Here is a 60,948-nt window from a genome sequence, read left to right as displayed (position 1 = left end):
TTGCAATGGCGGCTCTTGCACCCAAGCTGAAGGACGAATTGACTTCAGGGGGCCGACATTAGAGGCTAGAACTCCTCTTTAATCAACTCCAATGTTAATTTATATCTCTCTTTCTCCCATTTGAACAATGTTTATACAATGTTACCTTGTTTCTGTCTATCTCCTATTTGGACAATGTTACTTTGTATCTCTCTATCTCCTGTCTGAACAATGTTTATAAACAATGTTACTTTGCTTCTCTCTATCTATTATCTGAACAATGTTTATAAACAATGTTACTTTGCTTCTCTCTATCTATTATCTGAACAATGTTTATAAACAATGTTACTTTGTATCTCTCTATCTCAACAATGTTTATAAACAATGTTACTTTGTTGCTCTCTATCTCCTGTCTGAACAACGTTTATAAACAATGTTACTTTGTTGCTCTCTATCTCCTGTCTGAACAACGTTTATAAACAATGTTACTTTGTATCTCTTTTTCTCCTATCTGAACAATGTTTATAAACAAACAGTGTGTGAGTGCCCCACCCTTGGTCTCGGTGGGGGGGAGGAAACATCCTTTGTGATAACAATAAAGCATGACAGGCCCTCTTTATGGGGAGATCTGGGACTTTACAATGGTAACAATGAGATAAAAGAGAAAGAAAAGAAGAATCCATTGATCTAATGCTTTGCAAACAATAAATTAGATATAAATTATCCTCCAATAATAACAATGAGTCCCAATAATTTATGAAGTATTGAAATGGTCACGTGCTCATACAGGTGGAATGTAGAATGTATATTATAATGTGATGATAGAGAGGGAAGAGAGGGATAGAGAGGAGAAATCTCAGCGTCACCCTCAGGAAGAGGTTTGCGGTTCTCTATGACCTGTAGGTGTCACTCGTCACAAGCCGCGCAGCGCCCCCCAGTGGTCTATAAAGGAAGATCATGTAACAGCTCCTCCTCCTCTCGGAAGTGTACAGAGCCCGGGGAGAGGAGACTGACAACATCCGGCCGGTGTAAGGGGCAGCCGGGGCTCACACCGAGGAGGAGCCTGCATGGTATGGGGAGACCGTGACCCGTATTATAGGGCGGTGTGGGGGGAATAGAGCGCCCCCTGTGTACTCTGCGGAGGACATACATTGTATCCATATTGATAGCTCATCCTTCTCCCCTCCTTCGAGTCCTATGATGAGGAAGAACAGCGCCCCCTACTGGCTGTGCAGGGACACTCCTATACATTGTATACATTTCACTTCCATGTCCTCCTATGGGGAGAACAGCGCCCCCTGCTGACTTTGCATGATCACATCTATACATTGTGTCAATGTTGAGTTATCTGCTTCCTATAGCCTTTTTTTTGTTTGCAGGGAGAACATCCCCCCCCATCTAATTAGCTCTGCAGAGGCACCCCCCCTCTGATAGCTCTGCAGGGGCACCCCCTCCCCCCCCCTCTGATAGCTCTGCAGGGGCACCCCCTCCCCCCCTCTGATAGCTCTGCAGGGGCACCCCCTCCCCCCCTCTGATAGCTCTGCAGGGGCACCCCCTCCCCCCTCTGATAGCTCTGCAGGGGCACCCCCTCCCCCCCTCTGATAGCTCTGCAGGGGCACCCCCTCCCCCCCTCTGATAGCTCTGCAGGGGCACCCCCCTCTGATGGCTCTGCAGGGGCACCCCCCTCTGATGGCTCTGCAGGGGCACCCCCCTCTGATGGCTCTGCAGGGGCACCCCCCTCTGATGGCTCTGCAGGGGCACCCCCCTCTGATGGCTCTGCAGGGGCACCCCCCTCTGACGGCTCTGCAGGGGCACCCCCCTCTGATGGCTCTGCAGGGGCACCCCCCTCTGATGGCTCTGCAGGGGCACCCCCCTCTGATGGCTCTGCAGGGGCACCCCCTCCCCCCCCCTCTGATGGCTCTGCAGGGGCACCCCCTCCCCCCCCCCTCTGATGGCTCTGCAGGGGCACCCCCTCCCCCCCCCCCTCTGATGGCTCTGCAGGGGCACCCCCTCCCCCCCCCCTCTGATGGCTCTGCAGGGGCACCCCCTCCCCCCCCCCTCTGATAGCTCTGCAGAGGCACCCCCCCCTCTGATAGCTCTGCAGAGGCACCCCCTCCCCCCCTCTGATAGCTCTGCAGGAGCGCCCCCTCCCCCTCTGATAGCTCTGCAGGAGCGCCCCCTCCCCCTCTGATAGCTCTGCAGGGGCGCCCCCTCCCCCCCGATGGCTGTACGGGGGCACCTTCTTTCCCAGATAGCTTCCCCCCCCCCCCCGATAGCTGTCTCCCCCCCTCTGATGGATCTGCAGGGGCACTCCCTCTCCCCCCCTGATAGCTATGCGGGGGCACCCCCTTCCCCCCCGATAGCTGTGCGGGGGCACCCTCTCCCCCCCCCTCTGACGTCCGCCCAGAACGAGAGCCGCACCGTCCCTCCGTCAGTTGATGGTGGGGGGACAGCAATCCGATAATAACCTATTCAATGTCCCATCACTATAAATTCGTACAATAATTAAGAATTCTAATCTACTGATTGCCAATAATCTAACGACACAATCGTACACCTATACACATACACACCCAAACAAAACTAACCGTATACAAAAAAATCTAAAAATATTAATAAAGCAAAGACAATAATAGTTAAAACGCCTTCATTCTTATACCTTGAAAAAATTATTTCTTTTATACACTTTTTTTTTTTTTTTTAAAGTTTGTTTGGAATTTTTTTGAGCTCCACATTGGAAATTCTTCCTCCAACCTAAAGCAATGTTCTCAAATCTGAAGGCTTCATTATCAGCTCACAGCGCCCTCTGCTGGCTAGAAGGCGTATTATTAGTCATGCATTCAGCACTATGCAAGCTGGCTGTGGTGTTGCAGAACAGCGCCCCCTGCTGTTGGCGTGGAATATGCACAGCTATGAGTATTCTGCTGGCTGACAGCTCTGCACTGCATTTCCCAGCATCCCCTCTTCCTCCAGGAGCATGCTGGGTATGTAGTATGGGGAGATCCTCTGCTGGGGAAGGATCAGCAGCCCAGCGAGGAAGTAGCAGGCGGTGAGTCATGTGTTACTTTTCCCTTCTCTGATGTTGTGTGTCTTGTCCTGGCACTCCTCTCCCATTAGAAGGATCTGGTGCTGCTGTAGGAAGTGACTATCATCATTGAGCTTTGGGGGGGGGGGGGGGGGTTGATGAGTACTGGGAGCAATCTGCTGAGCTTGCATATTTCTCAGAGCGTTGTGCAGTGCATGATGTAGTGGGTGTTGTGTCTATACAATGCCTAAGCCCTGGTTCACACCTGTGCGATTTTACAGTTCAGTCGCACCCCTGTTTGCAGCAAAGGAGCTGGTAAAATAGGTGCGACTTTGAAAAAGGTTCCTGCTCTATTTCTGTGCGACTTGCATTGACATCTGTTAACCACTTTGGCCACCGGAAGGATTTGCCCCCTTTATGACCAGGCCATTTTTTTGGGGAGGCGGCACTGCGGTCGTGCGATGCTGTACACAAACAAAATTGGCGTCTTTTTTTTTTTTTTTTTTTTTTTCACAAATAGAGATTTCTTTTGGTATTTAATCCACCTGTGCGTTTTTTATTTTATTTTTTTGCGCTATAAACAGAAATAGAGCGATTATATCAAAAAAAGTTTTTTTTTTTTTTTTTTTTTTTTTTAATAAATATCCCCAAAAAAGTGAAACTTTATTTTTAATTTTTTTATCGGTTTAGGCCAACATATATTCTTCTACATATTTTTGGTAAAAAAAAAATCGTAATAAGCGTATATAATGATTTGCACAAAAGTTATAGCGTCTTCTAGGGTTGTCCCGATACCACTTTTTTAGGACCGAGTACAAGTACCGATACTTTTTTTTTTTTTCATGTACTCGCCAATTACCGATACTTTTTTTTTAAATGCAGCCATATGTCCCCCTAAGAGAAAGCCAAGTCCCCCCCCCCCCCGCCGCCGACATCTAGTTAATTTGCGCTGGGGGAACAAAACGGCTTTCATTTGAATAGCTGCGTGTTCCCCGCCGCGCCTCATGTATAGACACTCCCCCTTGCCTGGGCACTTTGATAGACATATCACCCGTCCAATCCTGGGATGGGTCATATGTCTATCAAAGTTTGTGGGCAAGGGGGAGTGTCTATACATGAGGCGCGGCGGGGAACACGCAGCTATTCAAATGAAAGCCGTTTTGTTCCCCCAGCGCAAATTAACTAGATGTCGGCAGCGGCGGCAGGGGGGACTTGGATTTGTCGTAAGGGACTAGGCGGCAGCAGCTCTCCTCTCCTCCATACGAGGATTGCTCTGCTCCGCCCCCTCTCCACCTGCTCTGGAAAAAAAAAAAAAGTATCGGGTCAGGCATCGGGAGCATTTGCGCGAGTACAAATGCTCAGTATCGGTCCCGAAACTAGTATCGGTATCGGGACAACCCTAGCGTCTACTAAATAGGGAATATGGCATTTTTTTTTTTTACCAGTAATGGCAGTGATCAGCGATTTTTAGCGGGATTGCGGCAGACTAGTCGGACACTTTTGACACTTTTTTGGGACCACTGACATTTATACAGAGATCAGTGCTATAAAAGTGCACTGATTACTGTATAAATGCCACTGACAGGGAAGGAGTCAACACTAGGGGGCGATCAAGGTGTTAAGTGTGTCCTAGGGAGGTGTTTCCAACTGTGGGGGGGGGGGGGCTGACTGGGAGAAGAGAGAGATCGCTGTTCCTGATCACTATTATAATGGCGGCTGGTCTGCAAGCGTTTTTTAAATGAAGATGCACAGCAAGCCGCAATGAAATCGCACTGAATAGGCAGCTTTGAAATTGAGGGACTTCAAAGCCGCACTGGTGTGAACCAAGGCTAACCACAAAAAAATAATAAATGTTTAGATATTTGTAGGAAAAGTGTTTTTTTTTTTATTTTTGCAAACGGTCCTGTAAAATCATTGCAGCCACGATCAGAGGATGGCGGCTGCATTGCCTGACGCAGTCCCCACACCTAGACAAGGCCATTCACCTGATGTCCCTATTTTTTACAACAACGTGCTGCAAAGAAAGTAGGACAAGTTGGATTTTTGCACGGCGTGTTGTGACTCACTGGATCGCATCGCAACACGCCACAGTGTAAAGCTGAATGACGTCATTTTGTTAATAAATTTAGAAAAAAAGAAAGCGCTGTATTGGAAGAATCCCTACACATTGTACACCAGTGGGTGCATCTTATGTGACTTCAGACCTCTGGGCCCCTTTCATGTGTGACTCGGCTGCAATCTGCTGGCTTAGCTGGGGATCTCTGCGCTGATCTCTGCTGAGTATGCGGGTGACGGGTTCTGCGTCTGCATCTCTCCTCTATGGGCCCCTGGACTGTCTGTCAGTTTACACTAGACATGCTTTTTTTTCGAAAGTTTAAAACAATTTGGAATTCTTACTTTTTGTAAGTTTTGGCATTCTCACTTTTTGTAAGTTTTGGCATTCTCACTTTTTGTAAGTTTTGGCATTCTCACTTTTTGTAAGTTTTGGCATTCTCACTTTTTGTAAGTTTTGGCATTCTCACTTTTTGTAAGTTTTGGCATTCTCACTTTTTGTAAGTTTTGGCATTCTCACTTTTTGTAAGTTTTGGCATTCTCACTTTTTGTAAGTTTTGGCATTCTCACTTTTTGTAAGTTTTGGCATTCTCACTTTTTGTAAGTTTTGGCATTCTCACTTTTTGTAAGTTTTGGCATTCTCACTTTTTGTAAGTTTTGGCATTCTCACTTTTTGTAAGTTTTGGCATTCTCACTTTTTGTAAGTTTTGGCATTCTCACTTTTTGTAAGTTTTGGCATTCTCACTTTTTGTAAGTTTTGGCATTCTCACTTTTTGTAAGTTTTGGCATTCTCACTTTTTGTAAGTTTTGGCATTCTCACTTTTTGTAAGTTTTGGCATTCTCACTTTTTGTAAGTTTTGGCATTCTCACTTTTTGTAAGTTTTGGCATTCTCACTTTTTGTAAGTTTTGGCATTCTCACTTTTTGTAAGTTTTGGCATTCTCACTTTTTGTAAGTTTTGGCATTCTCACTTTTTGTAAGTTTTGGCATTCTCACTTTTTGTAAGTTTTGGCATTCTCACTTTTTGTAAGTTTTGGCATTCTCACTTTTTGTAAATTTTGGCATTCTCACTTTTTGTAAATTTTGGCATTCTCACTTTTTGTAAATTTTGGCATTCTCACTTTTTGTAAATTTTGGCATTCTCACTTTTCGTAAATTTTGGCATTCTCACTTTTTGTAAATTTTGGCATTCTCACTTTTTGTAAATTTTGGCATTCTCACTTTTTGTAAATTTTGGCATTCTCACTTTTCGTAAATTTTGGCATTCTCACTTTTCGTAAACTTTGGCATTCTCACTTTTCGTAAACGTTGGCATTCTCACTTTTCGTAAACGTTGGCATTCTCACTTTTCGTAAACGTTGGCATTCTCACTTTTCGTAAACGTTGGCATTCTCACTTTTCGTAAACGTTGGCATTCTCACTTTTCGTAAACGTTGGCATTCTCACTTTTCGTAAACGTTGGCATTCTCACTTTTCGTAAACGTTGGCATTCTCACTTTTCGTAAACGTTGGCATTCTCACTTTTCGTAAACGTTGGCATTCTCACTTTTCGTAAACGTTGGCATTCTCACTTTTCGTAAACGTTGGCATTCTCACTTTTCGTAAACGTTGGCATTCTCACTTTTCGTAAACGTTGGCATTCTCACTTTTCGTAAACGTTGGCATTCTCACTTTTCGTAAACGTTGGCATTCTCACTTTTCGTAAACGTTGGCATTCTCACTTTTCGTAAACGTTGGCATTCTCACTTTTCGTAAACGTTGGCATTCTCACTTTTCGTAAACGTTGGCATTCTCACTTTTCGTAAACGTTGGCATTCTCACTTTTCGTAAACGTTGGCATTCTCACTTTTCGTAAACGTTGGCATTCTCACTTTTCGTAAACGTTGGCATTCTCACTTTTCGTAAACGTTGGCATTCTCACTTTTCGTAAACGTTGGCATTCTCACTTTTCGTAAACGTTGGCATTCTCACTTTTCGTAAACGTTGGCATTCTCACTTTTCGTAAACGTTGGCATTCTCACTTTTCGTAAACGTTGGAATTCTCACTTTTCGTAAACGTTGGAATTCTCACTTTTCGTAAACGTTGGAATTCTCACTTTTCGTAAACGTTGGAATTCTCACTTTTCGTAAACGTTGGAATTCTCACTTTTCGTAAACGTTGGAATTCTCACTTTTCGTAAACGTTGGAATTCTCACTTTTCGTAAACGTTGGAATTCTCACTTTTCGTAAACGTTGGAATTCTCACTTTTCGTAAACGTTGGAATTCTCACTTTTCGTAAACATTGGAATTCGGGCGGGAAGAAGAGAAACCAGACCCTTGTTCTGGAAATGTGACTGATAAAGGATCATGGGCAGTAGACATGTGCCATTCATTTCATTACGATTTTTTATTTTATTTTTACGAATTTCAACTAATTCAAAACATCCAAATTTCGTAAATTTTGGAATTCTCACTTTCGTAAATTTTGGAATTCTCACTTTCGTAAATTTTGGAAGCAGGAGAGAAGAGAAACTGGACCCTTGTTCTGAAAATGTGACTGATAAAGGATCATGGGCAGTGGACTTTCGTAAATTTTTGAATTTTCAATTTCGTAAATTTTTGAAGTGGGGCGAGAAGAAGAGAAACCGGACCCTTGTTCTGGAAATGTGACTGATAAAGGATCATGGGCAGTGGACATGTTCCATTCATTTAATTCCGATATTTTTTTTTCTTTTTTTACGTATTTCAACTAATTCAGAAACATCCGAATTAACTAAAACCCGTTAAACGAATTTTTCCGACTATTTGAAAATTTGTGAAGTTGAAAATAAGAACAAAAAATGTAAAAACCTGGAAATTTAGAAAATCTGAAATTGGTAACTATTACTAAGGCTCTGTCTCCACTATTGCAACCCCCAAAGTTGTGCGATTTTGCTGCCCTGCACACAGCAATGCCAATGCCACCCCCTATGACCTAAGGTGGTGACCTCCCACCAGATCTATACCCTCGTCTAGACTCTTGAACCTACTGAGGATTGTGGGTATTTCTGGTTTTGTGTATTGTAGGTCAGGATGATCGGCACGTGGTGTTGTGTTTGTACAGCAGATGATCGTGTTCCCGGGATGGTGGAAGATCACGCGTTTTCATTTCCTTAATGGACCAAGTGACTCTGTGACCGTAATAAACTCCTGTGACTTTCTGTGCAATCTCTGATCCCGCTACGTGTTACTCGCCCGCTGACCTCCGACTGCTGCAAGAGTCAAAATCACTTCCCCATTTACTCATAAAGAACAAATTGTAGATTTTTATTTTTTTTTTCAAAATGATTTTTTTTGCATTTTAGTGCAAATCTGAGGTCTTCTTGACCCCAGATCTCATATTTGAAAAGGACCTGTCAGACTTTTTTTTTCTTTGTTCTATTACAAGAGAAGTTTACATTCCTTGTAATAGGAATAAAAGTGACTCAATTTTTTTTTTTTTAACCACTTCCCGCCTGGTCAATAGTCAATTGACGTCCGGGAAGTGGCTGTGAAATCCTGACTGGACGTCCATTGACGTCCTGCAGGGTTAAATGCCGGCGCGCGCGTGCGCCCATAGGGGCGCGCAGCGCGGCGATTGGTGATGCGGGATGTCAGTCTGACACCCTGCATCTTCGATCTCGGTAAAGAGCCTTCCGGCAGAGGCTCTTTACCACGTGATCAGCCGTCTCCAACCACGGCTGATCACGATGTAAACAGGAAGAGCCGTTGATCGGCTCTTCCTCACTCGTGTCTGAGAGACGCGAGTAGAGCCGATCGGCGGCTCTCCTGACAGGGGGATTAGCGCTGATTGTTTATCAGCGCAGCCCCCCCTCGGATGCCAACACTGGACCACCAGGGAGTGCCCCCCGGTGCTCAATAGAGCAAAATAGGCACAAAAAACAAAAACAATAAAAAAAATTAACACAATCGATGCCAATCAGTGCCCACAAATGGGCATTGACTGGCAACATTGGCACTGACTGAAATGATGCCCAGCAATGCCATCAGTGCCACCCCTCAGTGTCCATCAGTACCACCCAGTGTCCATTAGTGCCCATCTATGCCCAGTGCTCATCAGTGCCGCCTCATCAGTGCCGCCTCATCAGTGCCACCTCATCAGTGCCACCTCATTGCCGCCACCTCATCGCCGCCATATCGGTGCCCAAAATTGAAGAAGAAAACTTTACTTATTTACAATTTTTTTTTTTACAGAAAATCTAAACTTAATTTTTTTCAAAAATGTCGGCCTTTTAGTTGTTGCGCAAAAAATAAAAATCGCAGAGGTGATCAGATACCACCAAAAAAGCTTTATTTGTGGTAACAAAATGATAACAATTTCAATTGGGTACAGTGTAGCATGACCGCGCAATTGTCATTCAAATTGCGACAGCGCTGAAAGCGGGAAATTGGCTTGCGCAGGAAGGTGCGTAAGTGCCTGGTATGGAAGTGGTTAAAATGTGAAAAAAAAAAAAATATTTTTTAAAGTGCCCCGTCCCGACAACATCGCGCGCAGAAGCGAACGCAACACATATGAAAACGGTGTTCAAACCACACAAGTGAGGTATCACCGCGATCGTTGGACCGAGAGCAATAATTCTAGCCCTAGACCTCCTCTGTAACTCAAAAAATGCAACCTATAGAATTTTTTTAAATGTTGCTTATGGAGATTTTAAGGGTAAAAGTTTGTCACCATTCCACGAGCGGGCGTAACTTTGAAGCGTGACATGTTGGGTATCAATTTACTTGGCGTAACATTACTGTTGCTTTAAAGTGGAAAAACGCAAACTTTTTCTTTTTGTGTTTTTTTTGTGTTTTTTTTTTTTTTTTTTTAAGTTGTAGCCAAAATAATGAACCATTGTAATGTTGCCAGCAGCTACACAAGAATTTTTGCTTTGGAGGTGGAAGGTAAAAGGGACATTCTGTCTTATGAGTGTGGAATTTGCAGCCACTGTAAGCCAATTGAATCCATCAAGCTGGAAAAAGCAGAACTGCCGCCTTTCACAAATGATTGCGGTAATGAGAGACTGACGAAGAATCTCAGATCTGTAGAATTTTTTTTTTAAGCTTTATTTTTGAATAATAAAAAAAGGAACTGGGGGGGGGGGGGGGAATTGAAGATGGAAGTGGGCGGAGGGGGTTGGGGGATTGGATTGGAGACCGTAAGGGGTAGGATTCAGATGATGGGGAGAGGCAATGGGGGGGGGGGGGAGGTGGGGTCTTGGAGATGGTGGAGATATGGTGGGGGGGGTCGGAGATGGTGGGAAAGAGGATATTGGGGGGGGGGGGGGGGTCGGAGATGGTGGGAAAGAGGAGATGGGGGGGGGGTGGTAGAAATGGTGAGGAGAGGATATGGGTGTGGGGGGTTGAAAAAGGTGGGATGGGGGAGGGGAAGAGGAGATGGTGGGGAAGTGGAAATTAGGGGGGTAGGTTGGAAATGGTGAGGAGAGGATATGGGGATGGGGGGGTCGGAAAAGGTGGGCAAAGGATATGAGAGGGGGGTTAGAGATGGTAGGGAAGAGGATATTGGGGGGGGGGGGGGTTGGAAATGGAGAGGATATGTGGATGGGTGTTGGGAAAAGGTGCAGAGAGGATATGAGGGGGATAGGAGATGGGGGGGGGGGGGGGGTCGGAGATGGTGGTGAAGAGTATATTAGAAGGGGGGTGGAAATGGTGAGGAGAGGGTATGGGTGTTGGGGGGGGGGGGGGGGGGGGTTGAAAGGGTGGGATGAGGTTGGGGGAGTGAAAGACGAGATAGTGGGGAAGAGGATATTGGGGGGGGGGGGGTGTTGGAAATGGTGAGGAGAGAATATGGGAATGGGTGTCGGAAAAGGTGGGGAGAGAATATGGGGATGGGGGAGGGGGTAGGAGATGGTGGGGGAGAGAATATGGGTGTGGGGGGTTAAAAAGGGTGGGATGAGGATGGGAGATGGTGGGGAAGAGGATATTAGGGGGGGGGGGGGGGATGTTGGGAATGGGTGTCAGGAAAGGTGGGGAGTGGATATGGGGATGGCGGTCGGAGATGGTGGGGAAGAGGATATGAGGGGGTTGGAAATGCTGAGGACAGGAATATAAGGGAGGGGGGTCAGAAAAGGTGGGGCAGAGGATAGAATGGGAGGGGGGGGGGGTTATCGGGAAAAGGTGGGGAGAGGATATGAGGATGGGGGGAGGGGGAAGAGGATATTGGGGGAGTGGGGGTTGGAAATTGAGGAGAGGATATGGGGTTGGAGATGGTGGGGAGAGGATATGGTGATGGGGGAGGGGGGTCGGAGATGTTGGGGAAGGGAATATCTGGAGAATCGAAGATGTTGGGAAACTGTTGTCACCCCATCACAGGAAGTGCCGGGACAAGGACCTCCATAGCAGAATCGCCGGGATTATTTTCAGAAGCTACATAAAATATAGAGAATGGGATGAAATGACGTGGAACATGTTGATGGGTTTGATGTCATGAATTGGGTTTTGGATCTCCTAGAATTCTCAGTACTATGAAATGCTTTACAGCCACATTGGCAAAGCAACAAATATTTTCTATGTTGTGCCCAAATCATGGCAGAAATTCAGATTTATTATTTTTTCCTCAGGTATTTGCCTCTCTGAACTTGGCGGAGCATGGGTTTATTTTCAAGTGGCGAATATGGAAGCGAGTGCCTCGGATGATGTGGATAAACTGAAGTCGCGTTTTTTATCTGCGTGGCATAATGTGAAGTATAGTAAGTCGATTTAAATTTATCGCCTTTTAAATGAGGATCCAGACAGAAAAATAAATTTTGCATAAAATTCGCTGATTCTTCTTCCAGTCCTGATCGGCTGCAGTACCGGATATATCGGCAAAACGTTTGTTTACCATTATCACTGAAAGTGAAAGAAAATTCCACATTTTGGGTTGTCACCAGAACAGGAAAGAGGGGGAAATCTTCCAATGGAGACACTGGTTCTGGTGACCTGGGGGGGGGGGGACCCCAAGAGATTCCCTCACTTTGGAGGAGATTCCTCTTGCTTCCTCCTTTTGCTATGGGATAGTAAGTGGGGAGAAATGGGACACAGATGTCAAAAACATGACAGAGGTTATAACCCTCCCGTACTCTTATCTACAATGGGGGGGGGGGGATGCTTCTAGTTCTACTTTAACCACTTTTTTTTTCTTCCAGGGCAACTTTTTTTATTTACTTTTTCAGCTGGGCTCAGGAACGGAGTCTTTCTGAGTCTTTCTGGTGCCCCCCCACACCTCAGGCCAAACGCGGTACTGCACACCGCTTTGGCTTGAATCCTGCTTGTTTTGCGAGACAACATGCAAACCAAGTTAGGATTTTTAAAAATACACAGTGCTCATATTGCGAAATGCTCGTTGACCGCGTTACTCGCAATCCAAGGTTCCACTGTAGTTCTTAATGCTAGCTGGTCCACATGTGGCTACTGCTCCCAGTACCAGCCCTGGCAGCCCTCCTGGCTGCAGCTGCCCCTTTCCACTGCCTGTGCCACCACAGTCCTCCTGACTGGCTCTGCACCCATCCTAGACTGCGCCATCCCAGTCCTCTCAGGTGTGCCTACCAGCCCTCCTGACTGTCATTTACCAGCCCTCCCGACTGTCACTCACCAGCCATCTAGGCTGTTGCTCCTGGAGGCTTGCCCAGCAGTGTTCTTCTTCTGTCCTGTTTGCTCCCGTGCCTCCTGACCATGACACCTCTGAGGTTTTGAGAAGGTCCCATCCGCACCCGAGCCCAGGCTCAGTCACCCCCTCCACACTGGGGATCTCCCTCAAAGGCCACAACAACCTAGCACTCCATCTCCCACCCGAACTCTCCTCCCCAGCTAGGCTGACCCTGAATATTTAAGGGGGCCTCCCCCCTGCCAATCCAAGTTGGGGATTGGTCAGGGCTCTCAGAATACTTCAGGCAACTCTCCCTAACCTCCACTCCCATTCTTCTAGAACAAGGGTCTCCAAACTTTTTTTAAACTGAGGGCCAGTTTATTGTCCTGACTTTAGGAGGGCTGGATTGTGGTCAGCTTGGGCAGAAAATGTCCCGAGCCCAGCATCAGTGAGAATAAATGGGGTCTCGGGGGTTCGTGATCAGTAGTAGTAGGAGGAGTAGTGCCCCTAGGAGTATGTGGAATAGTATCCCATCATTGGTATTGGTGGAAGAAATAGTGCCTCCTTGTTGGTGTCAGTGGGAGGAATAGTGCCCCAAGAGCGAGATAAATCCTAGCAAAGGGCGCCACATCTGGCCCCCGGGCCGCAGTTTGGAGACCACTGTTACCAGAACATTTGAGAAGTAGGGGTGCAGTCTCGTGATGCTACTTCTGAGTCATCCAGCTCTCCCAGGATTTCTGCCCAACCCAGGACAAAACACAGACCGGCTTGGCTTGCCAGCCAAGCCTGCAGAAATGTACCTACACTTAAACACCAAAAACCCGATGACAATTCTAGCACTAGAGGGTGCTACACTTTTATCTAGGGAATGATTCCAAAATGGATTGCTGACTAACAGATTCGCACCTTGTACCCAGAGAAGAAAATGTTCCAACAATTGAATGTGTTTTTCTTTGTTCTTTAAGGCTGGGTCCTCAGAACAAGAACATATTTTAGGCGGAATTCACCGGTGTTTCTGCTCGGAAAATGTTACCACTTCAAACTGGAAGGTAAGTCCCATGCTGGGAGCGCTCCGAACTTTGTAAAACCGGAAGTATGGAATGTTTCTGAAATGAATGTGATTTACGACTCTATATTATGGATAGTTTTATTAGTATTTTCTGATTAGGGATCTTCCAGCGCCATAAAACTCTTGTCAAACATTAAATGCATTTTTCCTTAACCACTTCAATACTGGGCATTTTCACCCCCTTCCTGCCCAGGCCAATTTTCAGCTTTCAGTGCTTAAAGCGGGGGTTCACCCTTAATTTTTTTTTTTTTTTTTTTTTTTGCGCCGTACTCAGTTTAATCCGTTTCAGACTCCCTCGGGGAGTAGGCGTTCCTATCAAGAGGGCAACATGATTGACGGCCAGCTATGGTGCGTCACGCTTCCCAGAAATAGGACTTGACTCTTCACGGCGCCTGCGCAGTCAGCTCCTAGTCTGTGCGCAGGCGCCGAATAGCGCCGTGAAGAGCCGAGACCTACCCCGGCTATTTTCGGGAAGCGTGACGCGCCATAGCCGGCCGTCAATCAAGTTCCCTCTGCATAAGAACGCCCATTCCCCGCGGGGAGTCTGAAATTTAACTACGGTATTAAACTGTGAGTATGGGGCGCAAAAAAAAAAATATAAAGGCATACTGTAGCTCACGCTAGTATGCTGCATGGTAGAAACTTGTTTTTTAGGGTGAACCACCGCTTTAATATTTTGAATGGCAATTGAATGGCGGTCATGCAACACTGTACCCATATGATAATTTTGATAATCCCCCCCCCCCCCCCCCAAAAAAAATAGCTTTCTTTTGGTGGTATGTTTGGCGGTATAAACAAAAAAAAAAAGACCGACCGTTTTTGGGGAAAAAAAAAGTTTTTTTACTTTTTGCTATAATATCCCAATTTAAAAATTTTTTTAGTAAAAAAAAAAAAACCCTGCAATAAGCCTATATTGATTGGTTTGCGCAAAAGTTATAGCGTCTACAAAATAGGGGATAGCTTTATGACATTTTTATAATAAATGAATAAAAAAAAAAAGATATATTTAATTTTACTAGTAATGGCGGCGATGGGCATTTTCTATATATATATATATATATATATATATATATATATATATATATATATATATATATATATATATATATATATATATATATATATATATATATATATATATCTCTCTATATCTATATCTCATCTGACTCTTTCCCACAGGAAAACCGATCGTGTGTACGGGGCATAAGAGTTTTTTGCTGAGCAATCTAAACCCAAGTTGCTTGACCAATGAAGCTTTGTTTTACAGGCTCGAGTGAGGTCTTTCCTGATGACTTGGAGACCAAGACGGTGGCCAATGGAGATGCATGCGGTACAGTGGAGGAGTTCCGAAAGGACTTTATCTCTAGGATATGGCTCTCGTACAGAGAAGAGTTCCCCCAGTTGGAAGGGTCAACCTGGACGACAGACTGTGGTTGGGGCTGCACTTTGCGGACTGGACAAATGCTTCTGGCTCAGGGACTATTAGTTCATTTTATTGGACGAGGTAGGTGTGATGAGACCTCTGTTTGTGTGAGTTTCTATCAATCATGTTCTTTATAAAGTTCATAAATGGCAATGTCTAGGTTAAGCATACAAAAAAAACATGTTGCATAGTCAAAATTGTCAGTTCTTACCCAGGTTTCTTCTAGATGTTGGTAGGGGTTCCTTAAACTGTGGTTGATCGTCATCCCAATTTGATGGTGCTTGCATAGTCCCAGGGCCAACACCACTTGGCAGAGCCATCGGCATTACACCAATGAGCTTTTTAGTTGTCTGTAAGGCCCCGTACACACGTCCGAGGAACTCGACGTGCCAAACACATCAAGTTCCTCGTCGAGTTCAGTGTGGAAGCCGCCGAGGATCTCGGCGGGCCGACTTTCCTCATTGAACGAGGAAATGGAGAACATGTTCTCTTTTCGGCCCGACGAGTTCCTTGTCTTCCTCGCTGAGTTTCTGTGTACGGGGCCTAAGGGTGGTATTCTGACCACCACTGCAAGGAGGTGGCTTATTTTTCCCATTGGCCGCAAGGGCTTTTTTTTTTTTTTTTTCAGTGGGAACACGGGGGGGAACGCAGTTTCGGCACTGAATGCATTTCATGGCAAGGGGTCTTGAGGTGTGCTGGAGTGTCTATATTGTTGTGGGGAGTCGTCAATTGTTGCCCGGAAGGATCTACTGTTGAGGACGGGGTCTTTGTTGGCTGCTGGAGGTTGTCGTTGAGTGTATCTATTGTTGCTTGGGTGCTACATTGTTGTGGGGAGTCTATTGTTGCTTGAGGGGGGAAATTTTGTTAAAAGGGGGGTGTAGTGTTGCTGGCTGCATGGGGATATATTTTACAGCTTAAAGAGGAAGTAAACCCTGATGGGTTTTACTTCCACTTTATTTCCCTGCAGAGGTAAAGCATAATGGGCTACTATGCATCGTATAGTAGCCCATTATGTGTCGCTTACCTGGAATGTCCACCTAAATTCGTATATTCGATCGCCTTGCTGCTTTAGCCCCGGTTCTCTGTCAGAGCTCTCTGCTCAAGCAGCCATCGATATCGCCTGCAAGCCACGCCCTGGTTAACTATTTCTTGTACAACTGGACAGTGATTGAAGTAGGGGACCCAAAACGACTTGGCGTACCTTGTATTTTACTGCAAGTTCTACTTTAAAATGTGGGACATTCACAACCAGCAAATTTAAAATGGCCTTTGCAATATTCAATATGTTAAGATTGCCATTCGCTTATGTCATATTAACATTCTTATCTTTTCCCTATTTCATATTTCAATATTTTTATTGAAAATAAACAATGTTGTATAAGAGCCGGTTCACACACAGGCGGCACGACTTTGGGGGCGACTCGGGAAGGCGATCTCAAGGCGACTTGAGAGGCAACTTGCAAAATGACTTCTGTATTGAAGTCAATGCAAGTCGCCCTGAATCGCCCCCAAAGTCGTGCAGGAACCTTTTCCTAAGTCGGAGCGACTTGCGTCGCTCCTATTAGAACAGTTCCATTGACTACTGCGGACCGCGACTTGTCAGGCGGCTGAGTCGCCTGACAGGTCGCCCCTGTGTGAACCGGGTCTAGGGCACAAGTGACAAAAACAGAGTTGACAATAGAGCTCTGTCAGATAATAGTACTCATACAAATAGTCGTAAACACAAAACCTAGAGATAAATAAGAAACAAAACAAGTTCAACACAAAATGCAGTTAGCGGGAGAGTCCATTAACATAGCCATATGACATAAGAATAATCGAGGAAAAACACAATGTCCCCTTGTTACCGTATCTTTCCCCTCAGTTGTTAAATCATTCACTAAATGGTAAAAAAAATAATAAAAAATAAGAATAGAACTAAAAAGATATATATCCCTGATTTCCCTAGGGACCAATTGGTGGTTGTCCCAGGAAGCCACATTAACATATAGCGAGGGTAGGGGAGGATAAGGAAGGGTAGGGGAGGATAAGGAAGGGTAGGGGAGGATAAGGAAGGGTAGGGGAGGATAAGGAAGGGTAGGGGAGGATAAGGAAGGGTAGGGGAGGGGAGGAGAAGGAAGGGTAGGGGAGGATAAGGAAGGAAGGGTAGGGGAGGATAAGGAAGGAAGGGTAGGGGAGGATAAGGAAGGAAGGGTAGGGGAGGATAAGGAAGGAAGGGTAGGGGAGGATAAGGAAGGAAGGGTAGGGGAGGATAAGGAAGGAAGGGTAGGGGAGGATAAGGAAGGAAGGGTAGGGGAGGATAAGGAAGGAAGGGTAGGGGAGGATAAGGAAGGAAGGGTAGGGAGGATAAGGAAGGAAGGGTAGGGGAGGATAAGGAAGGAAGGGTAGGGGAGGATAAGGAAGGAAGGGTAGGGGAGGATAAGGAAGGAAGGGTAGGGGAGGGGAGGATAAGGAAGGGTAGGGGAGGGGAGGATAAGGAAGGAAGGGTAGGGGAGGGAGGATAAGGAAGGAAGGGTAGGGGAGGGGAGGATAAGGAAGGAAGGGTAGGGGAGGGGAGGATAAGGAAGGAAGGGGAGGATAAGGAAGGAAGGGAAGGGTAGGGGAGGATAAGGAAGGAAGGGTAGGGGAGGATAAGGAAGGAAGGGTAGGGGAGGATAAGGAAGGAAGGGTAGGGGAGGATAAGGAAGGAAGGGTAGGGGAGGATAAGGAAGGAAGGGTAGGGGAGGATAAGGAAGGAAGGGTAGGGGAGGGGAGGATAAGGAAGGAAGGGTAGGGGAGGGGAGGATAAGGAAGGAAGGGTAGGGGAGGGGAGGATAAGGAAGGAAGGGTAGGGGAGGGGAGGATAAGGAAGGAAGGGTAGGGGAGGGGGAGGATAAGGTAGGGGAGGGGGAGGATAAGGTAGGGGAGGGGGAGGGGGAGGGGGAGGATAAGGAAGGGGAGGGGGAGGGGGAGGATAAGGAAGGGTAGGGGAGGATAAGGAAGGGTAGGGGAGGATAAGGAAGGGTAGGGGAGGATAAGGAAGGGTAGGGGCGGATAAGGAAGGGTAGGGAAGAGAAAAGGGAACCCCTGTGTATATTTCTACTAACATCGTGTCAACGTAGAGATGGAAATTCCGTCAAAGCATCCCATAGTTAGCAACAATAACCAATTCAACAGTAAATATTTTAAAAGAGAAAAGGAAAGAAAAGAGAGGGTCAGCCAGAAGCACTTTAAGGTGAAGATAGACAACGTATCCATGGATCCCACGTTATATCGAATTTCCTAGTAGAATTGCGAAGGATACAGGTGAGTCTGTCGTTAACCATGATCCAGTTACGTTTATTCTTCACGTAATCAAGGGAAACCATCGACTGCTTCCAATATTTAGCAATAGTTATTCTTGCTGCCAAAAACATATGTGATTAGTTTCATCGATTTTATTTGGGAACTTTAACGGGCAACTTGTGAAAAAGCGCTGATTGCGGGGATCTACGTATATTAACCCCCATTACAGAGTAAATTAGATTAAATATATGAATCCAAAATCTAGTGACCATGGGGCACTGCCACCAAACATGAAACTTTGTACCCATCCTGTCCACAACGTCTGAAGCAAATGGGCGATGCAGACGGGTGCATCTTAGCGACTCTGGTCGGGACCAAATACCAACGTAGAAGTGTTTTTACAATTTGCTTCAATTAATGTTGTATTAATAGATATTTTGGATAAAGCGTAGGCAACATCTTGCCAGTCTGATAATTCCAATGTGGTATTCAAATCCCGTTCCCATTGTTTCATGTGAGGGAGCTTGGCATTCGGGTCAGTGAGGATAGTGTATGCTGTAGATATCCTTCCCCGTAAAAGGCCCTTTGTTTGGCAAGATAATTCAAAATTTGTAAGAACCAGGGGCCAGATTCACAGCAGAAATACGCCGGCGTATTTTCAAATTTGTCGCGTCGTATCTTGATTTGGAATCCTCAAACCAACATACGACGGCTTTTGGCATAGATCCGACAGGCGTACGGCTTCGTACGCCTTCGGATCGTAGGTGAAATTTTCTGGCGGCCGCTGGGTGGAGTTTGCGTCGTTTTCCAGCGTCGGGTATGCAAATTGGCTGTTTAAGGCGATCCACGAAGGTACGCGCGTTCGTCGCATTCTCTTACGTCGGTTTTTCCCGTCGTAAAGTTAAGAGTGCTATTTAGATGGTGTAAAATTACACCATCCATGTTAAAGTATGGCCGTCGTTCCCGCGTTGAATTTTAATATTTTAATTTTTTTTGCGTAAGACGTCCGGGAATACGAAAGTACGTTACGCCTGTCGCCGTTCAAAAAACACGTCGGGGGCGCCGTAATTTCACGCAAAGCATGGCGGGAAATTTCCAAACGGAGCATACGCAGAACGTTCGGCGCAAAAAACGCGCCTAATTTAAATGGTACACGCCCCATTTGAATTAGGCGGGCTTGCGCTTTACGCTACGCCGCCGCAAGTTTACAGGCAAGTGCTTTGTGAATCAAGCACTTACGCCGAAAACTTGCAGCGGCGTAACGTAAAGGGGATACGTTACGCCGCCGTAAATATTTGTGAATCTGGCCCCAGAGGTCCATCCAACCGGTTAATTTTCTTTTCCCTATTTTAACCAGTTCCCGACCCCCGCATGTACATATACGTCCACAATATGGCACGTACAGGCACATGGGCGTACATGTACGTCCTTGCCTATTAGCGTGTGGGGGGTCCGATTGGGACCCCCCCCCGCTACATGCGGAGGTCGGGTCCGCTCGGGGAGCGATCCGGGACCACGGCGCGGCTATTTGTTTATAGCCTCTCCGTCGCGATCGCTCCCCGGAGCTGAAGAACGGGGAGAGCCGTATGTAAACACGGCTTCCCCGTGCTTCACTATGGCGGCGCATCGATCGCGTCATTCCCTTTATAGGGAAGACACGATCGATGACGTCATTCCTACAGCCACACCCCCCTACAGTTGTAAACACACACTAGGTGCACCCTAACTCCTACAGCGTCCCCTGTGGTTAACTCCCAAACTGCAACTGTCATTTTCACAATAAAGAATGCAATTTAAATGCATTTTTTGCTGTGAAAATTACAATGGTCCCAAAAATGTGTCAAAATTGTCCGAAGTGTCCGCCATAATGTCGCAGTCACGAAAAAAATTGCTGATCGCCGCCATTAGTAGTAAAAAAAAAAAAATTTATAAAAATGCAATAAAACTATCCCCTATTTTGTAAACGCTATAAATTTTGCGCAAACCAATCGATAAACGCTTATTGCGATTTTTTTTTTACTAAAAATAGGTAGAAGAATACGTATCGGCCTAAACTGAGGAAAAAAAATGTTTTTATATATGTTTTTGGGGGATATTTATTACAGCAAAAAGTAAAAAATTTTGCATTTTTTTCAAAATTGTCGCTCTATTTTTGTTTATAGCGCAAAAACTAAAAACCGCAGATGTGATCAAATACCACCAAAAGAAAGCTCTATTTGTGGGGGGGAAAAAGGACGCCAATTTTGTTTGGGAGCCACGTTGCACGACCGCGCAATTGTCTGTTAAAGCGACGCAGTCCCGAACTGTAAAAACACCTTGGGTCTTTAGGCTGCATATTGGTCCGGGGCTTAACTGGTTAATCACCATGCTCTTCAACAATGCTCATAATTGTAGCGAAAATTAACTTTCAGCTTAAATTCATGGGGCTAGATTCAGATAGCCCGCCGTAACTTAGTGAGGCAGGTTCTGTATTCACAAAGAACCTGCGCCCTAAGTTACGGCGGCGTAGCGTAAATCTGCCGGCGTAAGTGCGCCTAATTCGAGTTTTGAGGAGGTTGGCGTGTTTTATGTGAAATAAAACATGACCCCACGTAAATGACGTCTCTAAAGAACGGCGCATGCGCCGTCCGTGAACGTATCCCAGTGCGCATGCTCCTAATCACGTCGCAAATAGTCAATGCTTTCGAGGTGAACGTAATTTACGCTAAGCCCTATTCGCGAACGACTTGCGTAAACAACGTAAAATTTTACGCTGTCCCGACGTCCATTCTTAACATTGGCTATGCCTCATATAGCAGGCATAGCTTTACGCCGGAAAAAGCCTTACATAAAAAAATCAGCCGGGCGCACGTACGTTTCTGAATTGGCGTATCTAGCTCATTTGCATATTCTACGCGGAAATCAGCGGAAGCGCCACCTAGCGGCCAGCGTAAATATGCACCCTAAGATACGACGGCGTAGGAGACTTACGCCGGTCGTATCTTGGCAACATTTAAGCGCATCTCAGTTTGAGAATACGCTTAAAGTTGCGACGGCGCGGATTCGGACTTACGACGGCGTATCTACTGATACGCCCGTCGTAAGTGTTACTGAATCTAGCCCATGGTGTGTGTATTTGTTTTTTTTGTTTTTTTTTTTGCCTTTTTTTTTGGGTTGTACTTTTTTTCTTTTTGATTTATCACATGTAATATGTTATTTTTTTTCAACCCTACGCAAGATTGGTTATGGCCCAACGCCCTAGAGATTTACAGCTCGGATTCCGACTTCTGGTCTGTCAACAGCGCAAAAAAGCTCGCTCCAATCGAGGCGTCATATGTTGACCATATGAACTATGGTACCACCTCTAGCAAGCCATTACACATCAAAGACTATGATGAGAATAACCAAGCCGAGTTCTACCATAGGAAGATCGTCTCTTGGTTTGTGGACCACCCCTCGGCTGACTTTGGTATACATCGGCTGATCAAGCTTGGCAAGAGCTCTGGCAAAGCTGCGGGTGATTGGTATGGACCAGCCATTGTGTCTCACATCTTGAGGTAAGGTTTCAGTCTTGCTTAAATGTGACTGTGCTAATGAGATCTCGTGGGATAGAAAGAGACAGTCTGGGGAGTTGTCGTCCCATTCTTGTATCTTTTTAACGTTTTTAACTTTTTTTTTTTCCCCTCAGAAAAGCAATTGAGGAGTCTGTAGACCCTGAGCTGCGAGGGATCACCATTTATGTTGCTCAGGATTGTACAAGTAAGCGATTCCCACAAAATACACTTACCTGTTTGAATGTAAACTATGTATAGTACTTTTGTATTTACGTTGAAATAAATTTTACGTTTAAAGGAGTTGTAAAGGTAAAAGTTTTTTTACCTTAATGCATCCTATGCATTAAGGTAAAAAAACATCTGACAGCACCGCCCCCCCCCCCCCCCCCCCGAGCCCCCGTTTTACTTACCTCACCGTTCGAAAGTCCCGGGCGCGTGCTTGTCATCCTGCTCGGTTCCCAGCCTGGCCGTTGATTGGCTAGGCTGGGCGGATTGATAGCAGCGCAGCCATTGGCTGGCGCTGCTGTCAATCACAGCGGATGACGCGGCGCGCCGGGGGGGCGGGGCCGAGTGATACAGTCGGCGGCTATGGCCGCTGCTGTATCACGGGAGCGCGCTCGCAAAAGCTTTCCACCATGCGAGGGAGCTCGCATGAAGGTGGAAAGCTTTTGCGAGGAGGAGCCGAGACAGCCGCCCAGGGACCCCAGAAGACACGGATCCGGGTCACTCTGTGCAAAACGATCTGCACAGTGGAGGTAAGTATAACATGTATGTTATTTAAAAAAAAAAATAATTGTACCTTTAGTGTTCCTTTAAAGCTTATGTTGAGTCAGTACATGAACATGTCTTTACCTTTTATCCCTCTAAATATGCTGCAAGTTCAGGAAAGTAACTACAGTTCATAAAAGTGTTGACCCACCCCCCCCCTCCTACCCCATTTAGGCAGTACATTTCGATTTAGTTTTAGTCTTGGGACTAAAATGGCATTTTAGTTTTAGTCCCTTTTTTTTTTTTTTTTTTTGTCTTTTGCAATTGTTTAGTTTTAGTCATATTTAGTCAAATTTTAGTCTTCTAAAAACGAATGGGTGTAGTTAAATTTATAATGCATTATCCCATTTTAGTCTTCTGCAATTGTTTTAGTCCTATTTAGTCTTCTAAAACCTCCAGTATGTTTTTTTTAGTCGACTAAAATCTAATGGGTGTAATTAAATTTTAATGGATCAGTTAACATTTCTCTACAATTTCCAAACTTTTGAATACTGCTGGAGTGAAAAATCGAATATATTTGTTATTGAGGTATGAACATGCACTGCAGACCAGTATTCATTTTGACGTCAAATTTCAATTTAGTTTTAGTCTTCTGCAATTTGTGTTTGTCGTATTTAGTCGACTAAATCTCCAGTACATTTCAGTCGACTAAAATCATTTTAGTCGACCGAAACAAATTTTAGTCATCTAAAAACGAATGGGTGTAGTTAAATTGTAATGCATTATCTAAGCATTTCTCTACAATTTCCACACTCATTATATATACAGCTGTAGTGAAAAATCTAATATGTTCTTTATGGTATTGAGGTATGAACATGCACTACAGACCCGTGTTACTTTTGATGTCAAAGTTCAATTTAGCTTTAGTCTTCTAGCCAGATTCACGTAGAGATACGACGGCGTATCAGTAGATACGCCGTCGTAACTCCGAATCTGCGCCGTCGTATATTTAAGTGTATTCTCAAATTGAGATACGCTTAAATGTAGCTAAGATACGACCGCCAGCGCCGTCGTATCTTCGATGTCTGTTTACGTTGGCCGCTAGGGGCGTGTACGCTGATTTACGCCTAGAATGCGTAAATCAGCGAGATACGCCTATTCACGAACGTACGCTTGCCCGTCGCAGTAAAGATACGCCGTTTACGTAAGACGTTTTCAGGCGTAAAGATAATCCACCAAAAAGATGGCGCAGCCAATGTTGGGTATGGACATCGGAACCGCGTTGAATTTTACAATTTTTTTCGTCGTTTGCGTAAATCGTCCGTGAATGGGGCTGGCCGTAATTTACGTACACGTCGAAAGCAATGAGTTTTTGCGGCGTAATTTGGAGCATGCGCACTGGGTTACGTCCACGGACGGCGCATGCGCCGTTCGTTAAAAACGTCATTTACGTGGGGTCATGCTTTATTTACATAAAACACGCCCACCTCTTCACAATTTTGAATTAGGCGCGCTTAGACCGGCACATTTACGATACGCCGCCGTAACTTAGGACGCAAGTGCTTTGTGAATACAGCACTTGCCTCTCTAACTTACGGCGGCGTAGCGTATATGAGATGCGCTACGCCTGCCTAACATTAGGCACGTGTACCTGAATCCAGCTATTAGTCTTTTGACTAATATGGCCTTTTAGTCGACTAAAGTGGTATTAAGTCGGTCGACTAAAATGTTTTAGTCGACAAAATTAACACCGATATCATCACTGGTTCTCAGAAGGTAATCCTTGAAACGAAAAGTTTTTTTATTGATAATTTTAGTTGAGTGCATGATCGGGGGGGGGATAAGGCAAAGGGAATAAGGCAAAGTATTTGCGCACGCAGATATACGTCTGCAGCATGGCACGGGCAGGCAAAAGGACATACCTGTACGTCCCCTTATAAGAAGCGTTTGTTGCGAGCCCGCCGCGATCTCCGTGAGCGCGCCGGCGGACTCAATCGCCATGGGCATACCCACGATCGTCTCACGGAGAGATAGAACAGGGAGATGTTGGTGTAAACACAACATCTCCCAGTTCTGCCTAGTGACACTGTCACTGATCGTGTTCCCTGTCATTTCGGAAAACACGATCAGTGACGTGTCGCAGCAAGCCACGCCCTCCTACAGTAAGAGTCACTCCTTAGGTGGGGAACACTTAACCCCTACAGCGCCACCTTGTGGTTAACCCCCTTCACTGCCATGTCATTTTCACAGTAAACAATGCATTTTTATAGCACTGATCGCTGTAAAAATGACAATGGTCCCAAAAATGTTTTAAAAGTGTCCGATGTGTCCGCCATAATGTCGCAGTCACGATAAAAATCACAGATCGCCGGCATTACTAGTAAAATATATATATATTTATTTTAATAAAAATGCCATAAAACTATCCCCTATTTTGTAGACGCTATAACTTATGCTTATTGCGATATTTTTGGGGAAAAATAATGTAGAAGAATACGTATCGGCCTAAACGGAGCAAGAAATTACTATTTTTTTATATATTTTTAGGGGATATTTATTATAGCAAAAAGTAAAAAAACATTACATTTTTTTTCAAAATTGTCGCTCCATTTTTCTTTATAGCGCAAAAAATAAAAACCGTAGAGGTGATCAAATACCACCAAAAGAAAGCTCTATTTGTGGGGGAAAAAGACGTCGGTTTTGTTTGGGAGCCACGTCGCACGACCGCGCAATTGTCAGTTTAAGCGACGCAGTGCCGAATCGCAAAAAGGGGCCCGGTGCTTTAGCTACAAAATGGTCCGGGGCTGAGGTGGTTAAACTTCAGCTTTGAGGCAGTAGATGGGGATTAGAGCGATATGTAAGATGACATCTTCTCGTGTAATATTTGCCTCTTTAATATGAACAGTTTACGGCGGAGACGTGTACGACCAACAGAACAACTCGGACTGTGAAAAAGCCGTTCTGATTCTGGTTCCGGTGAGGCTGGGCGGAGAGAGGACCAACATGGAGTATTTTGAGTTTGTGAAGGTGGGAGATGCAGCAACAACTCCTTCTTCTTCTTTTTTTTATTTTTTATTACCTCCCAGTTCAGTAGTGACGTCCCTTGTATTCAACGTAAACCGTGCACTAGGGGGCTCCACATACCGTTTTTGGCAGATTCAGTTTTCTCTCTTTTCATCCTTTGTTATATCAGTGCTGCTGATTTACTAAAGCCTCTTTGCAGCGAATTCATGACTTTCTGTACTCCAGTGATGGCTCTATGGCAGGGGTAGGCAACCTGGGGAAAACAAAACATTTTATATATATTTTTGGGGGATATTTATTATAGAAAAAAGTAAAAAATATTGAATTTTTTTCTAAATTGTCGCTCTATTTTTGTTTATAGCGCAAAAAATAAAAACCGCAGAGGTAATCAAATACCACCAAAAGAAAGCTCTATTTGTGGGGGGGAAAGGACGCCATTTTGTTTGGGAGCCACGTCGCACGACCGCGCAATTGTCTGTTAAAACGACGCAGTGCCGAATTGTAAAAACCCCTTGGGTCATTTAGCAGCATATTGGTCCGGTCCTTAAGTGGTGAATGAATGAATGAAAACTTATATAGCACAACACATGCGAACTTAATCGCCTGAATATATTCATTTTTTTTTTATTTTTTTTTTAACCTAATTTTACCTGATGATAGATAGATAGATTATATATATATATATATATATATCTATCTATCTCTCCACCCCCTGTTAAAATGTCAGGTAGATGATGTAAAAAAAATTGTGTGTGTGTGTGTGGCATTTTTTTTAGATCCACTGTATTTAATAGAATTTAAAAAATATATTTATATTTGTAAAAAAAAAAAATTATTGAAAAAATTATTAATTATAATATTTTAATATTTTTTTCTCTCCAGGGTATTCTAAGCCTTGAATACTGCATAGGAATAATTGGTGGGCGGCCAAAGCAGTCTTATTTCTTTGTAGGATTTCAAGGTAGGTGCATTTTTTAACCTATTCTGTGGAATATGTGTAACGCGATTCCTCTACCTCCACGCCTTTAACAAAAAAACCTCTAGTACATTCGTAAATGACCATTCCCGCACGGAATAATTACCATAGCGCTGAGTGTCCTCTATTAATTCATCAGCACCTACTAACGTCCACTCATTTGTCATTGGGCCGCCATTGTAATTGGTTTTTCCCCCGCAAAGCGCCCGTTTTTTAATTCCTCTCTCTGCATAAACAAGGCATATTTTAAACTGCGACTAATGAAAGTTTAAGAGCCTTCCTCTGCTTTCCCTTTGGCAGATTTTTATTTACATATTTACATTCGCGCCGTTTAAGCCGGGGCAAGTTGACGTTGGGATGACAAGCAATATGTCCTGCTTGTCGGAGCCTCTCCGCCGCTCCATTTTTCACCGCGATATAATTGTGTGTTTGTGAAAGTAATTTCATCACCAAAAATTAAGTGACAGACTCATCGCCGCACAGAAAAAACCTGCTTATACAAGCATATTTGATGAGTCGAGAGTTAATCTCTCCCGCGTATTAAAAAGAAAAAATATCCGTCAGCCGCCGGCGTGGCGTTGGCAAAAAGGGCATTGTCTGCCGGCTTTTCTTCTCTGCATAGAAAATTGAATTGCGAGGCGGCCGATAATGGCGTGTATTTTGAATTACTTGTCTTTTGTTTTGTCCTTGCAGATGACAGTTTGATATACATGGATCCTCATTACTGCCAATCTTTTGTAGATGTCAGCAAAAAGGATTTCCCTCTCGAGGTGAGGCCGCCGTGGCGGTGGGTTGGCACCGATTGTTCAGACGCTTTGATTTACACGCTAATTATGAGCTGAAATTATGCAATGTTCTTTATGCACCTTTAGTAAGGATCTCCATTTATAGACACTGTTGGGGGGAGAAAGAAAAAAAGATGGCCGTTTGCCGCCAGGGCTAAGTGCCTAATTTGGGCTTGGTGCGGACGTGTTGGACCAAGAGCTTTTGGGAGCTGATGGGGCAATTATATAATTTTGGGTATTTCATTTAGTGTGGTGATGACAAAATAAAGGGAAAACCTTTTTTTTTATTTTGTTTCATTAGGGAGATTACCTTTCACTTCCTGTCCCATAGCCAAAACAGGAAGTGGGGAAATCTATCCACAGTGAGGCAATCCCTTTTATCACCAGAACCCATTAGACTTTTTCCATATATTCCTGTTCTGGGGGCAACCCAAAAATTGTGTGTGTGTGTATATGTTTATATATATATATATATATATATATATATATATATATATATATATATATATATATATATATATATATATATATATAGCACAAATTCAAAGTCCTCATTCACACAGTACCGGTGCCATCGGCCATATGAATGGAGGACTTCAACTTTCGAATCTCAGATGAAGCAATTGGCTATTGCTATGCTAGTTTCTGTAAGTTGGTGGTTTTCTCCTGCGGAATAAATGGACCTAATACAGATGATCCCTTAAAAAAAAAAAAAAGTAGTGGTCCACGAATGTTAACCCCTTGCTGCCCTGACGCCCCTTTAACCACTTAAGCCCCGGACCTTTAGGCAGCTAAATGCCCAGGTCAGGTTTTGCGATTCGGCACTGCGTCGCTTTAACAGACAATTGGGCGGTCGTGCGACGTGGCTCCCAAACAAAATTGGCGTCCTTTTTCTTCCCCACAAATAGAGCTTTCTTTTGGTGGTATTTGATCACTTCAATATTTTTTACTTTTTGCTATAATAAATATCCCCCAAAAACATATATAACATTTTTTTTTCCCCTCAGTTTAGGCTGATACGTATTCTTCTACCTATTTTTGGTAAAAAAATCGCAATAAGCGTTTATCGATTGGTTTGCGCAAAATTTATAGCGTTTACAAAATAGGGGATAGTTTTATTGCATTTTTATTAATTTTTTTTTTTTTTTTACTACTAATGGCGGCGATCAGCGATTTTTTTCGTGACTGACATTATGGCGGACACTTCAGACAATTTTGACACATTTTTGGGACCATTGTCATTTTCACAGCAAAAAATGCATTTAAATTGCATTCTTTATTGTGAAAATGACAGTTGCAGTTTGGGAGTTAACCACAGGGGGCGCTGTAGGAGTTAGGGTTCACTTAGTGTGTGTTTACAACTGTAGGGGGGTGTGGCTGTAGGACTGACGTCATCGATCGAGTCTCCCTATAAAAGGGATCACTCGATCGATGCAGCGCCATAGTGAAGCACGGGGAAGCCGTGTTTACATACGGCTCTCCCCGTTCTTCAGCTCCGGGGAGCGATCGCGATGGAGCGGCTATAAACGAATAGCCGCGCCGTCGTCCCGAATCGCTCCCCGCGGGAATCCGACCGCCGCATGTAGCGGGGGGTGGGGGGGTCTCGATCGGACCCCCCACCCGCTAGAAGGCAATGACGTACATGTACGCCCATTTGCCTGTACGTGCCATTCTGTGGACGTACATATACATGCGGCGGTCGGGAAGTGGTTAAGCGGTTCTGAACATCTGTGGGGTGGGAAGCATTGGTGATCATTGCCAGTGGTCACATGCTTGAAAGCCGGTCCTGCCGGCTACCAATGTTTAGTCTGGTCAGAGAACTGTCTGACGGCTTGGTTTTTGTGATGGGAGCGCGCTCTCGGCACATAAACATCGGCCACCCAGCAATGTGTAGGCATTTAAATGCCACCCTTCTTCCACTGTACTTGCCAGGTGGTCATAAAGGTTAATAAAGCCCATTTTAAATCTTGGGCCCTTTTTAAATGTTGGGCCATTTGGCTTCTCCTCCCATCCTCTTGGCCCCCTCTGCCCCCCCATCCTCTTGGCCTCCTTATCTTTTTTTGGCCCCTTTTTTTTTAAATCTCATCACATGCCCGACGAAGGGGCCCCACGTGGCTCCGAAACGTTGCACTTTCTTTGTGTTGTGATCATGCAATAAAATATCCGTTTGGACGCTGTTTACGTCATTCCATGGTGTGCTGGCAACTTTTTCTACTGTAACGTGTAGCAGTATCCAGCTGGTTGTTAAAAGCACCCAAACCCAAGAGCGGATCCAGGGATGTGTGCGATGGGAATATGAAGTAGAGTATATATTTTTTTTAAATCTCTGCCCCTTCTTTTCTGTAAACCCCCCCCCCCCCTGCACCCTTTTTTGGCCCCTTTTTAGGCCCCTTTTTAAATCTCAGCCCCTTTTCCTTCCTCCCCCCCCGCATCCTTTTTTGGCCCCTTTTTACATCTCAGCCCCTTCTCCTCCCTCCTCTTCCCCCCTACCCTTTTTGCCCCCTTCTCTTCCCTCCTCTCCCCCCCCCCCATCCTTTTTTGGCCCCTTTTTAAATCTCGGCCCCATCTCCTCCCTCCTCTACCCCCTACCCCTTTTGGCCCCTTTTTTTAAATCTTGGCCCCTTCTCTTCCCTCCTCTCCCCCCCCCCATTCTTTTTTGGCCCCTTTTTAAATCTGGTCCCCTTCTCCTCCCTCCCCCCCCCCCATCCTTTTTTGGCCCCTTTTTTAAATCTCTGCCCCTTCTCTTTCCTCCTTCTCCCTATCCTTTTTTGGCCCCTTTTTAAATCTTGGCCCCTTCTCCTTCCTCCCCTCCCCTCCCCCCCCCATCCTTTTTTGGCCCCTTTTTAAATCTCGGCCCCTTCTCCCCCCTCCCCTTCCCCCCCCCCCCCACCCTTTTTGGCCCCTTCTCCTCCCTCCCCCCCTATCCTTTTTTGGCCCCTTTTTTAAATCTCTGCCCCTTCTCCTTCCTCCTCCTCCCTATCCTTTTTTGGCCCCTTTTTTTAAATCTCTGCCCCTTCTCTTTCCTCCTCTTCTCTCTATCCTTTTTTGGCCCCTTTTTTAAATCTTGGCTCCTTCTCCTCCCTCCCCCCTATACTTTTTGGCCCCTTTAGAAGAGAAGTGTCGACTTTTTTTTTTTTTTTTTTCATACTTGCCTAGGTGGATGCTAGTTCTGTCCCCCGCCAGGTCAAACTCTGACAACCAACCGATCACACACCAATCGCTTGGTTCTCAGGGCTCCCTAAGCAGAGAGCTGGTGACTGTCGGTGCGCTGAGCTTTGCAGGGGGTGGGAGGGGCCAGCTCAGGCTCTCCGCGGCTCGCTGAGGAACTGAACCAGGTGCCGATCCAGGTATGTGGGCTGATCACGATGTGCCATGATCTTGGCCAAGCCTAGACCGGCTCTGACGTCGGCCAACAGCAGGCTTCAGCCCGCTGTCTGCTGAAAACTGGTCACAGGAATGCAGAACGAACTGCACTCCTGTGATCCACAGGTGGAGTACAGGCAAAACAAGCTTTGGCTGTACTTCTCCTTTAAATCTTGGCCCCTTCTCCTCCCATCCTTTGGCCCCCCCTTTAAATCTTGGCCTCTTTAATTTTATACATTCGAGCTGGTACTTTCCATAAACCTTGGCGCTCCGATTCTAGACTCATCAAGACGATCCCTGACATTGACGGATTGAACCCAGCGGAGTCGTGTACGTTTCACTACAGCTCTGAGTCTACGCACTTAGATTTGCAAATCTAATTAGGTAAAATCACACACATTATCCCATTTAAACATTGCTTTCCAGACGATATTATGCCGGCTAAGGAGTTTAAATGAAATTATTTTCTTTAATCTGCGGGAGGGTGTGGCGGAGTTGAGGCATTTTGTCTCAGACAACACTTTGAAATATGACTTGCGCGAGAATGTCTAAAACAGACGCCAAATGCGAGCATTAGACAAAATAAACCATTTCCAGGATTTACCGGGGGACGCCTGTCGGCTTTTTCCAACGGCGGGAAGTAAAAAGATTGAGCAGGATCTAAACCCAAGATTTTTTTTGGGGCAGGGTGTATTACTGTTATCTTGTGCAAGGGGCGGGTGTATTACTGTTATAAATGAAGAAAAAGAGACCACCGCTCCAGGCAAATGCAATAAGCAATCAATGTCCTCCTCAAAGACCGTGGGTGCTGGCAATGCACAAGGCAAAAAATCCATGAAAGGAATTCATGGACAGCCGCACACCAAAATCAACGTAAAAAGGTTGCCTTTATTGGTGTAAAAAGGGAAAAAAAAAAGCACTACAAAACACAGCACAGCAAGCAGTGGGGTAAAAAACCTACGCGTTTCGCACAAACAATCGGTGCTTAGTCATAGCTAGCTGTTACTGTTCTCGTGCAAGGGGCGGGTGTATTACTGTTCTCGTGCAAGGGGCGGGTGTATTACTGTTCTCGTGCAAGGGGCGGGTGTATTACTGTTCTCGTGCAAGGGGCGGGTGTATTACTGTTCTCGTGCAAGGGGCGGGTGTATTACTGTTCTCGTGCAAGGGGCGGGTGTATTACTGTTCTCGTGCAAGGGGCGGGTGTATTACTGTTCTCGTGCAAGGGGCGGGTGTATTACTGTTCTCGTGCAAGGGGCGGGTGTATTACTGTTCTCGTGCAAGGGGCGGGTGTATTACTGTTATCTCGTGCAGGGGGCGGGTGTATTACTGTTATCTCGTGCAAGGGGCGGGTGTATTACGGTTATCTCGTGCAAGGGGCGGGTGTATTACTGTTATCTCGTGCAAGGGGCGGGTGTATTACTGTTATCTCGTGCAAGGGGCGGGTGTATTACTGTTCTCGTGCAAGGGGCGGGTGTATTACTGCTATCTCGTGCAAGGGGCGGGTGTATTACTGTTATATGGTGTATATCCATAATACATGTTTAAATGCTCTGTAGCCATTCTGTGGTGAAGGGGTTAAGACATGAGCATAATAATATTATACTCCGACAAGTATTAAACGCCCATCAACATTTTCATCATCTCTGTCCTTCCTTTTAAAATGTATTCTCTTCTGTAGCTATCCTCCCCTTGCACGATATGACAGTAATAAACCCGCCCCTTGCTGAGCCATCCGCCCATACACGATATAACAGTAATAAACCCGCCCCTTGCACGAGATAACAGTAATACACCCGCCCCTTGCAGATCCGCCCCTTGCACGAGATAACAGTAATACACCCGCCCCTTGCAGATCCGCCCCTTGCACGAGATAACAGTAATACACCCGCCCCTTGCAGATCCGCCCCTTGCACGAGATAGCAGTAATACACCCGCCCCTTGCAGATCCGCCCCTTGCACGAGATAGCAGTAATACACCCGCCCCTTGCAGATCCGCCCCTTGCACGAGATAGCAGTAATACACCCGCCCCTTGCAGATCCGCCCCTTGCACGAGATAGCAGTAATACACCCGCCCCTTCCAGATCCGCCCCTTGCACGAGATAGCAGTAATACACCCGCCCCTTGCAGATCCGCCCCTTGCACGAGATAGCAGTAATACACCCGCCCCTTGCAGATCCGCCCCTTGCACGAGATAACAGTAATGCATCCGCCCCTTGCACGAGAGCACTTCGGAGGCTCCGGTGTGGTTTGTACTGCGCCTGCGCAGTACAGGGGAGTCATTATCCGCCGGGGGAATCTTTTCCCGCAGGACACCGGCCGGGACGACAGGATTTGTTCAACCCCCCCCCCCTGTTGCTGCGGTTCCACCCCCGCACCCACTGCCGCCGCCGTGGGCCAGCCCTCGGTGGCCTTGTCAGGAATCCGGCCCTGGCTCCAAATTTGGGATGTGAAACACAGGTCATTACCAAAACATGGGGAAAGTAGTCAAGTGCCGTGATTAACAACTTAAGCCCCGGACCATTATGCAGCTTAAAGACCAGGCCACTTTTTGCAATTCGGCACTGTGTCGCTTTAACTGACAATTGCATGGTCGTGCGACGTGGCTCCCAAACAAAATTGACGTGTTTTTTTTTTTCCCCCCCCCCCCCCCAAATATTTGGTGAGATATTGTGGGTCTTAACAGAACTCCGAAGTTGACACGGGGGGAGAAGATGGCACGGGGGGAGCACAGCACGGAGGGGGAGAAGACTGCTCGGGGGGGGAGAAGATGGCACGGAGGGGGACAGAGGACACCGGGGTGGGGGGAGCACGGCACGCGGGATGAGAAGACGGCACGGGGGACGAGAAGACAACACTGAGAAGACTTGTAACTCCCCCCACCACCCGATACCTGACTGCCCAGGTATCGGGTGAAGCATCGGACCATTTCCCCCCGAGTACAAGTACTCGGGAAATGCTCGGTAATGATACCGATACTAGTATCGGGACATCCCTAGTGTGTGTGATTTTTTTTTTGTTTGCCCTGGGGGGGGGGGGGGGGGGGAGAAAATGTAAGAGTTCTGCTTTAACACAATCCTTTTAAAAATCTCGCCCGATGTCCTGACACCTGATCACATTGCTGGGAGATGAGTGTGTGTGTGGTCCTTAAATCTTTCTTTGGTTGTAGTTTCGATTGTTTCATCTTGTGTGTGTTTGTTTTTTTTGTTTTTTTCTTGCAGTCATTCCACTGCCCCTCGCCGAAGAAAATGCCATTCCGAAAAATGGATCCGAGTTGCACGATTGGATTTTATTGCAAAAATACTCAGGACTTTAAGAAGGTTGAGGAGGAGCTCACAAAGGTACAGGAAGTGATGGGTCTGCGTACAGGAAGTGATGGGTCTGCGTACAGGAAGTGATGGGTCTGCGTACAGGAAGTGATGGGTCTGCGTACAGGAAGGGATGGGTCTGCGTACAGGAAGGGATGGGTCTGCGTACAGGAAGTGATGGGTCTTCGTACAGGAAGTGATGGGTCTTCGTACAGGAAGTGATGGGTCTTCGTACAGGAAGTGATGGGTCTTCGTACAGGAAGTGATGGGTCTTCGTACAGGAAGTGATGGGTCTTCGTACAGGAAGTGATGGGTCTTCGTACAGGAAGTGATGGGTCTTCGTACAGGAAGTGATGGGTCTTCAGCCAGGAAGGGATGGGTCTGCAGCCAGGAAGGGATGGGTCTGCAGCCAGGAAGGGATGGGTCTGCAGCCAGGAAGGGATGGGTCTGCAGCCAGGAAGTGATGGGTCTGCAGCCAGGAAGTGATGGGTCTGCGCCCAGGAAGGGATGGGTTGTGTCTCCTGGTCAATAAAATGACGGGAGTATTAGATCTGACCTCCGGCCCTCCTTCCAGTCATGCACGGTTGCCCCAGCTCCTCTCCTGAAATGACTTACTCTGATTTCACTGCACACTGTGAGCTTCTTACAATGTGCATTAAAAGCTTCAGCAAGTCTGAGCCCTGCCCCATTACCTGGCTGGAGAATGTCTAGCATCATTTAGCTCTCTCTCTCCCTAGTCTGTCTCTGGCCGGCCCCTTTCATTCATTGGAATGCAGTTCTTTCATTCATGAAGGCTCAGCATCCCATGTGGAAGTCACCTAGGGGGTGGTCTGCATACAAGAATGCCCACTCCTCCTCCTCCAGACGTCTTGCTTGCCATCAACGCATTCTGTTATTTGCGTAACTCCTCCCAGGGGCGGGCTCACTGCTTGCATTAGGGCTGAGGGCTTGTCATGAGCTATGAAGCTCCGTACAGCCCCCTGCAGGTCCTGCCCACCAGCCATCTGCTTGCATTGCACAGAGACCCAGTGACATCATTGGCTCTAAGGTATGTAATCGGTTTTATTTAACCACTTCCATACCGGGCACTTACGCACCTTCCTGCCCAAGCCAATTTTCAGCGTTGAGCACTGTCGCACTTTGAATGACAATTGCGCGGTCGTGCTACACTGTACCCAAACAATTTTTTTTATCATTTTGTTCCCACAAATAGAGCTTTCTTTTGGTGGTATTTGATCACCTCTGCGGTTTTTGTTTGCACTATAAACAAAAGAGCAACAATTTAAAAAAAAAAACACTATTTTTTACTTTTTTTATTTAATAAATATCACAATTTAAAAAAAAATAACATTTTTTTTCCCTCAGTTTAGGCCGATACGTATTCTTCTACATATTTTTGGTAAAACAAAATCGCAATACTCTTATTGATTGGTTTGCGCAAAAGTTATAGCGTCTACAAAATAGGTGATAGATTTATGGCATTTTTATTTTATAAATTTTTTTTTTTTTTTACTAGTAATGGCGGCGATTTGCAATTTTTTTTTTTTTTTTTTTTTACTGTCACCGTGACATTGCGGCGAACACATCGGACACTTTTGACACGTTTTTGAACCATTCACATTTATACAGCGATTAATGCTATAAATATGCATTGATTACTGTGTAAATGTGACTGGCAGGGAAGGGGTTAATCACTAGGGGGCGTTGAAGGGGTTAATATGTTCCCTAAAGTGTGTTATAACTGTAGGGGGGAGGGGACTCTCAAGGGGAGGAGACCGATGTGTGTTCCTCTGTACTGGGAACACCTCACCGCTGACAGGACGTGGATCTGTGTGTTTACACCCCATCATTACACCCACAGATCCACACTCCTGCCGTGATTACCGACAATCGCGGGCATCAGGCGGCAATCGTGGCCCCCGGGCACGAGCTTCGCTGCGAGCGCGCGCCCTAGATCGCCGGGAACACAGGACGTCATATGACGTCCACCCGGATCGAGGAGGGGTTCCTGCCACCGTCATTTTACAATGACGCGGTATGGATGTGGTTAAAGAATCCTTGGCATGTTGCTGAGGGGGACTCAGGGAAGGCAGATTAATTTTAAGCTAAACACCGGGAGTTTATTATTACTTTAATCATTTCAGCCCCGGGAAGATTTGGCTGCTCAATGACCAGGATATTTTTTTGCAATACTGCACTGCATCACTCTAACTGACAATCGCGCAGACGTGCGACGCTGTACCCAAACAAAATTGGCGTCTTTTTTTTTTTTTTTTTTCTCACAAAGCTTTCTTTTGGTGGTATTTGATCACCTCTGCGGTTTTTATTTTTTTGCGCTATAAACAAAAATAGAGCGACAAATTAAAAAAAAAACATTTTGTACTTTTTGCTATAATGAATATCACAGATTTTTTAGTTTTTTTTTTTTTTTTCAAGAAAAAAAAAAATTTAGGTCGATACGTATTCTTCTACATATTTTTGGTAATAAAAATCCCAATCCTATATTGATTGGTTTGCGCAAAAGTTATAGCATCTACAAAATGGGGGATAGTTTTTATAGCTTTTTTTTTTTTTTTTATCGGGACTACGACATTTAGCGGACACATCGGACACTTTTTACTAATTTTTGGGACCATTGTCAATTATACAGCGATCAGTGCTATAAAAATGCACCGATTACTGTATAAAGGTCACTGGGAGGGAAGGGGTTAACACTAGGGAGGGCGATCAAGGGGTTAACTGTGTTCCTGTGTGTGTTGCTAACTGTATGGGGGAGGGGACGGACTAGAGGAGATGAGATCGTGGTTCCTAGCTAGTAGGAACACACAATCTGTCTCTCCTTGCAGAACTGGGATTTGTGTGTTTACACATGTCCCAGTTTTGGCTCTCGTGCGTAGCCGGCGGTCATCGGGGGCCACGCGCGTCGGCACCCCTGCAGTGCAGCGGGCATGCGCCTGCTATCTCTGCTTAAAGGGCCGACGTACAGCTACCACAGTTCGCGGGAATGTGACCACAGCTGGTTGGCAAGCAGTTAACCCACTGATCACAATACTATAAACATTCCCCAGTAACTTATTATTACGTCCCCTCCCGCCGCCTATAACAAAGATCAAGCGGCGGAACTGCTGCTTTGATCATTCTTATCGTGCGCTGAATTGGCGGCTGAAGACGGTGATATGTGAATGATGCCTGTAGCTGCACCCATCATTCAGATATACCACCACACAAAGCCGAGGACGTCATAGGACCTCCTTGGTTGTAAAGGGGTTGTAAAGCTTCATGTTTTTTTACCTTCATGCATCCTATGCATTGTGAAAAAACACCTGGCAATGATGGGCCCCCCTGTTTTACTTACCTGAGCCCGTTCACTTGCTCGGCTTGTCCCCGGCGTCCTCTTCTCCACTGAGTCTGGCCATTGATTGGATAGATTGATAGCAGCGCAGCCATTGGCTCCCTCTGCTGTCAATCACGTCCAATGATGCGGCCGACGGGGGGGGGCAGGACTGAGTCATACATTTGGCGTCTATGAACACCAACTGTATGACACGGGAGTGCGCCCGCAAGCGAACACCCTCAGGAAAGGGCTTCCCAGAGGGGGGATAGCTTTAGCGTGGAGGGGCTGAGAGAGCCGCCGTGGGTTCCCAGAACAGGAGGATCGGGGCCACTCTGTGCAAAACAAACTGCATAGTGGAGGCAAGTATAACATGTCCGTTATTTAAAAAAAACAAAAAACTAACCTATACAACCACTTAAGGACCGCCTCCTGCAGATATACGTCGGCAGAATGGCACGGCTGGGCACAAGCAGGTACCGGTACGCCCTCTTTAAGTGCCCAGCCGTGGGTCGCGGGCGCGCGCCCACCACCCGGTCCGAAGCTCCACGGCCGCCGGAGTCCCGCGATCGGTCCCCGGAGCTGAAGAAGAGGGAGAGGTGTGTGTGTGTGTGTGTGTGTGTGTGTGTGTGTGTGTGTGTGTGTGTGTGTGTGTGTGTGTGTGTGTGTGTGTGTGTGTATAAACACAGCTTCCCCGTTCTTCACAGTTGCAGCTTCATTGATCGTGTGTTCCCCGATATACGGAAACACGATCAATGACGTCACACGTCCCGCCCCCCTACAGTTAGAAAAACATATGAGGTCACACACACAACCCCTACAGTGCCCCCTAGTGGTTACGGTAACTCCCAAACTGCAATTTTCACAGTAAGCAGTGCATTTTATAGCATTTTTTGCTGTGAAAATGATAATGGTCCCAAAAATGTGTCAAAATTGTCCGATGTGTCCGCCATAATGTCGCAGTCATGAAAAAAATCGCTGATCGCCGCCATTAGTAGTAACAAAAAAAAAAAAATTATAAAAATGCAATAAAACTATCTCCTATTTTGCGCAAACCAATCGATAAACACTTATTGATTTTTTTTTTACCAAAAATAGGTAGAATACGTTTCGGCCTAAACTGAGGGAAAAAAAAAATTCTATATATTTTTGGGGGATATTTATTATAGCAAAAAGTAAAAAATCTTGCATTTTTTTTCAATATTGTCGCTGAATTTTTGTTTATAGAGCAAAAAAAAAAAAAAACGCAGAGGTGATCAAATACCACCAAAAGAAAGCTGTATTTGTGGGGAAAAAAAGGACGCCAATTTTCGTTTGGGAGCCACGTCGCACGACCGCGCAATTGTCAGTTAAAGTGACGCAGTGCCGAATCGCAAAAACTGGCCAGGTCCTTAACCCGCATAAAGGTCCAGGTCTTTAAGTGGTTAAATGGCTTCCTAGAGATTCGTCCCTTTTTACATATCCTGGACCTGTTCTTGTGTTCAATTATTGTACGTTCTTCTATTCTATTTTGTACTAACTGTAAAAAAAAAAAAAAAAAGGAATAAAAAAAGGGAATAAAGTCCAAAGTGACTTTACACAAATCGTACCCAAAAGAGCTCAGATACAACTTCCTGTAAATAAAAAACTATCTTAAATACTGAGCAAATAAATAAATAATTATATATATATATATATATATATAAAATAAAGTAGACTGACATGTATTGGGTTTACAGCCTTGTGCAGTCAGCCACTGTTTCTCATTTAAAGGTGCACGTTTTTTTTTTTGGGCTGCTAGAAGTGGAATTTTTAAACTTGTATATTTACTTCCAGTAGGTGGCGCCATTGAATTGGCGAATTCTTGCCTACTGTACCATGTGTATACACTGTAGAGTAAATACCTCCCCTTATCAATACAGTGGATATGATATGTCAGTTTCCATGCTCTAATCTTGTATTATAGTAAACAGTGGTGTGGAGGGAAGTGTTTGGATTGGACAAATTCCAGAATTAGGATTACAGTTGTAACGAAAGTAGAGGTAAAATATAGATAATGCTGAAGCAGATTTTCTTGCATTTACCTTTTATTGTGGGTTGTTTCTATGTATTGCGCTGACCTGGAGTTCTCCTTTTTGAACTTCTAAAGTATTAGAAAATTGGTAATATGGGTTCTGTGATCTGGACTGGCGGAAAGCAGATGAATGACACCAGCCGGGGTTTACGTTGTGTGTGTATATATTGAGGGCAATTGATGAAAATGTGCTGGTCAGGTTAACTGCTTTTTTTTATTTGGGGGGCAGCGGGGGCTACAAATTTATATTCTGTAGTTTTAAAATGTAAAAAATCTGAAAAATAAACGCTTTTGTCCTTTATTTAAAATTAAAACATTGTTGTGGGTAGGTCTCGCTCCCCCTGGGCTGTGCCCTCTGTGGATAGGTCTCGCTCTGTCCCCTGGGCCGTGCCCTCTGTGGGCGGGTCTCGCTCTGTCCCCTGGGCCGTGCCCTCTGTGGGTAGGTCTCGCTCACCCTGGGTTGTGCCCTCTGTGGGTAGGTCTCGCTCTGTCCCCTGGGCCGTGCCCTCTGTGGGCGGGTCTCGCTCTGTCCCCTGGGCCGTGCCCTCTGTGGGCGGGTCTCGCTCCCTCCCCTGGGCCGTGCCCTCTGTGGGCGGGTCTCGCTCCCTCCCCTGGGCCGTGCCCTCTGTGGGCGGGTCTCGCTCCCTCCCCTGGGCCGTGCCCTCTGTGGGCGGGTCTCGCTCCCTCCCCTGGGCCGTGCCCTCTGTGGGCGGGTCTCGTCCCCTGGCCCGTGCTCTCTGTGGGCGGGTCTCGTCCCCTGGCCCGTGCTCTCTGTGGGCAGGTCTCGTCCCGTCCCCTGGCCCTTGCTGTATCGCCAAACAAATGCAAACATCAAGCTGGTTTGATTCTGGTGGCTGTAAGATTGATCCGTCTTTCTGTATGCAAGTGGAAAGGAGCTTGGAGTGTTTTTTGGAACACCTCTATACTATAGTTTGGGGGGGACTCTGTATACAGTATGTACTTCAAGGCTGGGTCAATTTCAGAGTGTACCTTAAACGACCATTGGCCCATTTTGGTGCCCGTATGCATGGGAACTTCTGCCAACCCAGCACAGTGCCTTAGGACCCATTTAGATATCTGCATTTTGGTAATGTGCATTGTTGTGCCCTTCAATTTGAATGACACCTCAATGCATTAAGGCAAGGGCAAGCAACCTCGGCACTCAAAACTACAGATCCCGTCATACCTGTGGCTATTGGTCTCGCCAATGTGTCATGGTATCTGTATTTTTACCACAATTGGGAGTGCCAAGGTTGCCTATCCCTGCCCTAACGCAACGCACAGGTGTTTTGGCTGCTTATTACTTTCAATATGTTCCTAATGCAATGAACATAAACACCGCAAAAATGTAAATGGTGCCCCCTAGTGTTTTTATTTAACTTTTTTTCCATCACGCAGTACTTAAAAATGTCTCCTTTTTTTCCTTCTTTCAGGTTCTAAATTCTTCCAGCAAACAGAACTATCCATTATTTACCTTTGTCAATGGACACGCTCAAGACTTTGATTTCGCTTGCTCGCCGCCGTTCGAGAAGTCTGACCTTTTCATGGAGGAGGACAAGACGAGATTAAATAGCTACAGCGCAGAGGACTTTGTCTTGCTGTAAAAGTTTTTTTTTTTTCTTCGTTCCTGGCGGTCCTCTATAGTCTATCCAACTGCAAATCCTACAACACTAGACTGTTATTGTTCATTGTTTTTATTTTTACAATCTGTTTTTTTAAATTAAAAATTTTAATGTTTTTAGACCTCCTTTAAAAAAAAAAAAAGAAAAGAAAAAATCTATTTTAAGAAAGCAGATCTTTGGAAGATGGTTACACCAGACGATGTGCTTTTTGGAAGGCTCATGTGAACTTTGCGTTTTTTTGTTTTGTATCTAAATAGTGGAAGTTTAAAGCTTCACCATTGTACATTTTTGATATTTTGAAATTCTGGTTTGATGGCTACAAAAGAATAAATTCGCAAGGTGGATTTAGAGGTTTATGATTTCTATGTATTTTTAATTCATTTGTAAATCCATATTCTTCTGGGGATGAGCTGCTGCCTTTATTATTTTAGGGCAGCGCAGCAAAGCGAATAGTAGTCGCTCCCATTCAGCTGGACTTGTTCTGTAATGTTGAAGACATTTCGTAGCTCATCCCAAGCCTCTTTATTTGAGTGTCTGGAACATTCACGCACAAGTTTCAGGGTATAAACCAGGGGCGTTGCTAGGTGGCAATAAGACCAGGGGGCAAGGCGGTGGAGTGGCGCAGGGGTTTTAGGCTGGGCAGTGGGGTTCTGTGACAGACCTGACGTGCCTACACGGACGAGCCTGACGTGCCTACACTGGCGAGCCTGACGTGCCTACACTGGCGAGCCTGACGTGCCTACACTGGCGAGCCTGACGTGCCTACACGGACGAGCCTGACGTGCCTACACGGACGAGCCTGACGTGCCTACACGGACGAGCCTGACGTGCCTACACGGACGAGCCTGACGTGCCTACACGGACGAGCCTGACGTGCCTACACGGACGAGCCTGACGTGCCTACACGGACGAGCCTGACGTGGAGACAGATGTGGTGTTGGGTGTGCGTCTTGCCCATCTTCATCACAGCAGGCACTGCCAGCCAGAGGAGAGCTGCCTGCTGAGCAGGGATTTCATACTGATGTGGCATTGTAATTCCCGCCTCGTGGAGCTTTGCAGCGCCTGTGAGGGACGTAGCACATCCCGCGGTCCCGGCTTTGGACCAGTGGGACGTCCATCATAGGTGCTGCAGGCTCCAGAAGGCGGGACCTGCCATGTTACTCCGCCGCACTCTGGTTAAGATCTGTCCCCACTCGGTGCTTACAATCAGGGCCGCCATCGGGGCATTACACCTGTAAGGGGCCAGATGGTCCCCAGAGCCCCTTACAGGCCCTGCTGGCCCCCCTCCAGTTTCTTTTTGCATTACACCTTTTAAGGGGCCTGATGGTCCTCCCTCTGCACCCCCCCTTCCCTGGTTCACTGCTCCAGGGGGGGCCTGCCTAAAGCTGTGTAAGAGGCCCCAAAATTTGTGATGGCTGCCCTGCTTACAATGCAATTGGTTGTTGCCTGTGCAGGGAGGAAAACTGTGGGAGGGACCAAAGGGGCGCCACCCACTACAGGCTGCTTATAGAAAACTACAGGAGGGGGCGGAGACCAGACCAGTCACCCTGCACATGGAGAAGAGCAGTCTTTTTTTTTCACAGAAAGGGAAAGTCTTAGGCTGGAAGACCAGTCACCCTGCACAAGAAGAGAGCAGAGCTGTGGGAGGGACCTAACAGGCTCCACCCAGTACAGGCTGCCTGTAGAAATCTATAAGGAGGGGCGGAGACCAGACCAGACCAGTCACCCTGCACATGGAGGGAGAGCGGTCTTTATCCTTTTTTTTTTTTTTTTTTTTTTTTTTACTTAGGAAGGGAAAGTCTCTGGCTGGATGACTGCACAGATCTGGAAGATTCCAGTAAGAACACACATGCCTCTTGTATTTAGACAATATTGGCTTATGGCGGGGTTGAGCTTTAACCCATCTGTCAGATTTAGCCGCGTCCACTTGGAGTATGTCACTTGTTCAAAAACAAAAATTCTTGGCCCCCCTAACCGAGGCGGGAGATGTTTAATGTAAATGAATGTCTTATTTTACAAGACTCCGCAGTGTTCTGATGCTTGTGTTTATGCAAATGCAAAAATTCCTCCCTGATACGAAGCCCGGCTCTTGCCCTTCACCCCGTATGGGAAAAAATTGCCTTTTTCTTGCCGATCAACAATGAACAGAAGAATCGATTCAGCGTCTCTGCAGGGAATGAAGCCACAGTGGAATTATTTTAATTATAACCAAATAGCGTTTGCCTTCTGAAAGATGTTTTGTGTTCCTTGTTTTTCGGGGGAAACGGAGAAGGAATGACAAATTGTAAGCGCGATGGCATGCTCGCGTTTTGTCCAGGGGGGGGGGGGGGGGGTGTACATGAAAGGGGTGTTTGTCCTGGGAGGCCTGGCTTGGACGGTGCCTGCTGCTTGAAACAAGTTGGGCCGAAGTGATGTCCAGCAAGTCCTAGAAGTACCATAGTTTTTTTTTATCTTAACTTTTCTTTATTGTTTTCCAAAAAATAGGCATATCTACAGACTTATATGTTTACATAGCTATAGTTTACATTGTCCGGTACAATTACATTGTATTTCTACATATAGCCAAACATATTTCATTTAAATTCCTTAATTTACCCCATCCCCTCCCTCTCTTCTCCCCCCTCCCACCCTCCCTATTAATATTATAAATTTATTTATAAAAAAGTAGAGGCAGATATCTTGGTCTAAATTGTCTTTTGTTTGGTTGACAGGGGATAAAAGAAAAGAGTAGATTAAGAAAGAGCGCGAAAAGAGAGATAGAAAACTCAATAAAGGGAAGAGGGTCCAATCTCAGAGACCTGGAAAAGAAATCCAGCATATCCAAAACTGGAGAGAGCGCTATTAGATTAATTTATCCTTGTCGTTCGGTTTTATCATCTACTGGGGTATGAGGGGGTTTGTAATCTCCCTATAGAGACTATCTCTCTACAGATATTCCCATTTCTGTCAGCCAAGGCTCCCACACTCTTCTAAACCTGTTGTAATTTCCTTGCTTAATAAAGGCCACCCTCTCGCACCAAATCAGAGCATTGATGTTTTCAACCCAGTTCTCGACTGTTGGAGGAACATGCGCTTGCCATCTCTGTGCTATTAGCTTCCGAGCTTGGAAGAGACACCTAAGCACGCTTTCCAGTGCTCCTACAGGGATTCTATGTTCTTCCGTGTCCCCTAGTAGGCAAGTTCTGGCCTCCGGCTCTAAAGAGGTCTTAAAGATCTTATTAATCCTATTTATCACTTCTATCCAATATCTAAAAAGCTTGGGGCATCTCCAGAACATGTGGATTAGATCTCCAGTTGCTTTACATCTGGGGCATTCATCGTTTACCTTCCAGCCCAATACAAACATTTTTTTAGGTGTGTAATAGACCCTGTGCAGTAGAAATAGATGGGACAATCTCTGCGCAGGGGCAATTGACACCAATGTTCCTCTCTGTAAAATTTGGTTCCACTGCTCAGAGGTTAACAATCCAATGTCTCTTTCCCATCTTTCTCGGCTTTTAGAGACCCCAGTTTGACTTATGGCTTTAGCCCCCAATTTCCCGTACAGTACAGAAATTTGGCCTTTTGTAATATTAGTCTGAATCATTTTAAGGAGCTCAGGGGTATGGGTCCTAACCATCGGATGGATCTTAAATTGGGTTTGGAGGGCGTGCCTGACTTGTAAATATTTAAAGAATGTTTTATTTGGTATGTTAAATTCACTCCTCAATTTCGAAAACGTTTTAATTAAATCACCCTCATACATATGTAATACCCGTGTTATCCCCTGATTCTCCCAGATCTTAGGGATTTCAATATCTTTAAGTTCTATCAAGTTTTCATTATTCCCAAGGGGGGCATACTCAGTTATACCAGTATATCCCAGCAAAGCTTTAGTAGTTTGCCACACCTTGTTGATTAGCTTTACAGTTGGGCACTGATAGTAAAGTGAGTCTGCCTCCAAGGCTTCTATTAGGATTTTATGTGGGGACCTTAATAGGATTAATCTAAAGTCGTTATTACCCGAGTTTTGAATACCACAACCCACCATGTGCTGCAACTGAGATGCCAAAAAATATGTTCTAGGGTGTGGGACCGCCATCCCCCCCTCCTTCACCGGGAGCTGCATAGTCTGCAATCTAATTCTGGCCTGGCCTCCCTTCCACATTAACTCCCTGAATAATGTTTCCATTCGTTTGAACCATATTTGGTTCACCCAAATTGGAGAGTTGTGGAGAACGTACAATATCTGGGGTAGCCAGATCATTTTTATCAGGTTGCATCTCCCAGCTACAGAGAGGGGGAAGCGGCCCCAAACATCCTTCTTTAATCTCAGTCTCAACAATAGTGGAGCTATATTATTAGTGGTGTACTCCTTAACTTCACTAGTGATCCAAACCCCCAAATATTTCAATTTTGTTGATATTTTCAGCTGGGGCATTTCGGCGATTGTCTGGACCCCCAGCGGATCTAATGGGAGTAAGGCCGACTTATCCCAATTCACACTTAGCCCCGAGAATCTTCCAAACTCCTTAATCATTTGGACCACTGTGCTCAACGAGCTATCCACATTTCCTATAAAAAACAGAACATCGTCCGCAAAAAGCGATATCTTGTCCTCCTCTGTACCCCTTCTAAATCCTTGTATATCTTTATTTAATCTGGTTTTGATAGCAAGAGGTTCCATAGCAAGTGCGAACAGAAGCGGTGAAAGGGGACAACCCTGTCTCGTCCCTCTCTCAAGCTCAAATATATCTGAGACTTCACCGTTGATTTTAATTTTTGCTCGTGGTTCGCTGTATAGGAGTTTGACCCACTTAATAAATGTTGGGCCAAATCCAAAGCTTTCTAATACCTTCCATAGGTATGGCCACTCAATACTATCAAAAGCTTTAGCGGCGTCTAAAGCCAACAGAGCTCTAGGGCCCTCATTATCAATGGGAATCTGTATATTTAAGAAGGCTCTTCTGATATTTTTGCTAGTTGACCTGTTTGGAATGAATCCTGATTGATCAGAATGGATAAGGCTCTCAATACTCCCTTTTAAGCGATCTGCCAGTACTTTGGCAAGAATTTTTGCATCTGTACAGAGCAGTGATATTGGGCGGTAGGAAGTCGGGTCTAGTTTATCCTTTCCCTCTTTATGGATTACAACAATCGTTGCCTCCATCATGGAGGAGGGAAGCTGTCCTTCCAGAAAAGCACTTTTCAATGTCTGAAGCAATTCTGGTAGCAAAACTCCACCAAATCGCCTGTAGATCTCTATTGGGAGCCCGTCCGGGCCGGGTGCTTTGTGGCTGGACATCCCCGCTACTGCCCTCTGTAATTCTTCCAGTGTAACTGGAGAGTCCAACTTTTCCCTATCTTTATCTGATAGTATTGGAGTTGGGATTCCCTGGAAGAAAATTTCCATTCCTTCGTTTCCTCCCCTTGATTTGTAGAGAGATCTATAAAAGCCGTGGAATATTTGTCTTATCTCACTACCGTCCGTGGAGAAATCACCTGTTAAGGACCTAATTGCCAAAATATTTGAAGAGGGGGAGTTGGCCCGAGTCAGCAAGGACAGGACTCGCCCCACTTTCTCCCCCTCCCCAAATTGAGTTTGTCTTTGAAATATTCGATGGTTCTCTGCCTTTCTCATAGTAGCCATTTTATAGACCTTCTGTTTATCAAGCCACTCTCTTTGCCTGCTTGGGGACGGGGTCTCAATGTATCTTTGTTCGGCTACCATCACTTCCCTTCTAAGGTCCTCCTCCCATATCCTAGACTCTCTCTTTATCCTCGCCACTCTCTGGATTAGCAAACCCCTCAGAAAAGCCTTCAGCGAGTCCCAGACCACTCCGGGCCTTGCCGAGCCTGTGTTTATTTCGACATATTCTTTCAGGCTATTTAACAGCTCCTGTGAGTCTCCCAACAGCTCAAGCCAGTATGGACTAATTTTCCACTCTCTTTGAGAGGTGTTCTTACTCCTCCTAATCACTAAGTCCAATGGTGAGTGGTCCGAGATTCCCCTTGGCCCATATTCTATCTTCTCAATCATGCCCAGAGCCAACTCGTTTCCCAAGGCCATGTCGATTCTGGACAAAGTAGCATGGGAGCTAGATAGACAAGAATACTGTCGGATGCAAGGATGTCGGGTACGCCAAATGTCCTTTAATCCTATCTCATCCAGAAATTGGGCCAGTCGACTCCCTTGTTCCATATTTGAATCGTATGTCGAGGGGAATCTGTCGTAGGCTCTGTCTAGCACTTCATTATAGTCTCCCACTGCTATTAAGGGTATGTCGGTTTTGTCCAACATAAATTCCACTAATTTCTGTAAAACATCAAACTTAAATGGGGGGGGGATATAAATATTGGCGATAATATACTGCTTATTTTCAATAGAGCAGGCCAGGAACACATACCGCCCCTGCTCGTCTATCAAACTTCTCTCACATGTAAATGGCACACCTTTCCCCACCATTATGCTCACTCCTCTCGAATATGAGGAGTGTACAGAATGGTAGCGAAACGGGAATTTTCGTAGACCCAGTTGGGTCATCGTGTCCTTGGTCAGGTGTGTCTCCTGTAAGCAGAGTATCCCTGGCCCCCTTCCCTCCATTGAAGCCAGCACCAGTGCTTTCTTAGTGGGGTCCCCTAACCCTCGTACGTTCCATGATTTAATCCTCAAAGCCATGGACTAAATAGAGTAATAATGACATAAAATAAACATAGTATAGAGCGACCAATTTTTTCTCATCCCCTTCTCTCTCCTCCTCCCCCTCTCTCTGCCACTTATCAAAACCAAGGCCTCTCCTCTCCTCTATAATGACCGAGATACCTCTTTCCCCCAAAATTCCCTCCCACTTTTCCCCTCCCCCCTCCCATCCTCCTCCCCCCCCGATCTCCCCTCCCCCCTGCCCACCTGGGCTTCCCCATAGGGCTTCACCTGTGACCTCACCGCCCTCACCTAACCACAGCCATCCTCCCATCCTCGCACTTATTCACCTCTCTCCCTCAGCAGAGGAGCGAGAGCTTCCCATCTCCCCCCCCATCCCCCTAATCAAATTCAAGTTCCGAGCCTCCATCTCTCAGGGCCGAGAAAGAGAATATCTGCCTTCCCCCCCCCCTCTCAAAGAGGGAAGAAAAAAAAAAAAAAAAAAAAGGGGGGGGGGGAAAAAAAAAGAGAAAAAAAAAAAGGGGGGGAATAAAGAGAGGAGGAAGGAGAAGAAGGACTCCTCGGTTGATCAAGTTAGTCCAATTATCGATCAACCTACCCAACCTACATGGTTGGAGTCATTAGCGTAATAAGAGTGAGCATAGTGCCCCCCCGCCCCCGAGTTAGTTGGGTAAACCATTTATCCGTGTGTGTGATAACTCAGGCAGACTAGAACCTCTATTAATGTATAAATAAGCATAATAATAAAAAAAAAAAAGTGTCAATACAGTGTCAATCAATTCAAAGCAACACCCTCTATACCCCAAATGCCCCCCTTCCCCTTACAGAAAAAGACGGGTCCCCCTCCCTCACCCTCCCCCACCCCTTCTCCCTGAAACAAGAAGAAAAAGCCTCAAAGTAGTGGAATATTTAGTGCCATTAATCTCATAGTGCAAAAATTCTTTTCCTTCCCTTTTTCCCTTCAGCTAATTTTCTGTACACATGCAGACCTAAAGACTTGAACAGATCATTAGTAACTTGCTATATGAGCATTGTGTGACTATATAAATAACAGTAAGTGACAGTGAATACATATCACGCCCTCCCAAACAAACAAACAAAAAAAAAAAAAAAAAAAAAAAATTATATAAAAACAAGGGGGGGGGGGACCTCCCCCTCTCCCTAAAAAACAAAAAAAAAACCCCATAAAACAGGCAAGAAACAAACAAACCTCCCCCCTCCGTATAATCAAAATAGTGAGTCATTATAGTATTATTATTCTACAGTGTTATTCCCCTTATGTAATCAATCAAAATTGTGAAACCCCCCCCCCACAAAATAGTGGGACTTTATAGTGTTATTCATCTTATAGTGTTTTTCCTTCTTTTTCCCTTCTCTCCTTGTGTAAGCAATCAGGTTGTGAGAAAGAGGGGAGAAAAAAAAAAAAAAAAAAAAAAAAAAAAGGGGGGGGGGGGGAAAAGGAATGCCCCTCCAAGAAAAGAAAGGGGGGGGGCATATAGTTATGTTGTATTGATGTCTAGAGATCCTTGCTGTTTGTCTCCAGCCATTGTGCCACCTCTGCCGGTGAGTTGAAAAAAAAAGTTCGGCCTAAGGCTGTAACCCGTAAACGGGCCGGGTACTGTAAGGCGTAGACCACCTTATGTTGCTGTAGGGTGCGCTTTATTTGCGTAAATTCCGCTCTGCGTTTTTGTAGGTCTGGAGAGAAGTCGGGGTAAAATGAAATTCTTGCTCCGTTGTACGTAATAACTCCTTCCTGCGGGGGTTTAAAAGGAACTCGATGGGCCCTCTCAATGGAGAAAGAGGGTGAGAAAATGTCAGGGCCAAAGATTTCCTTGAGCCAGCCCTCAATGAAGGATATAGTGTTGGGCCCCTCACTTCGTTCCGGAAGACCAATTACTCGAACGTTATTTCTTCGAAGTCTGTTCTCGATTTCATCTAGTTTGGCTGCTTGTTGGTTCGTTTTCTCCTGTAGTTCCCCGAGTTCCTTCTCAAATGGATATAGGGTGTCCTCTACCGTACTAACTCGTTCTTCCAGGGTAGTAACTCGTTCGACAGTATTGCGCAAGTCTTGATGAATTGAAGCAAGTTCATCCCTCAGGCTCTTTAGCTGGTTGTCGAAGCCTACCATGAATTCCTTACAATCATTGACAGCCCGCAGAACATCCTTCAATGTGGGCTCATCTACTGGTTCAGGACTGGGTAGGGTGGCGAGATCTGGTATCGCAGGCGCAGCCAATGCAGATGCATTTCCGTGTGTCTCCCCCCCCGGTCCCTTAGCGGTCTGGGCCTTAGTCGCGGTTGAGTTTGTGGGGTTAGTTGATTTAAAGACCCCCGACCCCTGACTTTTCCTAGCAGTCGATGCTCCTACGGGGCCCTTACTATGTGTAGCTGATGGCGATAGGCCTCCTTTTATAGGGGATTGCGATTGTGCTTGTGGTGCAGGCTGAGAGGGGTAAAAAAAGCGCTCCAGCTTAGCCGCCGCAGCCTGACTACCCTTCTCTTTCCCCTTAGTGGATCGTGTGTTAGGGGCCCCCTCTAAGTGTTGCTGGTCCTCAGACCCACGTTTATTGGTCATGGTGAACATGGGGGTAGGAGGAAAGAAAAAAAAGGAAGCCACAAAGAGAGATGGCTCACCAGTGGTAGGACAAACAAAAAAAAAAAAAAAAAGGGGGGGGAGGTGAATCTACTAGCAACGCCTCAATACTATCGGTGCTGTCAGGGACCCCCTATCCTAGCAATTTATGATAGTCCATATAGGAGCACAATCTCCTTTTGGGGTTAAGTAGATTATACAAGTTTATAGTTCTTGTGTTATAGCATATGTCTCATATATGTTGACCATCACTTTGCAAGTAAGGAAAGCAAAAGTCAATGTTTGTAGGTTTTTTAAATCCACTCCTCCTTTTTCTCTCCCCCTTTCTATGAATCACAGTCTATTAAGAGTAGAGGTAGCACAGGTAACACTGGGATTCAGCAAAGTCTCAGATGCCAAAGAGACAAAAGCAAATCTCAAAGATCTTTTTAGGGTGGCAAGCTTAATCACTTACTTGTATCAAGCTCTCCTCTCATTCTGTCCTCTCATTCTGCAGATTGTACTGTACAGTTATGGAGACTGTCCTTCGTGTGCTGTGCCGCCCTTGGGCACTAATTGTCGCCCTTGTCCACGTCCTCCTCCTATGCCAAGACGAGGGATACAGTGTGAGATCTATGTGGGACGAGCCGAGAGACCCCCGGTCTCCGAGCCTGTGTCAGCTCTTGGACGCACAAGCACACACACAGGCAGAGGCACTCAGGCAGTATAGAATGGGATTCGTTGGGGAAGTCACGTGGTCCCGATCAGCTGATCACCGGCTCCCAATCACAGTGCAACCCGAGCACGGTCCCCGAGTCCTCGCAACCTCCTGGCAGCCTCACGAAGGGACAAGGACACCCGTCACGCTCTCCGCAGCAGCAGCAAACAGCAGCAAACAGCAAGCCCAGCAGGTACGGCCGACCTTCACACTGCTAGCTTCAATAGTGAAGAAGTTTGCGAGGAACGAGGCAAAGGGCAGCAGCAGGCAGGGAGGGAGGCTAGAGCGGAGCTTGTAACCCGCTTGACTTTAGCATCTCTGGAGTGGGTAGGGAGGGGGAGATCTCTCACATCTCGCTAGCTCTCACATGTCCACCTCTCTCCACGCACACCTCACTCCACACACCTGCATCCGGTCACGCCCCAGAAGTACCATAGTTACATGGGGGACACCATAGTTGGGGTCTCTCCAAAGCAGGGGTCTCCAAACAAAGGGTCACTTTATTGTCCTTCAGAAAGGGCCGGATTGTGGCCGGTGGGTGCAGAAAATGTCCCGGGCCCAGCACCAGTAAGAATAAATGTGGCCTCAGGGTTGGTGTTCAGTACGGGGGAGAAGTAGGACCCCTAACAGTAGGAGAAATAGTATCCCATCATTGATATCAGTAGAAGAAATAGTGCCCCCTTGTTGGTGTCAGTGGAAGGAATAGTGCAGGGATATGCAATTAGCGGATCTCCAGCTGTTGCAAAACTACAAGTCCCATCATGCCTCTGGGTGCCATGCTTGTGGCTGTCAGAGTCTTGCTATGCCTCATGGGAATTGTAGTTCTGCAACAGCTGGAGGTCCACTAATTGCATATCCCTGGAATAGTGCCTCATATCAGTTGGAGGAATGGTGCCCCAAGAGCCGGATAAAGGCTAGCAAAGGGCCACATCTGGCCCTCGGGCTGCAGTTTGGAGACCCCTGCTCTAAAGTAAACCTGTTACTTCATCAAAGCTGAACTCTGCGAATAAACGTTCATTTCAATATAGTCCTCTGTAAGAATAGATATTATCAAATGCCTTTGCAAACCCAGATAATACAGTAGTACCTTGGATTATGAGCATAATCCGTTCCAGGAGAAGCGAGTTTCCCCATAGAAGTCAATGGAAACGAAAATAATTTGTTCTGCATTGACTTCTATGGAATGCAATACTGCATGTGGCCAGAGGTGTAAAAAAAAAAACTTATCGGTGCGACCCCTAATCTCGGGATCTCAGCTCCACATATGGCTTTGTCTTACTTTCAGCTACATTGTATCCATCTGCACAGTTCAGCCGTCCCTTTGGAATGGTGGTCACAGTACTGTGTATCTCTTTATATCTGATGACGTGATTATAGGGGATTGTTCTGCTGCGATTGTTTTTCTAGATCGTCTGTTCTCATAAGTCTGCACATTGGACAATAGAGACGCTGCAGCGATGATGTCATCCCTCGCTCTCCCATAAGCATGTCTACAGTGCTATGGTGGCCATACAGTTAACGATTGGTGATCGATCCAGGTACAAGAGATCACAATCACTGATGGAGAGAACGATTAGCGAAAAACACAGATCCAAAAAAAAACATGATCTACAAATCGTAATTGATGCATCAAAAGCCGTTGTTTAATCGATCAGTGTTATGATCCGTTCTCCGAATCTCATGCAAATATTTAAATGATCAGAAGTGATCAGCCTTGTAAAAGAACAGAAGTGATCAGCAACATTCCGGCATGGCCGACTGACCTGGAGGAAGTCGCTGAAGAACTCATCTAATCGATCAAAAGGAGCGTCTTCCCTTTCCAGCATTCATTCATTTTGATGAGTTTATTGTCATTGAATGATCGATTGAACGATCATGCTGATCCATGTGTGGCTGATATTTGACTGACAGCAATTATGTAGAGCAATGAAGGCACAGGTGTGAGAAAATGTGCTAATATAAAGGCAGAAATATGACTTTGATTCTCACAGAACAAATCTAGTGCTCAGGATGAAGGTGACAAAGTACGCAACCCCCCCCCCCCCCCCTAAAAAATCAGCACTGATCTGCACGTTTGCCCCACCACTACCAATAAATTCGCTCTGCAAGCCAATATTCTCCAAATAAAAAAGTAAAAATCCCCCTCCTCCCAACTCAAATCCCCCCCTCTTAAAACAAATTCCCTCCCCCCCACACAAAAAAAAAATCCTGTCCTACCCAGGCCTTTTTTTTCTCAGAGTATAGGTGCAGGAACTCCCCCTTTCTGAGTCGCCCCATTTCTCCTCCCCCTACCCACCTCCAAAAGACCGTTACTTGGCTCCACCCCCTGCCCACCTTCCAGTAGTGCCCTTTATAGAGAATACAGAACCAAGGGCTAGATTCACAAAAGAGATACGCCGTCGTATCTCTGTTTCTATCTATGCGACTGATTCATAGAATCAGTTACGCATAGATATCCAGAAGATCTGACAGGTGTAATTGTTTTACACTGTCGGATCTTAGGATGCAATACCGCGGCCGCCGCTGGGGGGAGTTTGCGTCGTAAACCAGTGTCAGGTATGCAAATTAGGAGTTACGGCGATTCCCGACGGATTTTCGCGTTCGCTACGTCGCCGCTAGTCTAGTTTCCCGTCCCAAAGTTAGTCGGTTTTTTTGGTGCCTTAACTTTACGCAGCAATCGTATTGCTGTATAAAGTATGGCCATCGTTCCCGCGTCGAAATTAAAAAAATAACGTTGTTTGCGTAAGCCGTCCGGGAATACGGAATTACGCTACGCGCGTCGCCGTTCGAAAAAATGACGTCACGGCGTGCAAAGCACGATGGGAATTACGAAACGGAGGATGCGCAGTAGGTCCGGCGCGGGAGCGCTCCTAATTTAAATGGCACACGCCCATTTAAATTGGCCCGCCTTGCGCCGGCGTAGGTTTTTCATCGCAAGTGCTTGGTGAATCAGGCACTTGCGATGAAAACTTGGGGCGGTGTAACGTATCTACGATACGTTACGCCGCCGCGCCCCTACGTGAATCTGGCCCCAAGTATCATTTTTTGGTGCCAAGTAATTTGTATGGAATTAGTTAATAATAACAAGAAAAGCAGTAAAATAGATCCCTTGCAGCCAGCAACACCAATAGAACCTCCAGCAACAATCGATCTTCCTACAACAATAATGGCAAATATCCCCCAGGCAAAAATAGACCCCCAGTAACAATAGACTCCCCAGCAACTAGCGACCCCTGGCAACAACAATAGATATCCCCACAGCCAGCATCAAGAGACCCTCCAGCAGCCAGCAACTAAAGACCCGTCCCTCAACAGTGGATCTCTCCCAGCGGCAACTAACCCCCCCAGCAACAATTGACCCACCCCACCAGTAATAGATCTCCCACCAGTAAACACAGACTTCCTCAGCAACAATTGACCCTCCCATGCTAAAATAGACCCCCCAGCTACAATAGATCCCCCGGCAGCCAGCATCAGCAGGCAATTCAGAACACCCCAGCACCCCTTGCACACATTCAGTCCTGGAGGTGCCGGAACTGCGTTCCCCCACGTTCCTGCAGAAAAAAAGCCCTGGTCCTACCACAAATCCTCTCCCCTACAAATTTACAAATTTCCCCTTTAAGCACAAATCCCCCCCTCGTAGCACAAATTCTATCCCCTCCCCAAATCCCCCCTCCAAACACAAATTCTATCCCCTCCCCAAATCCCCCCCTCCTAACACTAAATCTATCCCCTTACCAAATCCCCCCTCCAAACACAAATTCTCTCCCCACCCCCCCAAATCCCCCCTCCTAGCACAATTTTTTTCTCCTCCACCACAAATCCCACCTCCTAACACAAATTCTAACCCCTCCCCAAATCCCCCCGTCCTAGCACAAATTCTTTCTCCTCCCCAAATTCCCCCCCCCCAACACAAAATCTAGCCTGGCTTTGGCCAATTATGGCTCTCCGTTTTTTGTGCGCTGTGATTGGCCAAGCATGCGGGTCATAGTGCATGCTTGGCCAATCATCAGCCAGCAATGCACTGCGATGCCGCAGTGAATTATGGGCCGTGACACGCAGAGCTGCCATCAGGGGGGTAGAGGCAGTACACCTGTAAGGGGCCCCGGTGGTCCCCAGGGGCCCAGATGGCATCCACCCCTTTTTTTGTTATTATTGTTATTATTATTTTTTCGTCAGCACCCAAAGCCCCCCCGACCTCTAAGGGGCCCGGCGGTCCCTAGGGGCACGGATGGCATCCCCCCTTTTTTTCCGTCAGCACCCAAAGCCCCCCGACCTCTAAGGGGCCCGGTGTTCCCCCTTTTTTTTGTTCGTCAGCACCCAAAGCCCCCGACCTTAATTTGCGGCGGCAGCCCCCCCAGCTTCTCGATTTGCAGCGCCCCCCTCCCTGCTTCTCAACTTGCAACACTCCCCCAGCTTCTCAACTTGCATCACCCCCCCCCATTCCCTGCTCCAGGGGGCCCATGCCTGAAGCGGTGTAAGGGGCCCTAAAATTCCTGATGGCGGCCCTGGTGACGCGCCACTCGAATTTGGCGCGAACGGCCCGTAACATTCGTAATTAAACGAACGGTCGAACATACAATGTTCGGGTCGAACATGGGTTCGACTCGAACACGAAGCTCATCCCCAATGCTGAGACTTAGTTGCTTGCTGCAGGGAGAAGAGAGTAGGCAGCAGTGCCCCTAGGCGGCTGCCTAGTTTGCCTAGTGGTAGCACCGGCCCTGGGCGCAATCAAGGGTATAAAGCAGGCAGTGAGCAGGTGATCCAAAAGCAGATCGCTCTTCAGAGACCCATGTAAGTGTGAGTCAGCCCTTACTGTTGTACTAATGAATATTTTATACAATTCAGCCTAATTAATCAGCATAATAGTCTTTACACACAATGCAATTTACCCCAGCAGCAGATCCTTCATTGCTGCAGCTCACAGCTAATCCACCTGATGTGATATTCTGTCTACTGGAGGATTCCTCTCCTCTACAAAGGCTGCCGCTGGTGACACCGCGGGCCTTTTCCCGGCCTAATATATTCCGCTGAGGGAATTCCTCGCTTAGAGTGGATCAGAGAGGCATTATTCAGTTATCTGTGTTAAGCTCTGGCGCGATCAATTTACAAAGTCTGGTTTGTAAAGATTTTTTCCCTATGGAAACAAGGCACGCCGCTCGGCCTATGAGAGCCGCACTCTACACAGCAGAGGCTGCAGTGTGTCAACCATTCTTCTGTCCGCCCCGTGAATAGGACCAGTGTTTGGTCTCTGCCAGGGACAATATTTCCCTGTTTGGTTATATTTATAGCCTCTGGTTCTGAAATTACTCACGGGTATTGTTCTACAGGGGGCTTGGGGTGAGGATTAACGGGCATTTCATAAAGTACATTTTCATAAAGTGCAAATATATATATATATACACACAGCATCTCACAAAAGTAAGTACACCCCTCACATTTCTGTAAATATTCTATTCTATCTTTTCATGTGACAACACTGAAGAAATGACACTTTGCTACAATGTTGTGTAGTGAGTGTACAGATTGTATAACAGTGTAAATTTGCTGTCATCTCAAAATAACTCAACACACAGCCATTAATGTCTAAACCGCTGGCAACAAAAGTGAGTACACCCCTAAGTGAAAATATGTCAAGTGTCAATATTTTCATTATTTTCCAGCGCTGCCTTAACCCTCTTGGGCATGGAGGTCACCAGAGCTTCACAGGTTGGCACTGGAGTCTCTTCCCCTCCTCCATGATGACATCACAGAGCTGGTGGATATTGGAGACCTTGCGCTCCTCCACCTTCCGTTTGAGGACGTCCCACAGATGCTCAATAGGGTTTAGGTCTGGAGACATGCTTGGCCAGTCCATCACCTTTACCCTTAGCTTCTTTAACAAGGCAGTGGTCGTCTTGGAGGTGTTTGGGGTCATTATCATGGTGGAATACTGCCCTGCGGCCCAGTCTCTGAAGGGAGGGGATCATGCTCTGCTTCAGTATGTCACAGTACATGTTGGCATTCATGGTTCCCTCAATGATCTAAAGCTCCCCAGTGCCGGTGACTTGTCGTTAAGGTTCTGCTGGTGATCTGACGATATGGTTCCTGTAAGGACTGCGCAGGCGCAATCCTTGCCGACGGAAATCTCAGAACCTCGGCCGGCATCCAAGCTCATTCCTTAACATCCCTGTGGATTGGAGGATGTTAAAAAAAGAGGCAGGAGGCCGAGCGAGCGGAGCGAGCCGTCCGAGCGAAGCCTGCGCAGTCCTTACAGGAACCATCTCGATAGCCGGAACCATGTCGTCAGATCACCGGCAGCACTCATGCAGCCCCAGACCATGACATTCCCACCACCATGCTTGTCTGTAGGCAAGACACACTTGTTTCCTTTCCTTCTTACTTTGTAGCACTGATGCAATGATTATATTGAGCTGACAAACCTTTGCACATTTTTGTTTAGCCTTAAAGTTTCTTCTTGTAATCACAAATCGGCTATGAAAAGCTCCTCTGTTATTTTGTTTTATTATCTATTTATTCATCAATGTAATATTTAGATTCTTTTTGTGTTTATTGTGATATGTGTTGCTTATATAATAAATATTTTCTATATTTACTACTATGTGAATAGTTGTTGGCTGTTGGTCAGCTGTTTTGTCTTAAAGGGTCACTAAAGGAAAAAAAAAATGTGCCTAAAATTAATGGGGCCGATCCACATAGATCGGCACCGGCGCAGCGTATCTAAGATACGTTACGCCGCCGTAACTTACTTGGCTTTGTTTCAAATACACAATGAATTTGCGCCGTAAGTTACGGCGGCGTAGTGTATCTTTGGCGGCGGAATTCAAATCGGCGATTAGGGGGCGTGATTCATTTAAATGAAGCGCGTCCCCGCTCCGAATGAACTGCGCATGCTCCGTTTTGAAATTTCCCGCCGTGCATTGCGCGAAATGACGTCGCAACGACGTAATTTTTTTTAACTTAGACGTGAATTACGTCCATCCCTATTCATGGACGACTTACGCAAAAAAAAAAAAATTCAAATTTCGACGCTGGAACGACGGCCATACTTAAAGCGGGAGTTCACCCATTTCTAAATTTTTTTTTTTTCTTCCCCTAGATTCCTGCTCGTTCGGTCTAGGGGAATCGGCTATTTGTATTAAAATATGAGCAGTACTTACCCGTTTTCGAGCTGCATCTTCTTCCGTCGCTTCCGGGTATGGTCTTCGGGAGCGGGCGTTCCTTCTTGATTGACATTCTTCCGAGAGGCTTCCGACGGTCGCATCCATCACGTCACTCGTAGCCGAAAGAAGCCGAACGTCGGTGCGGCTCTATACTGCGCCTGCGCACCGACGTTCGGCTTCTTTCGGAAAATCGTGACGCGATGGATGCGACCGTCGGAAGCCTCTCGGAAACCTGTCAATCAAGAAGGAACGCCCATTCCCGAAGCCCATACCCGGAAGCGACGGAGAGGATGCGTCTCGTAAACGGGTAAGTACTGCACATATTTTAAAATAAATAGCCGATTCCCCTAGACAAAACGAGCAGGAATCTAAGGGGGAAAAGTGCCCTCTAAGGGTGAACCCCCGCTTTAACATGGCAAGTCTATCTATACGCCGCAAAATAGCAGCTTTAACTATACGCCGGAAAAAGCCGACTAGAGACGACGTAAGAGAATGCTACAGCTGCACGTACGTTCGTGGATCGTCGGAAATAGCTAATTTGCATACCCGAGGCGGAAAACGACGCAAACTCCACCCAGCGGACGCCGAAGTATTGCATCTAAGATCCGAAGGCGTACGAAGACGTACGCCTGTCGGATCTAACCCAGATGCCGTCGTATCTTGGTTTGAGGATTCAAACTAAAGATACGACGCAGGAAATTTGAAAGTACGCCAGCGTATCAGTAGATACGCCGGCGCCAGTACACCGGCGTACTCTCACTGTGGATCTGGCCCAATGTCTGCAAGGTAGACAGACAGAATAGTGTAATGATTCTGTTAAAAAACGAGTAAATATCTATTAAATTCCTTCATCTATATCACCTCCGGCATTCTAGTTTCTGTTCTCTCATTCACTTCCTGGTTTGCGGCGCTCGTTCATGTAAGAACTACATTTCCCAGTATGCATTGCGGTACACCCAGTAATTCACACCTCCTTGAAGTCTCTAACACGTAGAGAGCGTCCTGCCACACAGATGTAGTTCCCAGGAGGGGGTGAGCACGTCACTGACCACCGCAGTAAAGCTTCACGGTGGTCAGTAAAATCAGACAAGCAGGAAGTGAACAGAACAGAGAGGAAATAGAGGAACTTATGAGCAAAAACGAACAATGAGGAAGTGAAAAGAGGAATGTCTGCAGGTAAAGGATGCTTATTATGAAAAAAAAAAAAATCCTTTACAACCCCTTTAAGTAGGACAATCTCATCTCATGGTCTTCGAATTTTAGACTTCATAATGTATTTTTCTTTCTGGTCCCCTCCCCCATCCTTGAGATCTCTTTCCCCTCCACCATTGTTGAGATCTTTAGTCTTCCTGGTCTTGTCCACCGTCATTAAGATATTTTTTTTTTCTAGTCGTTTTCACCATTGTTGAGACCTTTTTTTTTTTTCCTAGTCTTCTCCACCATCATAAATATCTTTTTTTTTCTGGTCCTTCTCACCATCATTGATATTTTTTTTCCGAGTCTTCTCCAACATCATTCGGATCTTTTTTTTTCTGGTCGTCTTCACCATTGTCGAGATCTTTTATTTTTGTCTTCTCCACCATCATTGAGATTTTTTTTATGGTCCTCTCCCACCACCATTAAGATCTTTTTTATGGGTCTCTCCACCATCCTTGAGATTTTTTTCTCCTCCACCATTGTTGAGATCTTTTTTCTTCCTGATCTTCTCCACCATCATTAAGATCTTTTTTTTTTGGGTCCTTCTCACCATCATTGATTTCTTTTTTTTCTGGTCGTCTACAACATCATTGAGATTTTTTTTTCTGGTCCTCTCTACTATCATTAAGATCTTTTTTTCTGCTCCTCTCCTCCAATATTGAGATCTTTTTTTTATAGTCCTCTCCACCATCATGGAGATCTTTTTTTCCTGCTTCTCTCCACCATCATTGATATATTCTGCTTCTCTCCACCATCATTGATATATTCTGCTTCTCTCCACCATCATTGATATATTCTGCTTCTCTCCACCATCATTGGTATATTCTGCTTCTCTCCACCATCATTGGTATATTCTGCTTCTCTCCACCATCATTGATATATTCTGCTTCTCTCCACCATCATTGATATATTCTGCTTCTCTCCACCATCATTGGTATATTCTGCTTCTCTCCACCATCATTGATATATTCTGCTTCTCTCCACCATCATTGATATATTCTGCTTCTCTCCACCATCATTGATATATTCTGCTTCTCTCCACCATCATTGATATATTCTGCTTCTCTCCACCATCATTGATATATTCTGCTTCTCTCCACCATCATTGATATATTCTGCTTCTCTCCACCATCATTGATATTTTCTGCTTCTCTCCACCATCATTGAAATTTTCTGGTCCTCTTCACCATCGTCAAGATATTTTTTTTTCTGGTCCTCTCCTCCAATATTGAGATTTTTTTTTTGGTCCTCTCCATTATCATTGAGATCTTTTTTTTTTTTTTTTTTTCTGGTTCTCTCCACCACCGTTAAGATCTTTTTTTCTGGGTCTCTCCAACATCATTTAGATCTTTATTTTTCTGGTCCTAGTCTATATCATTATTGAAATCTTTTTTTCTGTAACCATTATTGAGATATTTTTTCTGGTTCTCGCCACCATCTTTGAGATCTCTTTTTTCTGGGTCTGTCTAACATCATGGAAATATTTTTTTCTGGGTCTCTCCACCATCGCTGAGATCTCTTTTTCCTGGTCCTAGTCTATATTATTATTGAAATCT

At 45.8% G+C, this 60,948-nt stretch overlaps 1 protein-coding gene across 2 annotated transcripts; it reads left to right on the top strand.

The window, feature by feature from the left end:
- The first annotated feature begins 944 nt into the window (after positions 1-944).
- On the top strand, positions 945-41,456 carry ATG4C (autophagy related 4C cysteine peptidase). Of its 2 annotated transcripts, none has more exons than XM_040360782.1 (11): positions 945-1,049; positions 11,639-11,767; positions 13,611-13,694; positions 14,982-15,218; positions 21,619-21,937; positions 22,069-22,139; positions 25,548-25,669; positions 26,549-26,627; positions 27,336-27,412; positions 34,010-34,129; positions 40,914-41,456. In XM_040360782.1, exons 2-11 carry the CDS (start codon positions 11,692-11,694, stop codon positions 41,082-41,084), a joined length of 1,356 nt encoding a protein of 451 aa, XP_040216716.1. In that variant the 5' UTR covers positions 945-1,049; positions 11,639-11,691; the 3' UTR covers positions 41,085-41,456. The 2 variants fall into 2 exon arrangements, with proteins under 2 accessions (XP_040216716.1, XP_040216717.1); XM_040360783.1 differs by lacking the exon at positions 945-1,049 and adding an exon at positions 2,937-3,028.
- Positions 41,457-60,948: the final 19,492 nt, after the last annotated feature.

This window comes from Rana temporaria, chromosome 7 (genome assembly GCF_905171775.1).
Source record: "Rana temporaria chromosome 7, aRanTem1.1, whole genome shotgun sequence".
Classification (NCBI taxonomy): domain Eukaryota; kingdom Metazoa; phylum Chordata; class Amphibia; order Anura; family Ranidae; genus Rana; species Rana temporaria.
This window is presented reverse-complemented; position numbering and strand designations above follow the sequence as displayed.

What these genes read in the sequence shown, in the direction of transcription:
- ATG4C (XM_040360782.1), top strand. Translation starts at nt 11,692, where the DNA reads ATGGAAGCGAGTGCCTCGGATGATGTGGATAAACTGAAGTCGCGTTTT. An exon ending in ATTGTGTCTCACATCTTGAG is followed by an intron (nt 21,938 to 22,068) that starts GTAAGGTTTCAG and finishes TTTTCCCCTCAG; the next exon opens with AAAAGCAATTGAGGAGTCTG. An exon ending in TTTCTTTGTAGGATTTCAAG is followed by an intron (nt 26,628 to 27,335) that starts GTAGGTGCATTT and finishes TTGTCCTTGCAG; the next exon opens with ATGACAGTTTGATATACATG.